General features: G+C 40.9%; 3 protein-coding genes across 5 annotated transcripts; 2 read left to right on the top strand and 1 right to left on the bottom strand.

The window, feature by feature from the left end:
* Positions 1–23984: 23984 nt before the first annotated feature.
* Positions 23985–26312, top strand: BEX5 (brain expressed X-linked 5). Of its 3 annotated transcripts, XM_082610221.1 has the most exons (4): positions 23985–24095; positions 24281–24478; positions 25220–25295; positions 25730–26312. In XM_082610221.1, the coding sequence occupies exons 2-4, from the start codon at positions 24476–24478 to the stop codon at positions 26086–26088; spliced, it is 438 nt and encodes a 145-aa protein (XP_082466347.1). In that variant the 5' UTR covers positions 23985–24095; positions 24281–24475; the 3' UTR covers positions 26089–26312. The 3 variants fall into 3 exon arrangements, with proteins under 3 accessions (XP_082466347.1, XP_082466349.1, XP_082466348.1); XM_082610223.1 differs by lacking the exon at positions 24281–24478 and having other exon boundaries at positions 25220–25286; positions 25720–26312; XM_082610222.1 differs by lacking the exon at positions 24281–24478.
* Positions 26313–40911: 14599 nt separating this feature from the next.
* Positions 40912–41634, top strand: LOC309796841 (transcription elongation factor A protein-like 2). Its single transcript, XM_082610220.1, has one exon. It carries the CDS (start codon positions 40939–40941, stop codon positions 41617–41619), a length of 681 nt encoding a protein of 226 aa, XP_082466346.1. The 5' UTR covers positions 40912–40938; the 3' UTR covers positions 41620–41634.
* A 12714-nt stretch (positions 41635–54348) lies between these two features.
* LOC309796840 (uncharacterized protein) lies at positions 54349–56447 on the bottom strand (the record flags this gene model as incomplete). The annotated part of the gene is made up of 3 exons (XM_082610219.1): positions 54349–55127; positions 55494–55563; positions 56419–56447. The coding sequence occupies 3 exons, from the start codon at positions 56445–56447 to the stop codon at positions 54498–54500; spliced, it is 729 nt and encodes a 242-aa protein (XP_082466345.1). The 3' UTR covers positions 54349–54497.
* Positions 56448–69030: the final 12583 nt, after the last annotated feature.

Here is a 69030-nt window from a genome sequence, read left to right as displayed (position 1 = left end):
CTGTGGACCAGAGGTCCCAGCTAACGCAATAAGGCAAGAAAACTAAAGGTATACAGATTGAGAAGGAAGAAATAAAAATGTCTTTGTTCACAGATGATATAATTGCCTGTGTGGAAAATGTGAAAGAATCAACAAAAAACTTCTGGAACTAATAGATACAGCAAGATTTCAGGATACAAGATTAAGATACAAAAGTCACTCGCTCTCCTATACAGTATGAGGTCATCTACCAAACTCTGATGAATAAAATCAAGAACTAAATAAATGAAAACGTTCCATGTTCATGAATAGGAAGGTTCAGTGTTATCAATATGTCATTTCTCCCAAACTTCATCTATAAACTCAGCACAATCCCAATCAAAATACCAGAAAATTATTTTGTGTCTACCAAAAAACAAATTATAAACTTTATATGGAGAGGCAAAAGACCCAGAATAGCCAACATAATACTGAAAAAGAAGAACAAAGTTGGAGGACTGACACTATCCAACTACAACACTTATTATAAAGCTACAATAATCAAGACAGTGAGGAAATGGTGAAAGATCAGACAATAGATCAGAGGAACAGAATAGAGAGCCCAGAAATAGACCCGCATAAATAGAATCAACTGATCTTTGACAAAGATGCCAAGACATTACAGTAAACATAGTCTTTTCAGCAAATTGTCCTGAAACAACCAGACAGACACAGGCAAAAAATGAACCTAGACACAAACATTACACTCTTCACAAATATTAACTCAAAATGGATTACAGACCTAAATGCAAAATGAAAAACTGTAAGATACCTAGAATATAACACAGGTGAAATTTTAGATGACTTTGCATTTGGCAATGATATAATACAAACACCACAGTCCATGAAAGAAATAATTGATAAATTGGACTTCATTAAAATTAAAAACTACTACACCATGAATGACACTGTCAAGAGAATGGGAAGACAAGCCTTTGAGAAAATATTTGCAAAAGACATATCTGATGAAGGACTATTATCCAAAATATACAAAGAACTCATAAAACTCAACAAAAAGAAAATGAACAGTGTGATTAATAAGTGATAAAATATCTGAACAGACACTTCACCAAAGATATACAGAGAGAAAATAAAATTATGAAAAGATCTTCAATACACTGTGTCATTAGGGGATTACAATTTAAAACAACAATTGCGTACTACTACAAAACTTTTGGAATGGCAAAAAACCAAAACACTGACAACACCAATTGCTGTCAAGGATATGGAGCAATAGGAACACTCTTTTATTGTTGGTTGGGATGTACAAAGGCAGAGCCACTTTGAAAGCTAGTTTGGCAATTTCTTTCAAAATTAAACATACTAGGGGACGGAGGAAGATGGCGGAAGAGTAAGACGCGGAGATCACCTACCTCCCCACAGACACATCAGAAATTCATCTACACGTGGAACAACCCCTACAGAACACCCACTGAACGCTGGCAGAAGACCTCAGACCTCCCAAAAGGCAAGAAACTCCCCACATACCTGGGTAGGGCAAAAGAAAAAAGAATAAACAGAGACAAAAGGATAGGGACGGGACCTGCACCAGTGGGAGGGAGCCGTGAAGCAGGAAAGGTTCCCACACACTAGAAGCCCCTTCGCGGGCGGAGACTGCAGGTGGCGGAGGGGGAAAGCTTCGGAGTAGCGGAGGAGAGCACGGCAACAGGGGTGCGGAGGGCAAAGTGGAGAGATTCCGGCACAGAGGACCGGTGCCCTCAGGCACACACCAGCCCGAGAGGCTTGTCTGCTCGGCCGCCAGGGTGGGCGGGGCTGGGAGCTGAGGCTCGGGTATCGGGTCTCAGTCGGAGCGCAGGGAGAGGACTGGGGCTGGCGGCAGGAAGAGAGCCTGAAGGGGTTAGTGCACCACGGCTAGCCCGGAGGGAGTCCGAGGAAAGGGTCTGGAGCTGCTGAAGAGGCAAGAGACTTTTTCTTCCCTTTTGTTTCCTGGTGCGCGAGGAGAGGGCACTAAGAGGGCTGCTTGGGGAAGCGCCAGAGACAGGCGCGAGCCGCGGCTAAAGGCGTGGACCCCGGAGATGGGCGTGGGACGCTGGGGCTGCTGCTGCCGCCGGCGCGGGGCCTGTGTGCGAGCGCGGGTCACTTTCCGCCCCGCCTTCCGGGGGGCCTGTGCACCCCGCCATCCCGGGACCCAGGGACGGCTTTCCCGGGAAAGCGCACGGAGCGCCTCGGTCTGGTGCAACGTCACGCCGGCCTCTGCCGCCGCAGGCCCGCCCCACTCTGCGCACCCCTCCCTCCCCTCTGCCTGAGTGAGCCAGAGCCCCCGAATCAGCGGCTCCTTTAAACCCGTCCTGTCTGAGCGAAGAACGGACGCCCTCCGGCGACCTACACGCAGAGGCGGGGCCAGGTCCAAGGCTGAGACCCGGGAGCTGTGAGAGCAGAGAAGAGACAGGGAAATCACTCGGTGCAGCCTCGGAGGCAGCGGATTAAAGCTCCACGGTCCATTTGATGTGCCCTGCGTCTGTGGAGTGCATGAATGGACAGCGAGTCATCCCAAATTGAGGAAGTGGACTTTGAGGACAAGATTTAAGACTTTCCCCCCTTTTCCTCTTTTTACAACGAATTTTCCCAAATTAAGGAGGTGGACTTAGAGAGCAAGATTTCAGACTTCTCGCCCTTTTCCTCTTTTTACAACGAATTATCCCAAATGGACCGTGGAGCTTTAATCCGCTGCCTCCGAGGCTGCACCGAGTGATTTCCCTGTCTCTTCTCTGCTCTCACAGCTCTCGGGTCTCAGCCTTGGACCTGGCCCCGCCTCTGCACCTAGGTCGCCGGAGGGCGTCCGTTCTTCGCTCAGACAGGACGGGTTTAAAGGAGCCGCTGATTCGGGGGCTCTGGCTCACTCAGGCAGAGGGGAGGGAGGGGTGCGCAGAGTGGGGCGGGCCTGCGGCGGCAGAGGCCGGCGTGACGTTGCACCAGACCGAGGCGCTCCGTGCGCTTTCCCGGGAAAGCCGTCCCTGGGTCCCGGGATGGCGGGGTGCACAGGCCCCCCGGAAGGCGGGGCGGAAAGTGACCCGCGCTCGCACACAGGCCCCGCGCCGGCGGCAGCAGCAGCCCCAGCGTCCCACGCCCATCTCCGGGGTCCACGCCTTTAGCCGCGGCTCGCGCCTGTCTCTGGCGCTTCCCCAAGCAGCCCTCTTAGTGCCCTCTCCTCGCGCACCAGGAAACAAAAGGGAAGAAAAAGTCTCTTGCCTCTTCAGCAGCTCCAGACCCTTTCCTCGGACTCCCTCCGGGCTAGCCGTGGTGCACTAACCCCTTCAGGCTCTCTTCCTGCCGCCAGCCCCAGTCCTCTCCCTGCGCTCCGACTGAGACCCGATACCCGAGCCTCAGCTCCCAGCCCCGCCCACCCTGGCGGCCGAGCAGACAAGCCTCTCGGGCTGGTGTGTGCCTGAGGGCACCGATCCTCTGTGCGGGAATCTCTCCGCTTTGCCCTCCACACCCCTGTTGCTGTGCTCTCTTCCACTACTCCGAAGCTTCCCCCTCCGCCACCTGCAGTCTCCGCCCGCGAAGGGGCTTGTAGCGTGTGGAAACCTTTCCTCCTTCACGGCTCCCTCCCACTGGTGCAGGTCCCGTCCCTATCCTTTTGTCTCTGTTTATTCTTTTTTCTTTTGCCCTACCCAGGTATGTGGGGAGTTTCTTGCCTTTTGGGAGGTCTGAGGTCTTCTGCCAGCATTCAGTAGGTGTTCTGTAGGAGTTGTTCCACGTGTAGATGAATTTCTGATGTATCTGTGGGGAGGAAGGTGATCTCCGCATCTTACTCTTCCACCATCTTCCTCTGGGCCCCTGTTTTCCTGATTTCTTTACATTGTCTTTGTTTTCTTGTAGGTCACTGACCTATTTAAAAAGCAACTCTATTAAATACTTCATTGGGCAAATCACAGATCTCCATTTCTTTGGGATCAGTTACTGGAAAATTATTGTGTTCCTTTGGTGGTGTCATGTTTCCTTGATTTGTCATGTTCCATGAAGTCTTACAATGCTGTCTTTACATTTGAAGGAGGAGTCATCTCCTTCAGTCTCTCCTGACTAGCTTCAAATAGAAATACCTTCCTTAATCTTTGTTAAGGATTCTGAGGTTTTCTCAGTCCTTTTTTTATGATTATGCCTGCTCCACACTCCTTGTTCTCCCTTGAGGAGGAATTCTTAAGATTGTATGCCTTCTTTTCATCCTGCAAAGCTACCTACCTTCTGTAGTCTCCTGTTTTCTTGCTTTCCTTAGGGTGGTGCTGAATTTTTAATTTTTTGTGCTTTCTCCCAGGGTCCTGCCAGCTTTCTGCACATGTTCACTAGCCATCTGCAGATGCTTACTCTTGCTGCCCTTGGGGGCATGCACAGGGAGCCAGCTATGTGATGCAGGTGGGTGTGGAGCATTGGATGTGCCCATGGACCAGTTGGGGGTATCTCCAGGTGAGGAATTGCCAACAGCAGCTCAAAGGCAGGCTTCCTGATGGAATGCATGAAGTGGTTAGTAGGATCTGCATCCCTCAGATGCCCTTTTAGAGCCCTGGCTGCTGGTCTCCCAGCCACTCCTTGCCACCCAGCCATACAGTACACTTCAGTCTTCTGGATGGGGTGAAAAAGAAGTGGGTCTCTTTGTTGTTGGGTCTCTTTGTGGGTCAGCAACCCACAGAGCTGGGGGAGCTGGGTGCTCACTCACACACTCTTAATTTCCCCCATGGGTGAAATCACGTGCTCAGAAGTTCTTTCTTGGCACTGAGCTGTGCTGCATTGGGGGAGGGATGATATGGGTAAAGTGAAATTGTTCTGCTTACCATCTTCAGTGGGTCCAATCTCGACGTTTTTTACTCTGTGTGTGTGTGTGTGTGTACTCCAACAGTATGCTGGAATTTCTCTGCTTTACTCATGGACTTTAACTCATCTGTGAGTGATTGTCAAAATCAGTGTTCTTTGAGGGGAAGACAGTAGAACACTCTTTTTACCATTTTGATGATGTTACTCTCAAAATGTGAACTGCTTCTGATTCTCTTTTCTAAGTAGATACAAAGAACACATTCACCAAATGAATAGCTACATAACATGTACCTTAGGCCTTATAACTCTGCTAGAGCAGTGATACCACATCCAGCACAGCAGCTCTGGGGCTACTACTTGGTTGAACTTGTGGTATTATACTGTTCTTCTCCAGGATTGAATAAGTTTCTGCAAGAGCAAGACTGGCAAAGTAAATGGAGATATGATAGAGACCATGCCCTTGTATCCATTAGGTCTTTAACAGTGGCATTAATTTCCTTCTTTATCCCAAGGATGTTATATTATTTAGTATTATTTAATTCCTTTTCCAAGTGGAAGGACATTTTCATAAGTTTCCACTTGACTTTTCCCACTGTGAGAGCTCATACTCCACAGGCCAATGACTCAATAGGGCTGTTACTCCAAATACAAAATATATATTACAATTTTATAGTCAGGGAGTGGGGGAAAGACCATGGAAGCTGTGACCCCCAGTGTGAACTAGACTTTACAGAGGAATTCATTCATTACACGGTCTCTCTAAACCCTTGCTCTAACAGTTGTGCCATGATGATGCTTTAGGTCTCCAGATATCAATGTCAAACATAGGACCTGTGGTCAGTAGTTGTTGAAATGTCTGGGTATTCTTACTTTCCTTGTATACAGTCACCTGAGTGAATAGCTATAGTTTCCTTTGGGGAAGGACTAGCGTAATCATTTTAGTATATATTTATTATGATGTGCAAGGTCCTTCCTTCTAGAGACCTGGCTCCCTCTTTAATAAATGTGTTCTGGATGTTAAAATTTGGTTGTGTCCAGAAACTAAGCAAGGGGTCATGACTTTTTATTGGGAACACTTCCCTCAGCCTGCTTCTCTTACACTCTTAAATTTTTCAGCTGATAGATATTGAGCAACACCCTTTATTTTTTACTTTTTTTTTCTTTTTTTTACACCTTTATTGGAGTATAATTGCTTTACAGTGGTGTGCTAGTTTCTGCTTTATAACAAAGTGAACCAGTTATACATATACATATGTTCCCATATCTCTTCCCTCTTGCATCTCCCTCCCTCCCACCCTCCCTATCCCACCCCTCTAGGTGGTCACAAAGCACCAAGCTAATCTCCCTGTGCTATGCAGCTGTTTCCCACTAGCTATCTACTTTACATTTGGTAGTGTGTATATGTCCATGCCACTCTCTCGCTTTGTCACAGCTTACCCTTCCCCCTCCCCATATCCTCAAGTCCATTCTCTAGTAGGTCTGTGTCTTTATTCCTGTCTTACCCCTAGGTTCTTCATAACATTTTTTTTCTTAAATTCCATATATATGTGTTAGCATACTGTATTTGTCTTTCACTTTCTGACTTACTTCACTCTGTATGACAGACTCTAGGTCCATCCACCTCATTACAAATAGCTCAGTTTCGTTTCTTTTTATGGCTGAGTAATATTCCATTGTATATGTGTGCCACATCTTCTTTATCCATTAATCCGATGATGGACACTTAGGTTGTTTCCATCTCCAGGCTATTGTAAATAGAGCTGCAATGAACATTTTGGTACATAACTCTTTTTGAATTATGGTTTTCTCAGGGTATATGCTCAGTAGTGGGATTGCTGGGTCATATGGTAGTTCTATTTGTAGTTTTTTAAGGAAATTCCATACTTTTCTCCACAGTGGCTGTAATAATTCACATTCCCACCAGCAGTGCAAGAGTGTTCCCTTTTCTCCACACCCTCTGCAACATTTATTGGTTCTAGATTTTTTGATGATGGCCATTCTGACTGGTGTGAGATGATATCTCATTGTAGTTTTGATTTGCATTTCTCTAATGATTAATGATGTTGAGCATTCTTTCATGTGTTTGTTGGCAGTCTGTATATCTTCTTTGGAGAAATGTCTATTTAGGTCTTCTGCCCATTTTTGGATTGGATTGTTTGTTTTTTTGTTATTGAGCTGCATGAGCTGCTTGTAAATTTTGGAGATTAATCCTTTGTCAGTTGCTTCATTTGCAAATATTTTCTCCCATTCTGAGGGTTGTCTTTTGGACTTGTTTATGGTTTCCTTGCTGTGCAAAAGCTTTGAAGTTTCATTAGGTCCCACTTGTTTATTTTTGGTTTTATTTCCATTTCTCTGGGAGGTGGGACAAAAAGGATCTTGCCATGTTTTATGTCATAGAGTGTTCTGCCTATGTTTTCCTCTAAGAGTTTGATAGTGTCTGGCCTTACATTTAGGTCTTTAATCCATTTTGAGCTTATTTTTGTGTATGGTGTTAGGGAGTGATCTAATCTCATACTTTTACATGTCCCTGTCCAGTTTTCCCAGCACCACTTATTGAAGAGGCTGTCCTTTCTCCACTGTACATTCCTGCCTCCTTTATCAAAGATAAGGTGACCATATGTGCATGGGTTTTTCTCTGGGCTTTCTATCCTGTTCCATTGATCTATCTTTCTGTTTTTGTGCCAGTACCATACTGTCTTGATTACTGTAGCTTTGTAGTAGAGTCTGAAGTCAGGGAGCCTGATTCCTCCAGCTCCGTTTTTGGTTCTCAAGATTGTTTTGGCTATTCAGGGTCTTTTGTGTTTCCATACAAATGGTGAAATTTTTTGTTCTAGTCCTGTGAAAAATGCCAGTGGTAGTTTGATAGGGATTGCATTCAATCTGTAGATTGCTTTGGGTAGTAGAGTCATTTTCAGAATGTTGATTCTTCCAATCGAAGAACATGGTATATCTCTCCATCTTTTTGTATCATCTTTAATTTCTTTCATCAGTGTCTTATAATTTTCTACATACAGGTCTTTTGTCTCCTTAGGTAGGTTTATTCCTAGATATTTTATTATTTTTGTTGCAGTGGTAAATGGGAGTGTTTTCTTGATTTCACTTTCAGATTTTTTTCATTATTGTCTAGGAATGCCAGAGATTTCTGTGCATTAATTTTGTATCCTGCTACTTTACCAAATTCATTGATTAGCTCTAGTAGTTTTCTGGTAGCATCTTTAGGATTCTCTATGTATAATATCACGTCATCTGCAAACAGTGACAGTTTTACTTCTTCTTTTCTGATTTCGATTCCTTTTATTTCCTTTTCTTCTTGAGCAACACCCTTTTGGGCTGTCCAGCTATGTTCCTCCAAGTGACATCATGTTCCATTAACCATCTCCACAAGTCCCTATTGGTAAAGTCCTTTGGTTGTCCCACTGATGTAGCTGATTGTTATTGTAATTGTGGTCTCCTGGCTTCAGGAAGTTAAAGCCTGCCTTCCTCCTCATGGATATTAATGAACCCAGCTCTGTGACTGCCTCTCCTACCGTCATCCCTGGTCTGCAGAGAGCCACCAATAAACTTCTTATTGATGGCCTAGATGAATGGTGTGTCCTCTGGGACTCTATCTGCAGCTGGGTCTTTCCATCTTCCATGAAATAACCATTCCATCTTGGCCACCTCCCTGAGACTTTGTATTTCTTCCTCTATTGTATACCAGGATACCTCAAGCATTTCCACTTCATTAAGCATGGGCCATTGTGTTCTCCAGGCTTCTAAGAATCACACTGACAGCAAATTTGCCCTGTCTCCTGGGGTCCTTGCTATCGTTAAATCCTGTGTCCCTAGAAAGTGCTCCCAAGTTAATGAATTCTTGCTTATCCAGTCTTACATTCAGGTCACCTTGATCAAGTACCTGCAAAATCCAATTCCAGGAGTATATCCCTGGCTTCTTCTGGTACATGCTCGGTAATTCTTACATGAAGCAACTTCGAAGTATTATCTCTTTTCTTCCTTATCATTCCTTACTCAGAATGTTCCCAGATGGGCTATTCTGTGACTTAATACTAATTAATGGTCTGGCAGCCTTGTGAGGATGTAGGTGCAGCTCCTGAGTGCAACACCTATTGCATTGCTGGGGCGAGGCCTCTGTAGTATAGGGGAAGCGCTTACCCTTACTAGACAGTCATGGACCATCTCTGCAGCTTCTGAGGGTTCATAGTAATCTGCAGAACCAACATCCTCAGGGATGCCCTCGGGGACATTAATCCAGATGTACCCACACCATGTTTCCATATTTTGAATTTTTTCAACCAGGGTCCTGACATTAATATAACACACTTGCTCTGGTTGAGTACTTAAATGTCTCTGTAGCTCTGCAACTCTATTAGGGCCCAAGTCTGCTACTCAGCTGTTTCTGCTCTTCTACTGAAGGCGATAAGAGCCTCTTTAAAAGCTACCAGAAAGGTCTCAGGTTCTCATGCTTAGCTTTAATTGTTTGTCGATGACTTTCTCATTGTTGCTCTGCAGAGCATCAATAAAACTTAGCCAACTATTAATTCAGACTATTAATTTTAGACTATTAATTAGCCAACTCAACTCTCCTGATAGGTATTATCCCTCCCCTTTCTTTTAAATGTCTGTACACCAGTAAGGGCGGTCTCATACGGATTTTTTTCCCAGCTCAAGACTAATGAAATCTCTAGCCATTTGGCCATCTTCTTGTGCCAAAACCTCTCTGTGTCCCCATACCATTCAGGATATCGATTTGCCTGTTGGGCAGTAAGTGAGCCAGAACACAAACTCCTCCTTACCCTCAATTTTCTTGGACAATTCCTGACACCATTTGTGTTAGCACTGGTCCTCTGAGAAGTAGCCACCGAAATGGGAATAGATGAGCAAGAGATCAATTGTGGTAAACACTGCTAAGGGTAAAAGGGAAAGAGTGGGAGAAGGTGAGGAGAGGCTTTGGATGACAATACAGATCTGATGCTGATGAAGGAGAGGAGGAAAAGAAGGAGGATTTAATAGGAAGAAGCCTAGACTACAGTGCCATCCTAGGGTTTCAGCTAGGCTGAAGGGGAGCCCTGGATCCAAAGACTCTGGTTAGAGAAGTCTCACGTCTCACAGAAGTGCAACTACATTAGTACCATTTATTGGCAAAGATTAGCCCATGGGATGCATGGCCTCAACATGATTGTGGTGGTGGATTCAGAAGGTCAGCAGCTGGGGCCATCAGTCAACGATGCTCTCCATCACAGGAGATCTGTGGTATGTTTTAGTGGTTGTTAATAACAGAGGTAAAATTCCAGTTATATGGTTGCTTTACTACTTATGATCCCTTGAGTTTTTTCAGTTTATATTGATCAATGATGCATTATTCCAATCTTGTAAGAATATCTAATGTATTCATGTGTGAATTTACATTTGAATCAGCCACCAAATTGTACCTAAAAATCATCTCACCACAGATATAAGACATAAACTAAAGGTGTCATACAAGCAAAACCAGAACTTTTATCAGCTTGGATTATAAAATATGTACCAGACTATAAATGTATTCTATAACAAAATAAATTCAATGAGGTATTGTGTTATGTGTTGTGATAATTTTAATTTATTCAAGTTTTAAACCAAAAATCTTATGCATCATATCCAGATTGGCTGGTCATATATTTACTTCAGCAGCTGTTATACCATTTTCTCTTTTGCCACACAATATGGAACTACATATGGCAATGATAAAATTTTCTCACAACAGGCATTTAGCAATTAGGAAGAAATCTCAACATGTTCATTTTTTTTCATTTTTTGATAGTGTATACAAGGCTTACTGACAAGCTTAGCCTTCTGTGTTTTCAATCATCTTCTAAATTTTGAAGGCTTTGAACATTCATTTGTGGAAAAAACATTAAAAATATGTTAAGGCCTTCATTTTCACTGGGTTTTGTACATTTGAAAAAGCATGTTTTAAATAATTTTAATATAAGCAAGTATTTTTTTAGGAATGATATTCAAACAAAGTTGAAGTTTGCTGTCTATAGGGGAAAATGTCCTCAGTGTTTTTTTTTTTTTTAATTTTCTCATCCAGATCCAGGATTTGACCATGAATATGTCATTTTATTTTTGCTCCATCATTAAAATCATCCAATATAAGGACATTTGTATTAATTAAATTAAAATGTTACCGAGTCTCAAGCATCAAATACATCCCATTTGATAAGATTCATTTCTTAAAAACCCCAACATTTCAAAACTGATATGTTGCCAAAAGTGAAAATAAACCTTCCCCACACCTTACTTCACAAATAACTGAATTGAGTTAATAAAAAATAAGACTCTGCCTTTTCAATTCTCCTATTAAAGTGATGTTTAAATCGAAAAATAAGTTGAGACACTAGTGAGCATTCTATGGGAGGGCAGGCGTTCATCATACCACTGCTTTGAGACTCTCATTGGCTTGGATGGCTTCAGTATTTGTTGCAATGTGCACAGTTGTTGCTACACCTGTAATGATTTCTAATTTTCCCCTTTTCTATTGTTTTCTAACAAAATCCTAGTCATCACCCACTATGTTGGTTTAATGGCCTACTAATGGGTCTCAACTTGTACTTTTGGAAAAGTCTCTCCTGGGAAATGAACTACATGTTGCCAGTGTTTGGCAAGCTGGCATATCGGTTACATTTAAGAGAAGGAATGCAGATTCTCCCGAATTCTGGCAAGGTAGGTAAGTGGAAACTGGTTAAAGAGGCTTCTACTATAGTTTTATCTGGAAGGTTTCTTCCCCACCTTCTCCTCTGGCTAGTGTCATTCTGGGGATTATATCAAGAACCAAAATAAAAAAAATAATAATAAACAAAAACCAGCAATGGCTAGAACAAATAATACAGTATGACAAAGTTGTGCTTATCCTAAGAGTGCAATGTTGATTTAATATTAGTGAATCTTTAATGTAATTTGCCACATTCATAGACTAAATGAGGGGAGAAAAAGATGATTTTCTTTAAAAAAAATTCCAGAAAAAAGTATACAATGAAATTAAACAACCATTCTTTATTAATAAACAATTTAGGGACTTCCCTGGTGGTGCAGTAGTTAAGAATACACCTTCAAAAACAGGGACATGGGTTCAAGCCCTGGTCCGGGAAGACCCTGCATGCCCCGGAGCAACTAAACCCGTGCACCACAACTACTGAGCCTGCGAGCCGCAACTACTGAAGCCTGCATGCCCAGAGCCCATACTCTGCAGCAAGAGAAGCCACTGCAATGTGAATCCTGGACACTGCAATGAAGAGTAGCCCCCACTCACTGCAACTAGAGAAAGTACGCGTACAACACCAAAGACCCAACACAGCCAAAAATAAATAAATGAATAAATAAATTTATAAAAAAATAAACAATTTAAAAACAATAATAGACTTCAGCAAACCTGGAATAGAAGGCTGGTCTTTAAAATGATAAATGGACATCAAACAAACTATAGTAAACACCATACTTAATAGTGCAATTAGAAGCATTCTCTTTAGACAGAAGGATGACTCCTATAATCATTCTTGTTCAGCATGGTACTGAGTGTCTTAGCCAGTGCAGTAAGACAGAATAAATATATGTATACATATATACATTATTAAGTGTATAAAAGTGAAAAGTAAACTGTTAATATGACTGTCTTCATATAAAACTCAAGAAAATCTACAGAAAATTATAATAATAGTATATATTAGTAGTTTGCTGGATGTAAGACATGCACAAAAAAATTGCAGCAAATACAATTTTCATTGTGAATATATAATTTACAATAGCAAAAAAAAGTTTTTTAAAGAATTTGAAATATACTATGAGTTAGCTCACTTGGAAACTATTCCAACTCTCTTATTTGCTTTCTTGTTCTATAAAGTCTGGAAAGCTAAAAACAAGAAAGTAGACCTATATGAGTGTGTGTGTGTGTGTGTGTGTGTGTGTGTACACGTCAACCAGAATGCCTTACATTTGAGTTCTAAATGGGATCTTGGTTGTATCAAGCATATGCACCATCCTGAGACTTGGAGGCGTAACTGAATGACAAGGGAGCCACGTATGGCTCAGTGACATGGTCAACTGTGTATGATGGGAGTGGTCTCTGGTTCTTATGGAGCAGTCACAGCAGAGTGCCTGGAATGCATACATGTCAGTTAGCACACAGGCAGCAGTGGTGTTTCAGCTATAGCAGTCCCAAAGTGTGAGTGGACTTCCCCTGGCTGTGTAGCATCCAAGCCGGCTTTTCTGGCCCTCACAGAGTTTTTTGTCAGCTATGTAATATATTTTATTAACAACATCTTATTTTTATGAAATAGCTATTAGAATGAATAGCTGGCATAGGCAAGTGGGAACTTTGATTGATAGAGTACTTGACACCAAAATTGGTTGCAAGCCAAGGGCCCTGGAGGAAGTGGGAATCTGAGAAAAGTTATTTGGCTTAGGTGCATCTGAAGACAGTAAGGATCCAACTGACATTAGAGGATGAAATATTGGTGTCCCATGGCACACAATGGTGAAACAGTTGCAGGAGTTGTCGCCTGTGGTCACTTGAATGAAATGCCTTTGAAGTCAATGTGTCCGTGGACCAAACAGATGCCGTTAGGGACTCAGAGGACGCTCCCTTCCCCACAGCACTGAGAAACACACTAGTGCGGAGGGCATCTTCATCTTCGAAGTGTTCTGAAGTGGCTGACTTGTGTAGGTCACAGATGAGATGGGAGATCCTGCCATTGACATGGTCACCCTCATTTCAGTGAGGATGATAGAATATAGAACAGTTCCATCAAGTCAAAGCATTTCCCCATGCCACTTTGTAGTCACAACCTCTATCCACTGATCAGTTTTTTATCCCTATAGTTTTATCTTTACCAGATTGTCTTATAAATGGAATCATATTATAGCTGTTTTAAATGTGTCAACCTGGGTAGAATGGACTAAATTTTCTAGGATTCACTTACCTATATGTCTGTGGTTAGAGTTAGTCACAAGAGAAATTATTAAGGGTGATTTTAAGGGTGGAAGTGAAGACATTGCCTCTTTGTAGTTCAAAGACGTTGCTGGCACACCTCAATGGTGTGAGACATCAGCCAAGCCTGTGACTGTTCCAAATTTCCCCTAGATCCGCTTTGCTTTTCTGACTCCTGGGTCTGGCATGTGTATTTAGATATACATTTAGGGGCCCCAGATTCTTCACGACACCCATGCCAGTAAGTATAGAGACCCTAAGAACATACTCAGTCTGTTCTCAAGGGCTCCAGTTTGTTCTTATGCATTATGTTCTGTACTTGTTCTCCCCCAGGTTACACCTAGTTTCTCTGACTGTTTGCACTTTGGTCTTCAAGCTTCAGCATCAGATGTGAAGAGACAGCCTTACAGAAACTACTTAGCTCCCACAGTTGTGTGAGCTCCAATATCCGTAGTGATGAGCTGATTGCAAGGAATACCAGCCCCGAAGAGACACAAAGTAATTTCTCCAAGTCAGCACCCACACCCTCCTCCAGTTCCATGCCCATCTTCCCCTACGAGCAGCTAGAAATGGTCCAGGCTGTCTCCACTCAGTCTAAAATAAAATTTGTTTGGTGTTATAAGAGAGTGATGGGAATATACAGGGATAGGAGTGAGTTGAGAGGATCAGGGGAGTACAAAATGGGATCTCATAGATTTTTAAAAAATCTCTATAAATATATCCAAATTAAATTATACTATATGTAAGCAAATTTTAAACCAAAAAGATGTTCCACTATTCATACTACTATAGTCATTCCCTTTTTTATCACTCAGTACCCAGAACATCTTTCTCTCTCAGTAAAAATTAAGCTACCTTTCTGCTTTGAACATGTGTACAGTAATGTTCTGAACTCCATGGACTGTGTACCATGACTGACATTTAGATTTACACAAGTTTTTCCCCAATACACACTGTGCCACAGTGCCCATTCCAGGGCATATGTCACAGCAAATTTGAAGGGATGTTTTTGTCACATAGATTAGGAAACGGCACTGTGCAGTCAGTGTGTCTCCACTTTGGTCCTAATGGATGTTGTCTGTCTTTCATCCACTCCAGATGCCTTCATGACAACCACTGGACTACATCAGAGCCACAAAATTTATTGCTCTGCCCAAGGTGAGATCTTGGAATTGAGTTGAAGAAAGTAGAGGTTAGATGGCTTGGGGATGAACCTCAGGGCTCTGGGCACTGATGATCCCCCAACTCCCTCCTTTCACTTCTTACAAACTGTAATCAAGATCCAAGAAGAGGCGTTCATGAAATGATCCACAGTCCTGAAAACAAAAACTCTAAAAGAAGCACTGGACTTGTAATCATCATTCTAATCTTTCTCTTTTCTCTAGCCTGTGACTGAAGTGAGAGGTACAGATTGTCCAGAAAGCAAAAGCTTACGTTGGAGGGCTGACACTCATCCACCCAAAAGGTCAGTTGTTCTGTCTATTTGTCCTACCCAGAATCCCTACTTCTTTTCTAATAAAGAGTGATATTGTTTGTTCTGTAAGTGATGTTAAATGTTGTATGTTGTATATCCTGGATTACTTTTTCCAACCATGAACCAACAGGGCCAGGACCAAAAGGTCCTGCCTCACTACTCAAATCTGGGCAATCCCTAGCACTCACATTACTTCAGTGTAGCCCCAGAGTGTTGTAAATAAAACCTGATGAATGAGGACACACATTGTTCTGGGGAGGAGACTTGGAGAAAAGGTGACTAAGCCAGATGCCATATCTGGAGACTGGCAGAAGCAGGGATGTTATCTGGCTAACAGGACTTTTGCAAGGGATTCCCACTATCTCAATGGAGTAAGTGGAAGTAAGGCAATTCCCACTGTTAATTCACACACTTTTTATTGTTTGAATTATTTCTCAAAGAACATATAGCACATATTTTTAAGATTTACAAAAATAGGAATTGTATAGTGGCCTTATTAAACTTCTCACATACCTTTCATCAGTCTTCATCCTAAATACCTACCAATAAAATACTGTACTCCTTATCCATGTACCCAAGAAATTTTGACACAAAACAATATGAATAAAAAACATCAGTCAAAGTAACTATATGGGTAAAAACAAAAGTCAGAATTTTATTATGCTTTTGGCTTGTAACTCCTCTTTTTTTCCCCTACATTATTTAAAAGACAAATACATAAAATAATCATTATAAATCTATATTAAGGGGCACAAAATGTATATAGATGTAATTTGTGACAATAATAACATAAAGGGAAAGGATAAAATTGTATAGAAGCAAAATTTATGTAAAGTATTGAAACTAAGTTGGTATTAATTCAAACTAGATTGCTATAAATTGAAGTTACTAACTGTAATCCCCACAGTAACCTCTATGAAAAAAGTATATAAATGGCTTAAACACAAAAGAAAGCAATGGGGTAACTGAGGACAAAGTAGGTATAAGATATACAGAAAACAAATAGTGAAATGACAGAGAGAAGTCCTTTCATATTAGTAATTACTAATTAGTAATTAGCAAATGTGAATGGACCAAACTTTCCAATTAAAGTACAAACATTGAAAGAATGGATAAAATAACATGATCAAACAATATGCTGTCTACAAGAGACTCATTGTAGATCCAAAAACACAAATAGTGTAAAAGTAAAATGATAGAAAATAGATTTCATGAAAATTGTTATCAAAGAAGATCTGGGTGGCTATACTAACAGTAGAGGAAATCAACATTAAGTAAAAAGAAAAATTACAAGAAATGAAGAAATATATAATATATTGATAAAAGGGTCAATACATCAAGAAGATAACAATTATAAACATATATACACCTAACAAAAGAGCCCCAAAATATAAAAAGGAAGAACTGATAATTGAAGGGAGAAATAGTTCTAGAATAATAGTTGGAGAATTTAATACTCCATTTCCACTAATGGATGGCACAACTATACAGAAGGTCAATAAGGATAATAGAGGACTTGAAGAACACTAAAATCCAGTCGGCCAGATAAGTATATACAGAACACTCTACCCAACAACACCAGAATACACATTCTTCTCAAGTACATATGAAACATTCTCCAGGATAGACCATATATTAGTCCAGAAGACAAGTCTCAAAACATCTAAAAAGATTAAAATCATACAAAATATCTTCTAAAACAACAATGGATGAAACTAGAAATCAGTAACAGAGGAAAACTGGAAAATTTACAAATATGAGGAAATTTTAAAAAGCACTTATAAATAACCAATGGGTCAAAGAAGAAATCACAAGGGCAATTAGAAAATATTTTAAGAATGAAAACCAAAACACAATATACCAAACTTATGGGATTCAGCTAAAGCAGTGCTGAGGGAAATGTACAGCTGTAAACATGTACATTAAAAAGAGGGGCACACTAAACCCAAAACTAGCAGAAAGAAGGAAATAATAAAGATTATATTAGAAATAAATAATGACTAGAAATCAGTCGACAAAATCTTCAACATGGAATTACCCTGTGACCCAGCAATACTGTCCTAGATGTATACAAAAAAATTTGAAAACAGGTGTTCAAACAAGAATTTGTATACAAATTTTCATAGCAGCACTATTCATGATAGCCATTAGATGGAAATAACCCAAATGTCCATCAGCTGCTGCATTAATAAAGACAATGTGGCATATCCATGCAATATAATATTACTCAACCATAATAAGGAATGAAGTAGTAAAACTACATGGGTGAACTTTGAAAACATCATGTTAAGTGAAAGAAACCAGAAACAAAAGGTTATATATTGCATTATTCCATTTATATGAAATATCAAGAATAGGAAAACCCATAGAGACAGAATGCAGATTTGTGGTTGCCAGAGGTTGTGGTGAGGGAGTAACAGGGAATGATCGCTTAATAGATATGGGATTTTCTTTTGGGGTGATGAAAAAGTTTATGGGACTAGATAGGGGTGATGGTTGCAAAACACTGTCAGTGTACTAAATGCCACTGCATTGTACACTTTCAAATGGTTAAAATGTTGAATTTTATGTTAGATATATTATATCTCAATTTAAAAAGAAAAATGGTTTAAGTAGTGTGGTAGAGAGAATTCTAAGACACCCCCCACAAGATTCCAGACCCCTGGTTATTCTATCACATGCTAATCAAGGCACTTCTGCAATTCAAGTTTGCACATGTAATTAAAGTCCCAAATGAGTTGACTTTGAAAGGTTAAGATTATCTAGGTGGATTGGACTTACTCACATGAACCATTCAAAAGTAGAAAACTTTCTCCAGCTGGAAGCAGAAGTGCAAGTCAGAGCAATTCTAAGTGTGAAAGGGATTTGAAGTAAGGGCAGTTCTCTCTTGCTGGGATTGAGAGAACCACATGGTAAGATATGAGAGCAATCTGCAGTTGCTGAGAGCAGTCCCTGGTTGACAGCTAGTAAGAAAACTGAGACTTCAGTCCTACATCCTCCAGGAACGGAATTCTGACAATAACGAGAATGTATTTAAAAGCAGATTTTTCCCTAAGTTTGTCACCTGATGAGGACACAGCAAGCCAACTTCAGCCTTGTGATTCTCTGAGCAGGGAACCCAGCCTTGTTGTGCCTGATTTCTGACCTATGGAAACTGTGAGATGAATTTTGTTGTATATGCCTCTAAGTTTATGGTGATTTGTTACACAGCAATAGAAGACATGGAAATATGTCCAAATATACTGTTAAGTTTTTTTAAAAAGCCTCAGAAAACTACACATGGTTCAACTAAAATGTGTGTATATATATTGTGTTATTTTAGTAACATATTTTAATAAAGAAAACAACTTTTGTAATGTGTTTAAGATTGGGAAAGCCATTAGAATCTCCTTTATTTCTACTACAGAAGGGAGATTTATTTTAAACTATTCTTATTAATATTATCAAGAAAAACTGAGTTTTAATAGCATTTGGGTACAAAGCTTTCTTTAACAAAATCTTACTAAGGTTAACAAAGGGTTGTTTTACATTAGCCAATAGAATTTTTTAAACAATAATTTTCCCACTAATTTTCCCAGCATGCTGTATGACTCATGCTGTATTACAATGTTTCAAAAAATTTTAAAGCTTTTGAAGTAACAAAAGAACAAATAATCTTTTATGACCATGTAATTTTTACAACTTTTAGCATTAGAAAAAAATTGTAATCATTAAAAAAATACTAGTTCAGTGGTGAACAATAGTTTCTTGTGTTGAGTAAATGGGGAAAAATGTAGTGACTTTAAAATTATTTTTCTTCAAACTTTCATCTTGCTGTTAAGCATAGTTCTGTACCTTTCCTAAAGGAGAAGCTCACATTTATATAATTCTTCCCTGATGTAATAACATTTTTCTTTATATAAGTATATGCATAGAAAATGGTTTCCAATAATATACACCAAAGTAGATGGTTTTATTTTTGAAAAACAATTCAATCATTAAAATTAAACAATTTAGAAAGAACAGAAACTGAAATAAAAGTAGAAGAAATGGAAATTAGAGATCAATGAGGGACATGTGTGTGTGTTTGTGTGTGTCTTAATCAATTTCAGGGTTTACCAAAATAGATTGTTTGCTTGTACAGAAATCTTAGGGAAATGTATTCAGTTTGAAACTTTTCCCTTCAACCTAAAAATCTATTCTTAAGTGTTACTCTATTTAGAAGCTATGTTACATCCTAAATATTAAAGAACAATTTTAAGTATTATTTCATCCTTGCTTGAGCTAAGAAAGCATTCCTATACATAAATACATACAAAATAAAACTTCTGAAAGACTATATAGCAAACTCATGCACTTTCTACATTATTCATATCTGTATTACTCTACTTTAAAAAACCCAACCATTAAGGATAATAAAGATATTTAAAAATAGAAGTTGAACTACACTAAGAATTAAAGAAAATAAATCAGGAAATTAATGGGATAATTTTTAAAACCCATCAAAGTGTTTCCCAGACTTGCCTGATCTTATAAATTACCTGGGGTACTTCTGAAAATACACTCTCATGTCCCATCTGAGACCTACTAAATCAGAACTTCCAGAGAAAGAACTTGTGTCTCTAGGTGTTATTTCCATATCTAGGATGACATCCCAAAAGGGACAGCTTTGGAAAATCCTGGCAGATGAGGCTTAACAACAACAACAACCCTAAAAACTAAAAACAAATAAATGCAACAAAACCAAAATTTTGCTGTTCAAATGAGGTACAAAGGAGCCATACACAAGGATGTTCACTGAAACTATGGCTATATTAGAAAAACATAGGGAAAAAATTTAAATGTGCATCAACAGGAAAACAAAAAATGAATTACAATACAATTATACAATGGAATACTATACTTCTGTAAAAATAAAGGACCTACATCTATATATATATCAACATAGATGAATCTCAAAAAATGGACTTGAGGATATGGGGAGGGGGAAGGATAAGCTGTGACAAAGTGAGAGAGCGGCATGGACATATATACACTACCAAACGTAAAATAGATAGCTAGTGGGAAGCAGCCGCATAGCACAGGGAGATCAGCTCGGTGGTTTGTGACCACCTAGAGGGGTGGGATAGGGAGGGTGGGAGGGAGGGAAATGCAAGAGGGAAGAGATATGGGAACATATGTATATGTATAACTGATTCACTTTGTTATAAAGCAGAAACTAACACACCATTGTAAAGCAATTATACTCCAATAAAGATGTTAAAAAAAAAACAAGGGCAAAAATCCCCAAATAACATGATTTCTAAGAAAAAGTAGGTTGTGTAAGAAAAGTAGGTTGCATGTTTGTGTATGTATGCATATATATGTGTGTACGTATATATACAGACACATTTAAAGTACATAAAATAACTATGTATGTGTTTATATACATACACATGTATGTATTTATTATATATATTTTCAAACTATATATATTATAAAAGTATGGATGTGTGCTATATTCTCTCAATCTAGTTTTATATGATTCCAATATTTCATAAATTAGTATGATTGATTACAACCTGTGTTGGTGAGGGTGTGAACAATCTTTTTGGAGGGCAATCTGCATATACACATTTATTGAAACAGCACTGGTTACTGTAAATATATGGAAATAATACCCATATGAATCAATTGGGTATTGGTTAAATAAATTATGATAATTTGAACAGTTTTGAGACATTAAAAACAGGGAGAGTAGTAAAATTGTTACTAACCTGAAAATATTTTTAAGCAAATAAGTAAGCAAGTAGCAGACCAGCTTATGGTATATTATTCCATTAAAATAGATGCATGAATAAATTATGTATAATACTGAGTAGAGAAAATTTACTAAGATTATACACTAAAATATTTATCTTTATACATTACAAGTTTATATATATATATATATATATATATTTTTTTTATATAAGAAATCTCCAAAGACCAAAAAATAGGCTCATCTTTAAGAACATTTTATATGGAATGAACTGAAGTAAATATTTTTAAATGACCATTCGATCTTCAACTGACTCAAATGGTTCAGGAAATAATATGTCCTTCTACATGAAGAGAGAATGATAAAGCAAATGTAGCAAAATGTTAAAACTGGGGAATACAGTGAAGGACACGTGGGGGTTCTTTGTGCTATTTTCAAAACCATTCTGTAATTTTGAGGCTATTTCATAATAATAACAATGGGAGCTTTTAGGTTTGTTTCATTTTGTTTTTTGCCCATGGCATGGATTCCCAACCCTACCTAATATTAAGAATTGTGTAAAAACCCTAAATGCAAGTTCTCAGGCCTGGCTCCAATCTACTGAACTAGAATCTTCAGAGAATAGTCTGGGAATCTTAATCTCAGGTGTCTTCTATTATCTGGCAGGTTTAGAAAACATTACCTGATGACTATGACAACACTTTTTAAAGAATAAATGAAATAAGACAAAATGAAACAAAATATAAAATAAAACAAAATTTAAAAAATATAATAAACCAGTGTTGGTGAACACATAAGAAAACAGGAATGCTCATACATTATAGGTGCCAAATTGGAACAATATTTTTCAAGGCCAATGTCTATGCCAGTTAAAAGCATCCATAGTTATGTACAGCAATGACCATTCTAGGAATTTAATACCTTCATATTATTATCAAAAATTTATATACAAAGAAGTTCATTCAACGTTGTGTCTCATAATGAAAACTACAGACAGCCCAATAACCATAAACATGGGAATCAATGTGTGTGTATTATCTTTATTTTGAAGGTAAATATTTGGACTGATTTAGAGTAAAATGTGAATAGTATAATTCCTGAGGCAGGGATAAAAAGATATTGTCCTTCCACTTTATCTTATTTCTAAATTTTACTGAGGGCTTTTTCTGGCACCTTGGGAGGTTGCTCAGCCCAAGCTTAGGACAACCTAGATGTGCCAGAGATTTTAACATTCCTAGGGTAACATCCACCAATAAAGGACCCACATCTGTGGATAAATGCTCCAGTTTCCCATCTCTTATTGGGATAATTCTGAGGAGCATTGTACATGGTTCCTTAGACTTAGAGGGTCCCCAGCAGGATTGGACCAATTGCCTTTTGGCTATGTCTGTCTCTGGTGCTATATTTAAAAAAAAAACATTTTCATCCTAAAATTATATACAAAATAACATTTGTTATATACTATTTCAATGATTTATGTCTTTTTATCTAAATATTTAGTGTCTGTATTTAAGTGTATAACAGGAATAACACACTTCGTTTTTTTCCAAATAGTTAACCAATTATCCCAGCACCATTTCTTCAGTAATCTAACCTTTCCCCACTGATTCAAAATATTTCAATCACATTACTAATATTTCTCCATATTTGGGTTTGAAAATTGGCTTTCTCTTCTGCTTCATTTGTCCTATATTTATTCTGGTATAATATTGTTTTAATATTGTGGCTTCACAATACTCTTTACCTGTCAGCATAACTTTCCCAAATTACTGTTCTGAATTGTTGGAAGACCTCAGTGTTGCTCTATTTTAGAAGCTATGCTAGAGTCTTTTTGTAAAGTGAAGTTGTACTAATATAATTTAAATATAATTTAGAGGAGATGATACATTTGTCACAGGTTCTCAAAATCTGAAAATCCACCATCAAGACTCCATTAGAACTAGAGAATGGACTTGAGGATATGGGGAGGGGGAAGGGTAAGCTGTGACAAAGTGAAAGAGCGGCATGGACATATATACACTACCAAACGTAAGGTAGATAGCTAGTGGGAAGCAGCTGCATAGCACAGGGAGATCAGCTCGGTGCTTTGTGACCACCTGGAGGGGTGGGATAGGGAGGGTGGGAGGGAGACGCAAAAGGGAGGGGATATGGGAACATATGTATATGTATAACTGATTAAATTTGTTATAAAAAATAAAAAAATAAAAAAATTAAAAAAAAAGACTCCATTAGACTCACTGCCTCATCTCATAAAAGGACTGCACAGAGGCCCTTCATAAGGGAAACCAGCAGCATAGGTTTATATCTCAAAGTCCTTAAAAGGGGGTGAGGGTGCAATCTGGAGGGTCTATATTTATAGGATGATTCAACAGCAGAAACATGTTGCCAAGTTTTTGCAACCTGAATCGGTTTTCAACTGAAAATAATTGTATTGTCTAATTATAACAACCAAAAAATGAATGCATGCTGATGGGAAACAGAACAAAAACAATCACCCACCCCTTCAAAAAGTAAATAAACAGAAAGGGAAATAATTAGAGTGAAAGTGATTTTAAAAATGTTACCTCCTACCTATTTTCCAGACTCCCTAGCCTTGCACCCCCCTCCCCCGTCCCGGTTCCAGCCTGGGACAAAACCAACAAGACTAATAGGGTCAGTTCTAGGCTTTACTTGCCGGCGAGTGGAAGGGAAAGAAGTGGGCATTTAATATTATAGAAGAGGAAGACGCAATTCTTTAAAAGCTCCAGCACAAATCAGGACAAAGGCAAATACGACAAAATATTATGACCCGTTTGGTGTCGAGGATGCTAAATAGGAAAATAAATAAATAGATAAACAAACAAACAAACAAATAAATAAATAACGGATGGGCAGTACCCAGTGGTATTGGTGGGGGGAAGGTGGGAATGAGGAGAAAGGTTGCCCCGCCCACAACCCTCTGCAGCACCGCAGGTACGAACCATAATTGGGGATCTGAGCTCACAGTGACGTAGCCCTTACGAGACCTAGAGCCCGCCCTTGGATTAGTCCCTCCTCCCAGTTGCAGTCCTTAGTCGTTTGTGGCTGTGCGCCGGCTCGCTATTGCCTTGAAGACGGACGAACCTGCACCCAGGAAGGAGGAAGTAGTAGAAGCTGACCCAGATTCTTGGCAGGTTGGAGGGTGCTGACCGGGGAGGGGAGCAGGGGCCTCAGGGCAAAGACCAGAGCGGGTCCAAGACTGGATTCTCTCTATCCCTTCCCCGATGTCCACACGTTTGGTGCAAGAAATAGAGAGCTTGGTGGGAGGAGATCAAGAGGGGCCGAGGGTTAAGAATGGGTACCAGTTGGTATCTCCTAGTAGGTGGGCGATCAGGCGACGCCTGGAAGCGAAGGACTAGAAAAGGAGACGGCGAGGAAACGGCCTGATTCCTGCAGGGCGACGGGAGGGGGCGCACAACCGGTGACCCTGGGTTGGGGGTGGCGGACTCTGCATCGGGTCTAGGCCACCGTTCCGGTATTTCTTCTCCACCCTCCTTCCATTTTGGAGCCGGAAATGGTGGGCTGCGGGAACTCCGGGGAGGGTTGGGGGGCGGGGACCGGGGCGGCTGCTGCAGATAGGGACAGGGATTATGTCTGGGAAGCATGTCCCTTCTGTAGCGGAGGCAATCGATCGGGCGGGCTACCGACTTCGGGATATAGGCGGGGAACGAGAAACAGTTTCTGGTCCCTGCAGGTCGGTGTAAGCGTGGGCGCTGCCTGCGGACCCTGCGGTAAGCCTGACAAAGCGCTGACGCCGCAGCGGGGACAGGTTTGCAATGCCCACGTTACCTCTTCACCCTTCATCCATCTTGATGCATAAAATGGTGGGCAGTGGCCCGAGGGTGAGCTCCAGAAAGTCCACTGGGTCCCAAAAGGTCCTGGCAGATACCCAGATTGAAATTCTTTATAAATGAACCACGTAGCCACCCAGCAAGCTCTTCGGACTCCTCCTCCCCGCAAGCTGTCCATTTGTGTTCAAGGAATGGTAATTAGATGACGGGAAGGACAAGACGGTGGAGATAAGGGGCCTAAAGAAGAGGTGAAACTGGTCTGGAAATAATCAGCTTTGATTTCTTCTGGAAGGCAGGGTAGCGCGTCACAGGGCGGGAAAAGAAGCTGTGAGACAGGATGGAGGATAAAGAGAAGGCAGCAACATATTTCTAGCAGAGTCCTAAACCAACAACGGAGCTGGTGTCCCCCGATACTGGTCCTTTAGTCGAGTGATCAGTCCTGGCCATTGTCGAATTTCTGTCTGCAGGTCTTTACGTCCGTTGGTGCAGCAGATTTGAAGGCTACGAGAGGAAGACTGCTTCTGATTCCTGCAGGTATGGGAGGTGCCTGGGACCATTTGGTGTAGGGGTATCAGGGATCATAACAGAATTTGGGCGACTCCCAGCCCTCCCTGCCCAACTTAAGTGCAGGAGAAATCTGGCCGAGTCTTTAGAAACTGTGGGCCTGTGGCTGGTGAGGGAAGAAGAGAGTAAAGGGGCAAGCTCTGGGGTGCCCCTGGAGGGCATATCAAGATCCCTGTAGGCTAAGACCTGGTTTTTCAGAGACGGTCCAGGCCACAACCTGTCCTTCGTTTTTGTGCCACGAGTGGCCCTGGGATGGATTTTCAGGGAAAATGGTGGGCTTTGGGGCAGGGCTAGATTTGGTGCACCCCTTAGAGGGCACACAAAGTCTCTCAGGTGGGAAAACCTTTGCTCACAGAGCTCTGAATCCTGTTCTTACAAAACATTCAATCCTTTTATCTACTAGGAAGAAGAAGCAGGAAAAAAAAATCTCAAGATGGAAAATGTCCCCAAGGAAAGCAGAGGAGAGGAGCAGGTTCCAGTGCAGAATGAGGAAGCCCGCCCTTTGGGAGGTGGTGAAGGCCAAGAACCTGGGGGAAACATTAGAGGGGAATGGGCTCCACCTGCCCAGGATTTTAGAGAGGATATGCCCAATAGGCTTGTCAATAACATTGACATCATAGATGGAGATGCAGATGATATGGAAAGGTTCATGGAGGAGATGAGAGAGCTAAGGAGGAAAATTAGGGAGCTTCAGTTGAGGTACAGTCTGCGCATTCTTATTGGAGATCCTCCTCACCATGACCATCATGATGAATTTTGCCTTATGCCTTGAATGCTGAGGTTAATAATCATAAACCCCCCTGCTTCCCAAACTTGCATTTTCTTGATGTACCCTTTACTGTGAACCTTTCGTGTTCTGTCATTTTTCTGACTGGAGATTTAATTTTCACTTTTGACTTGTCTGTAAGTTTTTCTGTCAGCAGGGGAGATTTTATCAACTTGCATGGAAAGATGTCTATTACATATTGTAAAGCTAATAAAGCCGTGTAGAAAGCAGTCTGTAGATATACTATCTCATTTAAAAGCATGCATATTTTATATATATATATATATACACATCAGAATGCGTCTTTTTCTTATTTTCTTTATTTTTTATCTGTTTTTTTTCTCATTTTTCCAAAATGAATACACGTGTCAGAAAAAAATGTAAGATGCAAATAACTTACCAATCAGCTTATAAAGGGAATGGAGACAATAAATACTTGAGGTACAATTTAAAGACATAAATCTTATATTACCTCTGGATCTCTTATTTAGCACAAACTTGGCAATTATTACAGATATGTTTCTTTAAAATCAGCCTATTCGTCTATAAAATGAAGATAGTACATGCCTTATAGAACTACTGTGGGAATCAAATGAGGTAATGACCGAACTCTGTGGCTGGCTCAGTTGACACATGCAAGGCCCAGCCCTCTAGGTGTCCTTCATATTTAGGTAAGGACCAAAGGAGTAGGCCTACCAGCAAGTCCAGTTGACTGCCAGGTAGGAGATACCTTTCTACACCTATGCTGCTGTGTCTCCTTTCCCTGGATAATGCCATGACTGCTAGGCACTCCTTCCCCTTCTGCTAGGTTTTCCTCCCTCCACTGGTACCCACCACTGCTGATGTGCTGGAGTCTTAAAGGTAACAAAGACCCACTGATTTTTTTGGATCCCTGAGTGGTCTGAATCCCCAGTTTCCCCATTCAGAAATGTAGAGAATGCCCCTTCCTGCTTTAGAGTTATACTTAATTCAGGTGGGTACTTCCCCAGTGCTGCTTAAGGATCCAAACAGCCCTTTGCAGTTTTTCTCAGACTTTTGTCCTCACCCCCCCTTCCCCAAGATAAATCTGAGTGACACTGATGATAGTGTGCTCAGAATTCAACTATCTCTTCTATCCTCCCATGAATATGACCCAGTCTTCTTGGTAGTCCATTTTCTGCATAGACACTGCTACAGGTTTCACTCTTTGCATACACAGGTGTTGGGCTGGCTTTATGTCCCCAAGACTGTTCTGGTCCACACCACCCTCACCACAGGAGTCCTTGGTAGTCTCTACTCACACCAACCTACATGGATCCAGAGCAGTTTTCCTCTTCCTTTACTTTGATTTTTGCTCTGCTCAATAAATCTGTAATCACAGATCAGCGGGAAACAGGCTGAGGCTGGGGATCCAGGAGATGGACCCTTGTTTTAGGACATGTTCCACCAACCAGTCATCACTGCCCCCTAACTAGACTGCCCTTCTTACAGTAAATATATTGTCTCATTTGTTCTGTTACCCTCAGTGCCTAGCACAAGTTCTGGTAAGTTGTACGGCACTGCAGGTAATTATAACTGAGTTGAAAGTCCTGCAAGCTGGGCCCAGGTTTGCCTCTGATCATTTGTGAGCAAGTGACTTCTTTTCTCTGCAGACTGTAGCTTGCAATTGAAAAAGGAACACTGGGCTTCCCTGGTGGCGCAGTGGTTGAGAGTCCTCCTGCCGATGCAGGGGACGCAGGTTCGTGCCCCGGTCTGAGAAGATCCCACATGCCGTGGAGCAGCTAGGCCCGTGAGCCATGGCTGCTGAGCCTGCGCATTCGGAGCCTGTGCTCCGCAACGGGAGAGGCCACAACAGTGAGAGGCCTGCATACCGCAAAAAAAAAAAAAAAAGAAAAAGAAAAAGGAACACAACAGAGAAAGCATTATACATCAGTTTCAACACATGGACATTGTAATATTAATATATGTCAGTGTTTATCAACATGTGTTATAAAGACCAGCTGCATCAGAATCACCTGTAAACTGGTTAACAATTCAGGAAACTAGGTTTTACTCCACATCCACTGCATCCTACAAGTTCATCAGACATCTCTGGACTTAAAGTGGAGACCCCAACTTTAGTTCAAGTTTGGACACTCCCCTCCTCATTACACACACACATACACACACACACACACACACACACCAGACTTTATTTTACCACTAGGTCATCCCCTTTTTAAAGAGACAACTTTTATTTTTATGCTGTTATCTTTAGTGCATGGGTTGTAACATTGGCTGCAGGTTTGAATTACCTCAGATTTTAAAGTGGAGCTCAGGACCCAATTCCAACTTATTGAATCAGACTCATTAGAAGTGAGATCAAGGGACCATTACATTGTAAAAGCACCCACAATGATTCTGATGTACATGTAGAGTTCAGAACAACTGGGTATACTTTGTCACTAAAATATCTTTGGTTTATTTTCTCTGCACTATCCTTGATTGACTGTGTGAGCCTAAGGAAGTAATTTCATTTATCTAGAATGTTTTTCTTGTGAAAGACACATCAGAGAGGAAAAATTACACCCCAAAATCAACCCATGAGATCCTTTTAAGATAGTAATGTCAGTGCTCCTCGAAGTTTGCTAGCCTATCTAATGCTTCAGAATCACATGTGGAGCTTGTTTAAAATACAGAATCCTAGCCCCACACCCAAGAACCACACTTTGATAATGGTGCCCAGGTAACTGCATTGTTAACAGGCTCCCAGGTAATTCTGATGCACACTGGAGTTTGAGAATTACCCATGCATATATTTTTATCCCAAGTATATTAAGGACAAACCAATAAAATAACTAAAAGAAAATATAGATATATGTTAATCTGAATCCAAGGAAAAGATCAGAGAAGAGAAGGGCTATCTGAACATTAGAAAAAGAAGAAAAGATGAAACCATAAGGGGAACAATTGGTATATGCTATGTAAAAATATTAAATATTCTGTAAAGCAAGACTATAAATAAAAGTTCAAGGGGAGGGTCTGTATGTCTTAATAAGATGAACTGAACACTATGTAATGCCTTTCACTCTCATTACAATATGGGGAAAATATAAACAATAAAATTAATAAAAATTACATTCCTCTTGCACATTTAAAACCTTGCTTGAGGGACTTCCCTGCTGGCACAGTGGTTAAGAATCCACCTGCCAATGCAGGGGACATGGGTTCAAGCCCTGGTCTGGGAAGATCCCACATGCCACGGAGCAGCTAAGTCCATGCACCACAACTACTAAGCTTGTGCTCTAGAGCCCATGAGCCACAACTACTGAGCCTGCATGCCACAACTACTTAAGCCCACGTGCCTAGAGCCCGTGCTCTGCAACAAGAGAAGGCACCGCAATGAGGAGCCTGTGCACTGCAACAAAGAGTAGCCCCCCGCTCACCATGACTCGAGAAAGCCCATGTGCAGCAATGAAAACTCAATGCAGCCAAAAATAAAATTAATTAATTAATAATTGTAAAAAAACTTGCTTGTAAGAGTCTGTCCTAGCCATTTTGGATTTATCCATTAACAAAGGAGAGTTTATCTGCTTGTCTCAGGGAAAAGGTGGTAAGGTGAAAATAGGGATAAATACTCATTTGCCACTGAGCCTGCCACTCACCATTGGTATTGGTTTCCTGTGGCTGCTGCTTAAAAAAAAAACACACACACAACAGAAATTTATTCTCTCACAGTTCTGGAGACTGGGAGTCAGAAATCAATGTCTGGGCAGGGCCAGGCTCCCACTGGAAGCTCTACTGGAGAATCCGTTCATTGCAATGTAACCCCTATCAAAGCTACAATAATCAAAATAGTGTGTTACTGGCATAAAGACAGACATATAGGCCAATGAAATAGAATAAACATCCAGAAAAAAGCTCGCACAGATATGGCCACATGATTTTCAACAGGGTGCCAAGATGATAAAATGGGAAAAGGACAGTCTTTTCAACAAATGGTGTTGGGAAAACTGGATATCCACCTGCAAAAGAATGAGGTTGGACCCTTACGTTACACCATATACAAAAATTATTTCAAAATGGATCAGAAACCTAATGTAGGAGGTGAAACTATAAAACTCTTAGAAGGAAACACAGGGGGAAATCTTCATGATTTCTCCCTTTTGAAAAAGAATGTCTATTTTATGCCTATTTCACCACTGAATTTGGAAACATGTAATTTCTTAATTTCACAGGCTCACAACTGGAGAGGAGTTTTGCCTAGGAATGAATTATACCTCAAGTCTCATCCAGACATGATTTAAATGATATTTAGATGAGACATAACTTGGAGTTGATGCTAGAATGGGTTAATGCTTGGGGCCTGTTGGTACTGGATGAAGTTGTTTTTTTTTTTTTAATATGAGAAGGACATGAATATTGGGGAGACAGAGGGTTAAATGTTAGGTACTGAACTGTGTCCTATAAATTCATAGGTTAAAGCTCTAACCTCCAGAGTAGCTATATTTGGAGACAGGGTCTTTAAGGAGGTAAATAAGGTTAAATGAGGATATAGAGTGGGGCCACAATCAAATATTCCTAGTATGCTTGTAAGGAGAGGAGGAGAAAAAGACCAAATGAGGGTATAATGAGATCTGGAGAAAGCAAACCCGCTGACAACTTGATCTTGGAGTTACAACGTCCCGAACTGTGAGAAATTAAATTTCTGTTGTTAAAGTCACCAAATCTGTGTATTTTGTTATGGAAGACCTAGAAGAAGACCAATACAAGTTATAACACAGATTGATGGCTGCCAGGGACTGCGGAGAGAGGGTAAAGGAGGGAAACTGCTTAGTGAATAAGGAGTTTTACTTTGGGGTGATGGAAATGCTTTGGAACTAAACAGAGATGGTGGTTGCACAACACCGTGAATGTACTAAATACCACTTTATTGTTCTCTTTAAAACGGTCCAATTTTCTGGATTTTTTACTGTGGAAAAATATACATAATATAAAAATTACCTTTTAACCATTTATAAGTGTGCAATTCAAGGGCATTAAAGTACATTCACATTTTTGTGGAAGCATCACCACTATTCGTTTACAGAAATTTTTCATCATTCCAAACTGAAACTCTGTACCCATTAAACAATAACTTTCCACTATTCCCTTCCCCACAGTCCCTGGTAACCACTATTCTACTTTCTGTCTATATGAATATGACTATTCTAGGGAATTTACATAAGTGGAATCATACAGTGTTTGTCTTTTTATGTCTGGCTTATTTAAATTAGCATAATGTTTTCCAGGTTCACCCATATTATAGCCTGTAGCAGAATTTCATTCCTTTTTAAGGGTGAATCATGTTCTACTGAATGTATATGCCACATATTATTTATCCATTCATTTCTCAATGAACAACTGGGTTGCTTCTCCCTTTTGACTATTGTGAATAATGCTGCTATGAACATGGGAGTACAGATATCTGTTTAAACCTCTGCCCTCAATTCTTTTTTGAGTATATACCCAGAAGAGGAATTGCTGGAATATATGGTAATTATATGGATTTTTTTAAAGGAAATGACAGTTTCCCACAATAGCTGCACCAATTTACATTTCCACCAGCAATGTACAACTGTTCCAATTTCTCCATATCCTCACCAACACATTATTTTCTGAGTTTCTTTTTATAGTAGCATCCTAATGGATGTGAAGTCATATCTCATTGTGGTCTGGGTTAGCATTTCTCTAATGTTGAGCATCTTTTTACATGCTTAGGCCACTCGTGTATCTCCTTTGAAGAAATGCCTATTCAAGGTCTTTGTCCAATTATTAGTTGGGCTCTTTTTGTTGTTGTTGAGTTGTATGAGTCCTTTATATAGTCTTGATATTAACCCTTTATCAGATATATGATTTGCAAATATTTCCCAATCCTGTATGTTGCTTATTCACTCTCTTGATAGTGTTCCTTGATGCACAAAAGTATTTAATTTTGATTAATTCAAATTGTCTTAGTTCTGCTGCTATAACAAAATACTATAGACTGGGTAAATTAAACAATAAATACTTATTTCTCATGGTTCTGGAGGCTGGGATGTCCAAGATCATGGTTTTGGCAGATTCATTGTCTAGTGAGAGCTCTCTTCCTGGTTTGCAAATGGCTGCTTTCTTGCTGTATCCTTACATGGTGGAGAGAGAGCTCTGGTCTCTTCACCTCTGTGATCTCATCTAAATCTAATCACCTCCCAAAGGCCCCATCTCCAAATGCCATCATATTGGGGATTAGGGCTTCAATATATGGATTTGGGGAGGACACAAATGTTCAGTCTATAGTATTCCACCCCTGGTCCCCAAAATCTCATCTAAATAGTATCTAAATGAGATATGGGTGGGATTCTAGGTGTGATTCATCCTGAGGCAAGATTGCTCTCCATCTGTGAACCTGTGAAACTGAATAATTTATGTGCTTCCAAAATACAATGTGGAACAGGTATAGGATAGACATTCTCATTCCAAAGGGAGAAATAGGAGATTAGAAAGGGGTGATGGGGGACTTCCCTGGTGGTGCAATGGTTAAGAATCTACCTGCAAATGCAGGGGACAGAGGTTCGATCCCTGGTCCTGGAAGATCCCACATGCCATGGAGCAACTAAGCCTGTGTGCCACAACTACTGAGCCTGCGCTCTAGAGCCCACAAACCACAACTACTGAAGCACTTGCACCTAGACCCTGTGCTCTGCAACAAGAGAAGTCACTGCAGTGAGAAGCCCGTGCACCACAATGAAGAGTAGCCCCTGCTCACGCAACTAGAGAAAGCCCACGTGCAGCAATGAAGACCCAACACAGCCAAAAATAAGTAAATAAAATAAATAAATGTATAAAGAAAAAAGAAACGTCACATGCAAGAAGCACCAAAAAAAAAAAAAAAGAAAGAAAAAAGAAAGAAAGAAAGCGGTGATGGGTCCCAAGCAGGTCAAAACCTAGCAAGGTAAATCCCATTACATCTTCAGGCATGAGAATAAACCTCTTTGGTTCCATGCTCTGTCCTTTGAAGTTTTGTTAGTTTTCTGAAAAGTTCATCAGCCACTGCTTCATGTTTATTCCTGCACCGTGTCTTCTCAAAGCTCTTGTTTAATTTTTTTAGTTTTGAGTGTGCTATTGCTGTATTCACTGTTCTAAGATACATACTTTAAATGGGAAATGCCTGAGAGATCTCCTTCTTACCCCTCCTTGTTATTCGAATGTGACATCAATAGGTTTCCAATATGTTCACTTTCCCTCTGACATGGGACACGACACCCAGAAAGGTCTTCCTGGCATTGAGGGACAAAAGGCCACTGAATCTAGTAAAACCTGACTCTTGATCAGTAACACTTTCAGAGAAAAATTTTGATCAAAAGGGTGAAAATATGAAAACTAATAAACAAAAACCTCTTTTAAAATGGAGTCAGGAGGCCAGAACGGAAAGCTCTCATGCCCTACCACTCAAAGTCAATTGCAGACCCAACAGAAAGAGAAGTAACTTTACATCCCCAATAGGAAGGTTACTACTTTACTACCCAGCTGGAAGAAGGAAGAATATCTCCTTGCCTGGTACAGCTCAGCCAATGAGAGATTGTCACAGCTCAGCCAGTGAAAAGCCACTACACTTTGAACTCCCAATTTCCTCCAAAGGTCTCTTTGTGTATAACAGCTCCTCCCAACTCCCCCTTCTACCCTATTAAAGAGCATTCCTCTCCTCTGTTCTCCAGACTTTGTGGTTTGCCATAGCTTACATGTCCCGAATTGCAATTCTTTGCTATTCCTGAATAAATCTATTCTGTTGTTAAAATAACTGACTGTTTTGGGACTTCTCTGGTGGTCCAGTGGGTAAGACTCCGCGATCCCAATGCAGAGGACCAGAGTTCGATCCCTGGCCAGGGAACTAGATCCCATATGCATGCTGCAACTAAGAGTTTGCATACCACAAGTAAGAAGTCCACACAACACAACTAAAGATCCCACATGCTGCAGTGAAGATCCCACATGCTGCAACTAAGACCCGGTGCAACCTAAAAAATAAATAAATAAATAAATATTTTAAAAAGTGAAAAACTGGTTGTTTTATTGTTTTAGGTCAACAGCACCAATTACCTAACTTTTTGTCTATGCTTTGGGTGCCATATTCAATAAATAATTGCCATATTCAATGGCATGAAGTTTTTCCCACCTTTTTCTTCCTTGGTGTTCAAAGTTTTACTTCTTATGTTGAGATCTTTGATCCATTTTAAGTTAATTTTTATAAATGGTGTAAAGTAAGGGTCCAACCTCATTATTTTGCATGTGGATATCCAGTTTTCCCAGCACTATTTGTTGAAAAGGCAGTTTTCCCCCTATTGAATAGAAAGTAACTGGAATGAGAAATTCACTAGAACACCTCATTGGTGGACTGGCTGATGAAAGAGTCAGTGATATTGAAGATAGGTGAATAGAGATTTTTGAGTCTGAGAAACAAAAAAATAAATAAAAATGAAGAAAAGTATCCAGACACAGAGAACCCTGAGACACCATCAAGCATACCAACATAGACATAATGAGAATACCAAAAAGAGATGAGAAAGAGAAAATGTCAGGAAAATACATTCAAAGATCAAATATGATGAAAAACATTAATCTATAACTGACTTCTAATCAGAAATCATGGTGATCAGAAGACAGTGGCACATCATTTTCAGAATGTGGAAACAAAATGACTGTCAACCAAAATTTCTTAACCAGAAAACTCTCCTTTAAAATTAAGAATTAATTAAGAGTTTCCCAGATAACAAATACTGAGAGAATTTTAAAATATTTAGTACTGTTCTGTAAGAAATACTAAACAGAATCCTTCAGGTTGAAATGAAAGGACACTAGATGGTAACTTGAGTCCACATGAAGAAATGAAGAGCACTGGCAAGGTAACTAACTAGGTAAATATAAAAGACATAGTGGTAGGCCAAATAATAGCCTCCCAAAATATATGCATGTCCAAACTCTGTAACCTATGAATGTTATCCTATATGGCAAAAAGGGACTTTACATTTGTGATTGTTAAGGATCTTGAGATGCAGAGATTATTTGGATTATCTGGGTGGACCCTAAATGCAATCACAAGGGTTCTTATAAGAGAGAGACAGAAGGAAATTTTAAGCAGAAGAGGAAAAAAGTGATGTGATGATGGAAGCTGGGAGACATTTAAAGATGCTCTGCTACTGGTTTTGGCGAAGGAGGAAGGGGACACAGTCAAGGAATACAGCCCTAGAAGCTGGAAAAAGGCAAGAAAATGGATCCTCTCCTAAAGCCTCCAGAGGCAGTATAGCTCTGCTGATACCTTGGTTAAACCCCATGAAATTATTTCAAATTTATGAACTCCAGAATTATAAGAGAATAAATTTCTGTTGTTTTAAACCAGTAAATTTGTTGTACTTTGTTACAGCAGCAATAGAAAATTAATACACACAGTATATGTATATTTGTTTATAACTCTTTCCTCTCCCATTTGATTTAAATAAGATAATTATAAAACAGTGTTCATGGGCTTATGATGGCTAAAGATGTGGTTTCCATGACAATAATACCACAAAGGAGGAAGGAGGGAATGCAGGTATATCAGAACAAACTTTTTATACTATTGAAATTAAGTTAGAATTGACAAAACTAGATTGTTTTAATTTAAGATATTAATTTTAATCCCTAGGGTAACCACTAAGAAAATAATTTTTTAAATATTGTAAAAGAAGTATCAAGAGAATTAAAATGACACAAAGATATTTTTCTATCTTTAAAAAAGAATCAATAGTGGAGAAACAGAGGAACAAAAAAGGCAGAAGACATATAAAAACAAATAGTAAAACAGCAGATATAAATCCTACCTTATCCATGTTTACATTAAATGCAAATTGATTAAATGCTCCATTTGAAGGGAAAATTTTAGCAGAAAGGGGAAAAAAGCATTATCCAATTATACACTATCTAGAAGAAAAACATTTTAGGTTCAAAGAAAGAAATAGAATGAAAGTGAAACGACAGAAAAATATATACCATGCAAAGGGTAACAAAAAAGGAGTGGCTATTTTTAATAGCAGATAAAATATACTTTAATACGAAAAATGTTACTGGAGAACAAGAAAGGTGTTTATAATGATAACAAGATCAATCCATAAGGAATATTAAAAAATGAACATATATGAATATCAAAATACTTAAAGAAAAAACTGACAGAGTAAAAGGAAAAAACAGACACTTTGATGATAACAACTGCAGACTTAAAAAAGACACTTTCAAAATTTGATGGAACAAGTAGGAAGAATATCAACAAAGAAACAGGACAATTGAATAAAACTACAAACTAACTAAAATAACAGACACCTACAGAATACTCCAAGCAACATCAGAATATACATTCTTGTCAAGCACCCATGGAGCATTCTCCTGGTTAGATCATATACTAGGCCATAATAAAATCCTATATAAACTTAAAAGGATTGAAATCATACAAAGAATATTCTCTGATCATAATGGAATTAAATTAGTAATCAACAACATAAGGAAATCTGGAAAAGCTACAAATACATAGAAATTAAACAATATACCTCCATTTAACCAGAAGAAATCATAAGAGAAATTATAAAGTACTTTGAGATGAATAAAAACCAAAACACAACATACCAAAACATAGGGGATGTAGTTAAACAGTGCTTAGAGGGAAATTTATAGCTTTAAATTCTTATATAAAGAGATGAAAATCTGAAATCGATCATTTAAATTTCTACCTTAAAACACTAGAAAAAGAAAAGCAGCTTAAACCCAAAGAAATCAGATAATTAGAGTGGATATAAATGAAATAGAGAATAGAAAAACAATGGAGAACATTATTAAAACAAAAAGCAGTTTCTTTAAAAATATTTTTTTTAAAAAAACCCTACAAACCTATAAGTAGACTGCCAAGGAAAAAAGGATGAGGATTCAAATTAATGAAATCAGGAATGAAAGAGTGGACATCACTCCCAATTCTATGTGTTTAAAAAGGATTATAGGGTAATACTATGAACAACTGTATGACAACAAATAAGACCAGATAGGTGAAATGGACAAATTCATATAAAGACACAAACTACCAAACTTGACAAATAGAAATAGAAAGAAAAGTAACATTACTGAAAGTGGCAGGGTATGGAAATCCAGGACTTCATCCCCTCACCCCGAAAAGCAATTAATAAACTGGCAAAAACTATCAGAATCAACTTTTGCAGAACTCTGGAATCTAGTCAAAAAATTACAACTGGGGGAAATTTGGTGCAGAAAGAAGCTCCTGCTTTGTGGCAAGAAATTTTAAACTGCCTGCCTACCATCACCCATGCCCCAAATTGGCAGTAGTTTGTGGATGGCAGCCTACTATCCTGGTTAAGATTGCTAGTGACAGGAGGAGGAATTTGTATCCTATTCTCATAGAAATGTGGTTGATCTTGGTCTGTCTGGTGGCGGCCTCAAGGACCAGCACAAAATTTCCCTTTGTCACAGAAGACTGAGAGCATTCCCAGGACTGGAGCTGGAACAGTAGCTTCCTGGGTGGCATTTGCCAAAAGTATTTAAAGTCAAAGGTATTGGCCACAGCAGCCTGGGGCAAGGAACAACATTTGGGCTAAGCAAGAGACAAACTGAGAAGCCTAGGTAGGAAGCGTTAGGGAAAAGAGATACATGGCGAAACAAGCACTTTTAAACACTCACATATACTGGGGAATCAAGAAGTTTATGTACATGCCCGAGATTGAACAAATGCTCAGAAAAGGCCACAGAGGACGCTAAGCATTCACCTTAGCTGGCCTTCAGGCTCTGCACAAGCAGAAAGTAAAGCATTTAAAAAGTGCTTCAGCGCAGAGCTCATCTGTAAAGACTGGGAAAGTAGGGTTTTTTTTTTTCTTTTGTTGGCTGTAGGCATTTAAAGTGACTCTGTCCAAACACCAGTTGACCACTAAGCTAATGAAACACAGACTTCAGTGGCCAAATATGACCAAAAATGCAGAATTTAAAAAAGTATTTTTTAAAAGGCTCTAAACAAGGAAACAATAACCCACAACAGAGAGCAACAAATCCTGTGAAGTGGGGGAATCTGACTTCTAGAGTTGACACTTGCTAATATTCAAAACACTCAGATTCCAACACAAATTGTGAGGTATATAAAGAAATGAGAGAGTATGGTCCATTCACAGGAAATTAAAAAAATTATTAGAAACTGACTGAGAAAGTTCATGTATTGGACTAACTAGGCAAAGATTTTAGATGAATTGTCTTAAATATGCTCAAAGAGCTAGAGGTAACACTGGACAATGGACTAAAGGAAATGAGGAGAAGAATGCCTCGGAAGATATAGAATATCAGTAGAGAGATAGAATATAAAGAGAATTAAACTATGAAAAGAAACTAAACAGAACTTCTGGAACTTAAAAGTACAATAACTAAAATGAAAAGCTCAGTAGAGGGGTTCAAAAGCATGTTTGAGCAGGGAGAAGAATAAATAAGCTAACCTGAGGACAGGTCAACTGAGATCCTTCAGTCTGAGCAGCAGAAAGTGAAAAGAAAGGACAAAAATGGACATAAACCTAAGAGACCCATGAGACACCATCAAGCATACTAATATATCCACGATGGGAATCCAAGAAGGAGAAGAGAGATAGAAAGGGGTGGAAAGAAGTTTTGAACAAATAATGGATGAAAATTACTCAAATTAGAAGAGAGACAATAATCTGTGCATCCAAGAAGTTCATTATTTCCAATCAGAATAAACTTAAAGAGATCCAAACCAAGACACAGTATAGTCATATCATCAAAACCAAATATATGGCACTACACTGTAGCAACTATAATGTTGTCAATTTTCTAGTTTTTGAGCTGGGTTGTGGTTTCACAAGCGTGAAAGAGGAAAGGGAAGGGAAGGGATGGAAAGAAAGGAAAGAGGGTCAACAGGGGTCAATGATAAGAGTAAGCTGTGAACCAAGGATTTTGATGATTCTGTTCATCTGTGGTCCATAATTTTGAATGTTTTAATGCATCCTTTTTTTCTTTTTTCTTTTTTAACTTTTTAGCAGTCTGACATTCTCTCTAGATGAGAATAGGTTAAACGTTGGAGTGCAAGTTTCCAGTGTGGAGAGAAGTGAACAGAGAAGGCGAGAAGGAAGTTGGTAAAATCAGTTTGGGGTTATAGATTTTGAGGTCCCTCAGGGACATTCAGGCGGTGGTGTCCAATAGACAGTTGGCAAAGAAGGTCTGAGACTCAGGGGAGGGAATAACCTGGATATGTAGATTTGGAAATCATCTGTGTTAAGAGGGAAATGAACAGAGATCAGCCAGGGAGAGAGAAAACATGGACCGGAGAAGAGCAGAGACTCAGGACATAGCTGCTACTCAAAGTGGCAGCGCAGCTTCCTGGCCGGCACCACCACCAGGGCTCTGGAGTCAGGCAGAGTTGGTCTTGAAAGCGAGCTGTGAGGCTCCGTGTGGAGCGCTCTTGGAGAAGTCGGGTACCCTCCCTGTGATCAGCTGTCACAACTGGGGATGAAGGGCATCTCAGAGGGATGCTGAGCAAGGACCTGAGAGGCGCCAGGTAAAGCACCTGCAGTCAGGAAGCCTCCCCCCACCTGCTCTGTCGGTAACTCCTCCTTCTCCAACCACCCCGCCCCCACACAGTCCTCAGCTGTCCGGTCCCTCTGGGATGGGGGGGGGGAGACCGAGCTCTGGTGACGTGGCGCTCACGTGACTGGCCGGGCACCCTGCAATCTGGTCCCGGCGCCGTCGCTCCCGTTGCCCGCGCGGAACCAGCTCCCGGAGCTGCCCGGGTGGCGGGCGAGGGGCGAGCGGGCTTAGGCGAGCTAGAGGAGGCGCAGGCCCGGCCCGGGCGCTGCAGGTCAGTGTGAAGGTGGGCGCTGCTGGCGGCCCGGGTGGGGGTGGAAGCGGATGGGACTAGGATCCGGGAGCAGCGGGGAGAGGGGAAGGGGTCCCGAGATGGGTGAGGAGGGGCACGAGGCGCGGCGTGGGCAGGTGGGGAGGGAGGACCCTGCAACCGGCCCTGCCGCCTCTTCGAAGCCCCTCCTCTGCGCCCTCCATCCATTTTCGAGCCTGAAATGGGGTCGGGGGGACGGGGGGAAGCAGTGCGACCGTGAAACGTAGACAAATTCTGGAAATAACCCCCCTCTCACACTCTGCCCCTATGAGGAAATATTGATCTCCGCGTAAAGGGGTGGGGGCGGGGCGGGTTGCCTGCCGGGGAGGGGTCCCAGCGACCCAAACAGTTTGTAAAGCATCCTGGTCTGATCCTGAGGCCTGACAAAAAGATTTGGCGACTGAGTTGCGGGGTCAGGGGAGGTGGGGGAGGCAACGGTGGATGAGGAGGGCCCAGATTGCGTCCTCGGAGCTCCCAGCCCTTTCTTCTGTCTGTCTGCAGGTCTGTGAGGCTGTTGTTCCCAGCATTCTGCTAGGCTACAAAAAGAGGAGAAACTTGTTCAGATCCCCGCAGGTCAGTGAAGGAGAGGGCACTGGACAGGGACCCAGAGGAGTGGGGAGTGTGGAGGGCACGGCCCGGGCAGAATTGGGGGCCCCACTGTCCACTTCCCAACACATTTACACACACTGCCATGCTGAGCAAGCATAGGGAAAAATGGCAGGGTCTGTCTGGGAAATGATTGGCTCAAGTGTGCACGAGGAATGGTGGGATAGAGGGTGGGCAGAAGGCACACTAGGAGGGCTGGGCCAGGTCCGGGGACCCCTGACAAGGGGCGAGAAGCGACTGCTACTCTCCGGACCTGCATTCCATTCCCAAGCCCTCATCTCCCTTGTTTCCTCTTTGTCTTCTCCTCCCCTTTCCCCACCCCATCCCCCAGGACAGAAAAGGAGGGGACACTCAACATGGAAAAACTCTGCAGTGAAAATGAAGGAAAGCCTGAGAACCAAGGCAAGATGGAAAACAAAGAACAGCCACTGGATGCGGGAAAGCCGGGAGTAGCTTGTACTGTGGAAGACAAGGAAAAGTTAGAAAACAAGGGAAGGACTGATTTCAAGGGAAAGACAGAAGATGAGGAAGTACTAAAGGATAAGGAAAAGCCAGAGAGTGAGGCAAAGCCAAAAGAAGGAAATCCAGAGAGCCAAGGAAAGCCAGTGAGTGAGGGAAAACCAAAAGAAGGAAAACCAGAGAGTGAGGGAAAGCCAGTAAGTGAGGGAAAGCCAGTGAGCGAGGGAAAGCCAAAAGAAGAAAAGCCAGCCAGCGAACCAAGGGCTGCAGGAAAGCGCCCAGCTGGGGATGATGTACCCAGGAAGGCCAAAAGAAAAACCAACAAGGGGCTGGCTCAGTGTCTCAAGGAATACAAGGAGGCCATACACGATATGCATTTGAGCAATGAAGAGATGATAAGAGAATTTGATGAGATGGCCAGGGTGGAGGATGAGGTGAAGAAAACCAGACAGAAACTGGGGGGGTTTATGTGGATGCAAAAAAGTTTACAGGACCCCTTCCACCCGAGGGGCCCAAGGGAACTCAGGGGTGGCTGCAGGGCCCCACAAAGGGGCTTTGAAGACATTCCTTTTGTGTAATGCCCCTGGCAGGCGTTTACCAGGCCCTGTGCTTTAAAGTTTTGCAAATACTTTGCTTTAGGGGTCACTCTTGTTATCAACAACTTTTTGATCCAACTAGAGTACTCTGTCAGTAGGAGATTTTTACCCATGTGCATTAAAAAGGCGTTATGATTCTTGGAAAAATAAAGCAGCTTATAATGTCATCTACAGAATCGGTCCCCTTTTGTAAAAGAACAGAAATTTATATAGTACATCTATGCACAGGAAAAATAGAAAACTTTGTTCACTAAAAGGTTAAGTGGTGGGCTTCCCTGGTGGCGCAGTGGTTGAGAGTCCACCTGCCGATGCATGGGACACGGGTTCGTGCCCTGGTCCGGGAAGATCCCACATGCCGTGGAGCGGCTGGGCCTGTGAGCCATGGCCGCTGATCCTGCACGTCCAGAGCCTCTGATCCGCAACGGGAGAGGCCACAACAGTGAGAGGCCCGCGTACCGCAAAACAAAACCAAACCAAACCAAAAAATGGTTAACAGTGGTTTTATGAGTTGTGAGATTGTGGGTGATTTATTTTCTTTGTTTTCTTTCTACTCATCTGTTTAATTTTTCCCAAGGAACACAGATTACTATTCTTATAAAGAAATGCTAAAATATAAAAAAGGAAAGCAATACATAAAAAGCAATACAAAGAACTGTTTACTGAGTTTATGAAGGCAGTGGAGACACTGTAAATTCTTGTTGTCAGAACTTAAAATGTTATGTAAAACTCACATTACTTCTGGACTCGTATCTGGAGGAATCAACTTGGCAGTTATAACAGATCAATTGCTATAAAGAGCAGTCTTGTCATCTCTGAAATGGGGATAATAATTGCCTCACAGGATTGTGGAATGGATTAGATGAGGTACTGAGTATGTAAGCTGTGTTAGGCTGGCTTCTACCTTTTCCCCTATACTAGCAGGACCAGGACCCCATCAGACACTTGGAAGAGGGTTGATGTACATCTCACCTATGTCCAGGAATAAGTTCCAGGAAGCCAAAAGCTGGGTACAAACCTCCCCTGGGTATTGCCATGTCTGCTGGGCACTGTGCCACTTCTCATGAGTCCTCCATCTTCTTAAGGTCCTCACTGCTGCTGATGGACTGATGTCCTCAAGACGACAAAGCTCAATTGATTTCCCTGGAGTCCCCAGTGAGCCCTAAACCTGCCCCACACCATGACACTGATCGAAATGAGGATAAAGCCCTTTTCTTCACTTTAGAGTTATACTTATCCAAGTGGTAATACCTCAGTGCTCCTTTGGTCACTAATGAATTTTAGATTTTACATACAGCCATCTTTCCATCAGATTCAGATATGGGAAGCTGGGATAAAATTTGAGTCGTGCACACTGTGCTTTTCTCATCTGTTAGTACCTTCTCTGCTCCATTCCTTTTTCCTTAGAGGAACTTATCTCCTAGGAGACTCCTGCTGGGTCCTGCATTACAAGGTTAGCACACCTACCCATACTTGTGATTTTTAGAGCATTGCTACTCAAATAGTGGTCCATGGACCAGCTGCATCAGCATCATCTAAGAGAAATGCAGGATCTCAGGTCCCCATCCTAGACCTACTCATTCAGAATCTTCATTTAAACAAGATCTTCAGGTGATTCCTGTGCACTTTAAAGTTTGCAAAGCACTGGTTTATAAGGAAACTCTCCTTAGCCTCCCACTCCCACCATCATGTGAAATATGTGCCTAAAAGGATAAATACATGTGCTACATAAGATACATCCTACAGATTATTAAGTAAGCCTGTGTTTGTTGAACTGCAGTTCCACATCCCCAACAGTAGTAGAACCTGAAACAAATTCAATGAGTCAATACCTGAAATTGTTTAATGAAGTAGGGTAGAATAGCTTTGGTTAGAGCTAAACAGTAAATATCAGATTGTATCCCAGGTAGGTAGGGTGAGTATTGTTTTGTGAAATTTGTATTTTACTTATATATGTATGTATGTTTGTATACCTTCAGTTGTGATGAAAAATAAATTTCTGATTGTGGGCTAAATTTTTTAAAAATTGAGAAACACTGCTTTGGACTCTGCTTCTCAAAGCACAATTTGTCCTTTTTATCCTGGTACCTCTAATGCCTAGCACAGTGCCTGTCAAGTAATAGGTTCTTAATAAATTTGTAAATGATGATAGCTGAGTTAGGCATTCTTGCCTCAGATCATTCCAGATCTAGATAAATAACTGTGGACTCTATTTCTCTAGCAGGGTTTACTTGCAGTTCCAAATGAAACGCCATGTAGAAGGGTTTGTACCACAAATTTAACCCTATCTCATTTCATTAATGCATGCATGTTTTTAAAGTGTGCAAATTTGCCACGATAAAATCACCAGAGGACTTTGTTGAAAATGTGAACTCCTTACCCCCACTTTGGATCCACTGAGTCGAGCGCTGGAATCTCCATTTTTAACAAGCTCCCTAGGTGATTCTGATTCACACTAAAAGCTAATGTCGGGCTTCCCTGGTGGCGCAGTGGTTGGGAGTCCGCCTGCCGATTCAGGGGACACGGGTTCGTTCCCTGGTCCGGGAGGATTGTTTCCCGGTCCGGGAGGATTGTTCCCCGGTCTGGGAGGATCCCACATGCTGTGAAGCAGCTGGGCCCGTGAGCCATGGCCACTGAGCCTGCACATCCGGAGCCTGTGCTCCGAAACGGGAGAGGCCACAGTAGTGAGAGGCCCGCGTAAAAAAAATTAAAAAAAAAAGCTAATGTCCACTGACTTATATATTCATTATGATTGCAGTTGTATTAAGTGTAAACCCTAAGGTGAGCAGAAGAGTTGCAATGTTTATTTGGTGGGTGTGGGGGAGAACTGAGGACCTTTGTAAGGTATAAAAATTTGGGAGTAAGAATCCATAAAGGCAAGGATTAATATATCTACTGAAGAGAACCTGAAACTGTTTTTAGAGCAAATCATGACTATAAACAAAGGCAAATGGAACGCATCTCATAGGATGGTGTATTTCCTTCTTTAGATGCCATAACTATGACAGCTAAACAGTTCCATTGCTAAAGAAGACGCATGGGACCTCAAATGTCAAACCTTGCAAATCTGTAGTTTAGCACGGGGCGGGGGGGAAATGGATGCAATGTAGCAACAGCATTGAGGATATGCCTCACAGCCAAGAGCTGTCTCATACCCAGGGGTCTAAAGTGGCCAGATGCAAGCTCCAATTGCCTTCCCTCTCTATAAGAGCCCTGGAAATATGCACTTCTTTTGGAATAGGAACCACTGATGTGTTCACAGAGTACCTTAGAACCAGAGAGCACAAAATGGAGTCTCAGCCCAGGATTCTCTTGCAGTGATGGTTATGTAGGCATATTCTTGCTATGTTGTAGCTCTTCAACAGCAGAGCTCTTGGTGGGGATGTTCACCAAGACCAGGTGCAAATGATCAACCTTTTTGTTACCAATAAGCAAAGCTGACAGGCTGGTAAAAACCATCCAAACTCCTCGGACCAATGGTTCTAAAGCAACACTCTTAGTATGTTTCATGCCTTTACCATGAGTCAGTAACTTACAGGTGCATTTCTTATTTTAGGAGACCAGCTTGGGCAAATCCCAATCTTGCTGGAATTAACCCTCTAAAAACAATATGCCTTTTACCCTCCTCCTCACAGTATAATAACAGCTGAATAGGGGTACGCTTTCTCACTGCAGGCACAACTCCCAGTGAGTACTGCTAACATGACCCTCGCTAATTTGCTAGAAATCTCTCCATCTTCCCATTGGGATTCAGTCTCCACCCTCCTCCACCCTGCTCTACATCCCAGGGAATCTAACCTGTATTGATTACATCAAAGGGCTCCCTTGTCCTTTGGGAGTAAGTGGTGGACAATGTGGTCAGGAACTTTACTTCCCAGCTTGTTCCCTGTAGTGTCACCAGATGCTGACTGAGTCTCTTCTCTAAAGTTTCCTGGGGGGTTGCCCTCTCCAAATAGGCTCTGTATCTCAAGCTTTCAGTAACCCCTCTTTCCCTTTGTCCCTCAGGCCTAGATAATCCTACCTTTACTAGCCATGGAGTATTGCACTACCCCTGTGGTTCTCCGGTACCCTTCCCAAATCTTTGTATATTGTACATTTTTAAAAAGTCTCAAATTTTCTAATGCGTATGGGCTCCCTCTTTCCTGTCATGCACTTCTCAGATACAGTAATAGATACTAGAAGTTACCCCAGAAATTGGGTTACTAATTTGAGGAGGGAAAAATAACCTCTTTGCACTGGTGGTTGGAAGAGTAGGGGCCAGGTGTTAGGAGAGGTTCCTTGGTACATGGCATGTAGTAGTATCACACTTACCCAACACCACATGTGGCATAGAATGAAGTACAGGTGGAATCCAAAGTTTGGGGAATCAAACTGCTGTGTCATTTAAGCACTGTGTCAAAAATCATTATCCAAAAGGTTGTGGAGCTTCCCATGTTCATCTGATGGTCCTAAAGAATATGCATAGGAAAAAGGAAATTGAAAGCTATATAATACAACAGAAAACACAGGTAGAGTGCCAGAAAGCCTGCATGGCATGTTTGAAGAAGTTCCTCATCTTAGGGATGGAAAAAAAGCTGAAGACCAAGCTCAGGTCCTCATACTGTCACTGAGTTCCACTGCCAATTAAATGCCCTACCTGCTATGGATTTTACAATAAGGTAAAGACACTAGTAGGGAAAGAGTGGAGCCCTGATATATGGGATAGGGTATTTGTGCAGACATGCTCCAAGGCATTAAAAATCATTGGTGAGAGGGTCACGGACATCCTTGAAGATTTCTGTGGGCCTGTGCTCTGTAGGCTGGAGATGATGGTGGAGAATGCTGCAGTGGAATTGGGCTACTTGATCTTAATGTGAATGAAGGGATCTCAGAGTGCTAGAGGTCAGGTGACAGTGCTTAATCATACGTGACAAGGTGAGTGCAACTACTACAATGAGCCACAGGGATAAAATGGTAATTAGAGGATGTTTGACCCACAGGGATCTGTGGTGATGGCTAATCAGAGCATTCTTAAAAATGAAATAATTGGGCAGCCTATAGGATGCTGCCTGACATATTGAGGCAGAAAAAAAAATTCTAGGTCTGCTGTTTCTTAATTCGAGTTGCTGTAGTGGGGGTTTTCAACTTCTCATCCAACTGAGGGGAAGGCAGTTTACCTCTAAGGTAGGACCCAGCAGCCACTATACTATGAATCTTACATGAAATCTTTTCCAGTGGAACCTGCAGACACTTTTCAGGGTGACTGTGCCCTAGGGACATAGAAATACCAAGACCTCCTGGGAGTTACTAGCTAAAGGCTCTGAACTGGTGCTAATCTCTAGACTGAGGGAGAGAGAGAGGCAAAAGGATAGACAATACAGAAAAGATTGTGACAGTCTAATGGGATATGGTGGGGGAAAATCTAATGTATATACAACTGACCCTTGAACAACATGGGTTTGAACTGCTTGGTCCACTTATATGCGGAATTTTTCAAGAAATATACAAAAATATGTGTGTAGAACATTGTGTGCAGTATTTATATTGAAGTGGATAGTGTATTCTTACATAGGCATAAGGTGACTGATAAAATTAATAATGTGTTAGTTTTCTTACTGTTTTATAACTCTGCTTTCTAAGAATTACATTACCATACAATATACCTCTTTCTGTCTCTCTCACAATTGGAGAAACTGTGTATCAGCCTATCATCATCACAGACAGGTGTTTTTCTTTAATGTAATAATGTTTCAGTGCTGTATTATGAATATGACTGTAATACTATATGCCATAAGAATTTTATAATGGTTCATTCATTAGTGCCTAGGCTAAGCTACCGTGAAGCAATGGTATTGATTATACTATCCTACTATAAGGCAATCATATTACTGCTTCTTTGTTATCAGTGCATGAATCCTTATACCTGTAAATAAATATGAAGTTCTTTTTCACATGATCTTTTCATTTTTGAAATCTAGTGTTAGTAATACATATAACAGCTACAGTGTTTTGCATCACATAAGACATTATTGATGTAGGCATTGACAGGCTATGTAAACAATGTAAACTTACAGTATTGATAAATACAATACAGTACTGTACATGTATTTTCTCTTCCTTATGATTTTCTTAATAACATTTTCTTTTCTCTAGCTTACTTTGTTGTAACAGTATATAACACATATAACACACAAAATATGTGTTAATCGACTCTTTATGTTATCAGTAAGGCTTCCATTCAACAGTAGACTATCAATAGTTAAGTTTTGAGGGAGCCAAAAGATGTACATGGATTTTCAACTGTGTAGGGGGTCAGCACCACTAAACCCTGCATTGTTCAAGGGTCAAATGTATAATCAAAGTCTCAGAAGAAGAGGGGATGAAATACTATGAAGAAATAATGGAAGATTGACTTCTGGCATGGCAGCATGACGAGCCCCACTGACCTGATCCCCAGTGAAAGTAGTAAAAATCATATTTAAAAAAAAAATGAAATCAACCATTAAAGGCCTTTGGAAATGGTCCTAAGGACAAACAGCACACGAAGAAATATCTGCTCAAGAAAATCTACACAAATTCAGTAAGAAAGCTAAAAGCCTCTAATATTTGAACCAAGACTGCTTCCTCCCCACTTTCCAAGTTCAGTGAGGTGGATACTCCATTCCAGACTGCCGTAGCCAAAACACAGGGCTCCCTTTCCCCCACATTCCAGCTGTGTGAGACACTGTCAGGTAATAAATGTCTTATTTTAAGCCACTAAATTTAAAGTAATTTGTTACATAGTAATAGAAAACTAATACAGATATTGACACTGAAAGTACCAAATACCTAAAAATGTGGAAGTGGCTTGGTAACTGGGCAGTGGGTGGAGGCTGGAAGAACTTTGAGGAACATTATTGCTTTGAACCACCTGTAAGTAAAAATATACACCTCATAGACCCTGCTAGCACAGGTCCAGAAGGATGTGAGGAGTCTGTTATTGGAAACTGGAGGCGTGAGATCCTCATATGCAGTAGCAGAATGATTAGTGAAATTATCTCCGACAGTTCACTGGAAAGCAGCACTTGTAAGTGATAAACTTGGACATTTAGCTGAAGAGATTCCCAAGCAAATTGCTGAGGTATGGTCTGGTTTCTTCTTACTATTTATATTAAAAAGTAGCAGGAGAGAGACAAATTGAGGGAATATCTGTTAAACAAAAAGAAAATAGGACTTGATGATTTGGGAAATTCCTATTCTATTCAAATGGCAAAATACACTAAAATTAAGAGATACCTTCTGAAAGAATGACACAGAGAAAAAGTTGAGTGTGTAACTAGTATAATCTTTTGCTAAAACCTTCAAAAGTTAAAAAAGTCAGGGTACTCAGTCACACAAAGCTCATTTTTCAGCAAAACCCGACAGCCTCTAGGAAGCTTAAGGGGTCTAGAGGTCAGAGACAAAGAAGTCAATAATTTGAAGTATGAGAATGATTTAATGTATCACTACTGGCTTGGTGATGGAGGCACCATGTGCTAAGGAATATGCACATCCTTTAGGAGCCTAAGGCATGCACACTCAGCCACCTCAGCAGGAGCCAAAGATAGAGAAACATGATCTCAGAGATAATGGTGTGTGTAGATTTTGTCCAGTGGAGTAAAACCCAGTGCAATTTATTCAAGAATTGCAAGGTTCTTAAGAAAATTATATCAATGGAAATATTGTCAGCTTGGAATGAAAGAGATAGAAGAGCACAAAATGAAAGCAGAATATCTGAACCCCCAAATTTTTCTGGTGGGAAGCTGCCTGATAAAGCTACTTAACTGGGAACACATGCTACCTTTAATTAAAAAGGAAGGATGAATCAGAGGACAGAACCAAGAGCTCAGAATACAGAGCTAAGAGTCAAGAGTCCAGAGCCATAAGCACAGAGGGTGAGGCTAAGAGCCACAGAGGACTATTCTCAGGCCTTGAAATCTAATAATGGAAGTCCAGCTCTTTTGGGATAGTGACTCCTTTTTATCTTCCATTTTCCCCATTTTCATCTATAACTGTTATCTTGTGCCTCTCCCAACATTATATGTTGGGAGTTTTGTGGGCAGAAAATTTGTGTCTTTAGTTTCATAGGTCCACAGAGGAGAGGAATATCTTTAGGAACTGCACTTAACAAATTATGCCCAAGATTCTCATCCACATCTGGTTTAGATAATTTAGATGATGAGATTTTGACTTCTGAGCCAACACTGTAATGGAATGAGATTCTTGGGAACCTTGGGAGAAGGTGAATGTATTTTGCATTTGGGAAGGACATGAATCTTTGGGGATCAGAAGGCAGACTGTGGTAGGCATAATTTTAAGATGGCCTACCAAATTACCAGCCAATAGTGTATATATACCTTCTTCAAGTTATTCAGTCAAACACTAATCCATATATTTCTGTGAAGTCATCTTGTAGATATAATTAGGGTCTCAAATCAGTTGGCCTTAACATAGGAAGATTATCTAGGTGGGCCTTACCTAATCATATCATCCCTTTAAATAAGTGGTCTAGAGTTAGAGACAGAAAAGTCAGAGATAAGAAGCATGAGAAAGAGTCAATGTGCTATTGCTGGCTTGAGAATAGAGTGAGTCTCATGGTAAAGAATGCAGGTAGCCTCTACAAACTGAAAACAGCCTTACCACCAGCAAAAAAGTGTACGACCACAATCCTACAGCTGCAAGGAACTGAATTCTGAAAACAACATAAATGAACTTGGAAGCAGATTTTTTCCCCAGAGTTACTAGAAGAGAACTTGGTTTGGCTGACATCTTGATGTTAACCTTGTGACACCCTGAGCAGAGAAAACACAACCATGGTGTGCCAGACTTCTGACCTACAGATGTGTGAGCTAATAAATGAGTGATCTGTTAAGCAGTTAAGTGTGTGGTAATTTGTTGTGCAAGAGTAAATGATTATATCCTGAGACATAAATATCTGTACCATCTGTGCCCTTTATGAGTGGCCATCTACAAACCTATTCCTCAGACTTCCTCATCATTAATTTTCCAATTTAATTATCTCCAAGTCCCTGACCAATCTTTCAATCATTGCACATGAACCAGAGTACATCCATACCTACCACCATGATGTCTTCACACAAAAATTCTACCCACTGGTATCATTTCTCTTTCCCACTATTTTCTGAGTCATTCCTGAGTGGGGCTATAGTGCAGCAGACATCCATTTGCACCTACTGTCAACACACCAAGAAGATACATCCATGAACTGGACCACCGTTGTATCCCTCTTTTTCTAACTGGTCTTGAGGAACTCCCCATGAGACAATATATGTTTTGAGAGAGAGAGAATGAAATAACAAGAGTAGGTCTGTAATTTACTTGTGCCTTCTTTACTTACTCAGGCCCAGTCTTTTAATCCATTTGCAATTAATGGTAGAAAGTTGGTGCTCACACCAAACTTTGTTATTCAAAAGACTATACAGAAACAAGTTCATAGTGGATGTCTCATTTGCGCAGAAAATTAAAACCTCATGATCAGATGTTAAGTCTTTAACAAGGGCTGGTAGCAAGCTAAAAGCAATTTTCAAACAGAGACTAGTTGCCAACAGAAGAAGGCATGTTGTTTTCTCTAAAACACTAGGGTGTGTATTGTAATTCTACTACTGGGGCTTTCTAAGTCTTCATAGACTCTGTCTAGCAGGAATACAATACAATCGGGTCTGCAGAGTCATGAAGCTGAAGTGTCAGAGAAACTTGCCCTACAGCCTGGACCTACTGTAGATCTTTTTCTTGCTCTGGGCACCACTCAGAACTGGAAATCATAGGGAGTTCAAGCACAAAACCAACATGATATATGTTGTCTCTAAAACCCGAGGCCTTGATTCCCCCAGGCTAAGTGGAGAAAGACCATCTGCTGGTAGCTCAGCTGCTATCCTTCCAGGACAGCCCCTCACCCCTGGCCTCCCACCCTGGCAGGCATGCTTCTGTTCTTTTGTGAGGCTATGCTCCTGTGGCAACACAGGCCCTTCACTGGGCCTTTTTACAGCACAGATTCCACAGTTGTTTAGTTTCACTTTGCAGAACCTGTCTTCTGGGCTTAAGAAATTCCACTTTCTCCAGCCCAGGAGCTCTCCTTGGTGCTGCTGAGTGTATATTTCTTTTACTAATGACAGCTCTAGCTGTGAATTTCAGTAGTTCCTATCCAGCCTGTGAAGCCCATGGCTTGTGGATCATTTTGGAATTGTAAGTAACCCCTGTTCGACAACTGAAGTTATTTTTCCAAGGTTATTTGTGTAGACAGAGGCTAAACTTGGAGAAAATTTTGAGTTCCTAAATTAGTCATTATTATTTACACTTTAAATAAGTACCTACTATTTGTCAGGTACTGTGCTGGGCACTAGGGATACAAGTATGAAATGGACTGGATATTCTTTGCAATGCAAAGAGTCCAGTGCCAAGTTTCTCAATTTTTTAAAAACCACAGCCCACAGTCAGAAATATACTTTTCATCACAACTCATGGTGCATGTACATACATACATAACTGAAACATAAATTTCACAAAACAATATTCACCCTACCTTCAATTTGATATTTACATTTGACTCTAATCACCTTTATTCTAGTTCATTAAAAAATTACAAGTCCTGACCCAGTGAATTAATTTCAAGACCTACTAATGCATGGGGGGAGGGGTAACTGCAGATTGACAAACATGGGTCTGTTTAATAATCTATGATGTGTATCTTATATGGGGCATATACTTATCCTTTCAGGCACATCCTTCATGTGAAGGTAGGAGTGGGGAGCCTAAAAAGAGTCTCCCTCTAATCCAGTGCTTCTCAAACTTCAATGTGCATAGGAATCATCTGGGGATCTTGTTAAAATGAAGATTCCAACTCAGTAGGTCTGAGTAGGGCCTGGGACTCTGCATTTCTAATTAGCTCGCAGGTTATGCTGATGCAGCTGGTGTATTCACCACATATTCACTGATAAGGATCTAAAAATCAAATATGTTGATGGGTCTGCTGAACTGCTAACACAGGGCCTGACAAGAGTTTCCTGGGAGAGAATTCAACCCCGGAAAGAGACTTCAGGTGAGATATTAACCTGTGAGAATAGCACAGTTTCTACCATACAGGTATTTCCCCCCTGGTCTAACCTGCAACATCTGAATTTGGTAAGAAGGATGCTTATGTATGCAAAAACACGCAAACCAACAAAATACACATAAATGATCATTTTGCTTAAAGAGTCTGAAAGGTACTAGTCTCAAGTAGCACTAGGGGGATACTCACAGGTAACAGGGTAACCGTTAACTCTAAAGTGAAGAGAGGGCTTTATCCACACTTCTATAGAGGTCAAGTGTAGGTGGGCACTGACTCCAGAGAAATTGATATGGCTTTGGCACCTTACACCCTCCAGCTCATTACACAGTATCAGTAATGAGTACAGGACCCAGGAGAAGAGGCACAGTGCCCAGCAGACATGGCAGTATCCCAGAGAGAGTGGCACCTATCTCTCAGCTGCCTGAACTTGTTCCTGGACACAAGTGAGACCTCCCTCGGTTTTCCTCTAAGAGTCTGATTCCATCTACATACCTGCTACTGCATGAAAGTGGTATGGGAGCCATTCCTCCCCCAGGTATCTGGCGGGGGCTAGGTCACAACACATCTCATATATTCAGTACCTCATTTGATCCACTTGGTAGTCCCATGAGGCAAATATTATCCCTATTTTACAGATGACAACACTGACCCTTACAACAGTGTGTCTGTTATAACTGCCAAGTTGATTCCTCTAGCTCTGGGTACCAGAGTTAATATGAGTTTTACCTATTATTGTACATTCTAACAATAGGAATATTGTGTCTTCATTGCTCTCAAAAACTCACTGAACAGTCCAATCACTTATCATGTATTGTTTTCTGGTCTTAGTTTTTTTTTTTCCCCCCCCAGTAAATTTATTTATTTATTTATTTATTTTTGGCTCCGTTGGGTCTTTGTTGCTGCACGCAGGCTTTCTCTAGTTGCAGCGAGCAGGGGTTACTCTTCTTTGCGGCATGCAGGCTTCTCATTGCAGTGGCTTCTCTTGTTGTGGAGCATGGGCTCTAGGCATGCAGGCTTCAGTAGTTGTGGATCGCAGGTTCTAGAGCACAGGCTCAGTAGTTCTGGCGCATGGGCTTTGTTGCTCCACGGCATGTGGGATCTTCCCCAGACCAAGGATTGAACCTGTGTCCCCTGCATTGGCAGGTGGATTCTTAACCACTGTGCCACCAGGGAAGTCCCTTAGTTTTATTTTAATGACTAACATAATGCATATAATTTAGGAAAAAGCAGAGATGAGTGAGCAAAGAAAAGAAAGATAAAGAATCACACATGGTGGGAGCCATAGGATGGTAAAGGACTCAGAGAAAGGATAGCAGTGCCCATTGACATGGTTACTACTAGGAGAAGACATGGGGATGGGCACATCTGCAGAGGAATCGCGTGGAGGTACCATCAGGTGACTGGACTTATTTTTGAGTGCAGATGTGACCTATTTTTGGCTACCATGCAAGAAAAAAGCATCACTTAATTTTTAGTTTTTTCTGTGCACAGATGCATTACACAAACATTTATACTTTTACAAAAATGGTTTGATACTATATATTCGATTCAGAAAACTTTTTTCTTTATTGTTATTTTACAGTGTACCATGAACATCTCTTCCATGCACGTGGGTGAAAATCCCCTACTGAAACACAGAGAGCACTGTAGTTGGATCAAAAGGCTGCTGGTAATGAGAGTGACACCTAAAGCAAAGTATCAGCTTAAGGTTAAAGCACATAGCCTGGCAAATGCCTGCCAGGGAAAGCAGGGTCAGCGACATTCCCATCAGAGGAGTCAGCATTGAAGGCCAAAGGCATTAAAGATATGGGATATCATGTAAGCCCCTCTGGCCCCTACCTCCGCCCCTCATTCCCCTGACACCTCGTTGCCCCCTTGGGGTGAATGGATCCTGTACATCTGTTTGCATCCAATGAAAACCACCCATTTTCTGTCTTTTCCTTAGCTCTTCCTGAGCCCTTGACATATCTGCACATTCTCTCATCATCTCCTCACTGCCCAGGTGCCTTTCCTGTAAGTTGTCCTGATAGTCCTTGGGGGAATCGTCCGTCCCCCTGTCTGTTTTTCTTTTTGCTTTCCGGGGCACATAGTCTTCAGAGGGGCGGTTTTTGGCAGCCCACGGCTGACTCTCTGGCTTTGCCTGGAATTCCAGCTTGCCCTCACCGTGTGGTCTTCCCTCAGCTTCAGACTTGCCCTGCTTTTCTCGCTTCCCCTCGTCTTCTGGTTGTCCCTCGTCTTCTGGCCGTCCCTCATTCTGGAGCTCTCCCTCGTGTTCTGACTTCCCCTCCACTTCTTGCTTTTCTTCCTCATCTGACTTTCCTTCATTTTCAGGCTCTACTTCATTTTCTGGCTTTCCTTCGCTTTCCAGCTTTCCTTCATTTTCATTGCAGAGTTTTTCCATGTTGAGATGTCCCCTCGTTTTCCTGTCCTGGGGGATGGGATGGGGTGGGGTGGGGGAGAGCGACAAGAGGAGACAAGGAGACTGAGGGCTTGGGCGTGGAATGTAGTTCCGGATAGTACTGGCATCTCACCCTTGTCAGCGTTCCCCTGACCTGGCCCAGCCTAGTGAGCCTTCTGGCCACCCTTTACCCCACCATTCCTCCTGCACTGAGAGCCAACCATTTCCCTGGCAGGCCTTGCCACCTTGTACCATCCTTCAGCGTGGCAGAAAGTGTGTATATTACATACGGTGGGGGGATGGGCAGTGGGGCCCTCAAATTCTGCCCAAGCTGTGCCCTCCACATCCGGTCCCCAGCCCTGTGCCTGTCCAGTGCCTCTCCCTCCTTTCGCTGACCTGCAGGGATTCTGGACAGGTTCCTCCTCCTTTACTAGTCTTGCAGAGTGCTGGGAACAGACATGCAGACCTGTAGACAGACAGGAGACAGAGAGGGGCTGCAGGGTCAGTGGACTGAAGTCCCTTTCCCAAATCCGGGCCCTCCACATCCAACGGTTCCCCCCGATCTCTCCTGACCCCGCAACTCAGTCGCCAAATCTTTTTGTCAGGCCTCAGGATCAGACCAGGATGCTTTACAAACTGTTTGGGTCGCTGGGACCCCTCCCCGGCAGGCAACCCGCCCCGCCCCCACCCCTTTACACGGAGATCAATATTTCCTCATAGGGGCAGAGTGTGAGAGGGGGGTTATTTCCAGAATTTGTCTACGTTTCACGGTCGCACTGCTTCCCCCCGTCCCCCCGACCCCATTTCAGGCTCGAAAATGGATGGAGGGCGCAGAGGAGGGGCGTCGAAGAGGCGGCAGGGCCGGTTGCAGGGTCCTCCCTCCCCACCTGCCCACGCCGCGCCTCGTGCCCCTCCTCACCCATCTCGGGACCCCTTCCCCTCTCCCCGCTGCTCCCGGATCCTAGTCCCATCCGCTTCCACCCCCACCCGGGCCGCCAGCAGCGCCCACCTTCACACTGACCTGCAGCGCCCGGGCCGGGCCTGCGCCTCCTCTAGCTCGCCTAAGCCCGCTCGCCCCTCGCCCGCCACCCGGGCAGCTCCGGGAGCTGGTTCCGCGCGGGCAACGGGAGCGACGGCGCCGGGACCAGATTGCAGGGTGCCCGGCCAGTCACGTGAGCGCCACGTCACCAGAGCTCGGTCTCCCCCCCCCCATCCCAGAGGGACCGGACAGCTGAGGACTGTGTGGGGGCGGGGTGGTTGGAGAAGGAGGAGTTACCGACAGAGCAGGTGGGGGGAGGCTTCCTGACTGCAGGTGCTTTACCTGGCGCCTCTCAGGTCCTTGCTCAGCATCCCTCTGAGATGCCCTTCATCCCCAGTTGTGACAGCTGATCACAGGGAGGGTACCCGACTTCTCCAAGAGCGCTCCACACGGAGCCTCACAGCTCGCTTTCAAGACCAACTCTGCCTGACTCCAGAGCCCTGGTGGTGGTGCCGGCCAGGAAGCTGCGCTGCCACTTTGAGTAGCAGCTATGTCCTGAGTCTCTGCTCTTCTCCGGTCCATGTTTTCTCTCTCCCTGGCTGATCTCTGTTCATTTCCCTCTTAACACAGATGATTTCCAAATCTACATATCCAGGTTATTCCCTCCCCTGAGTCTCAGACCTTCTTTGCCAACTGTCTATTGGACACCACCGCCTGAATGTCCCTGAGGGACCTCAAAATCTATAACCCCAAACTGATTTTACCAACTTCCTTCTCGCCTTCTCTGTTCACTTCTCTCCACACTGGAAACTTGCACTCCAACGTTTAACCTATTCTCATCTAGAGAGAATGTCAGACTGCTAAAAAGTTAAAAAAGAAAAAAGAAAAAAAGGTTGCATTAAAACATTTAAGCCAGGAGGGAAGGGATGTGGGAACAGATGTGTATGTATGACTGATTCACTTTGTTATAAAGCAGAAACTAATTAAAAATAAAATAAAATAAAATAAAATAAAATGCCCTAAAAAAACATTTAAGCCAGGTTACACTTGCATATCCCGATAATGGGGAGCTCACTACCTCTTAGAGTTCTGTACAATCATCCTTTGACTGAGTTAAACCTGTTTCCTTAGTATTTCCATCCCAATTTTACCCTCCAAGAAAAAAAGAAAGAAAGAACTTGTGTAGACCATTCATGTTACTGAGGATAGCCTTTCGTAAATTGAGAGCATCTCTTCTGGGATGGAACAGCAAATCCCTCCACAGCTCTACCCTCAATTCCTCACCTGTGTGAGTAGCCCACACAATGTCAGACATCAAGTCATGCAACATATCACAGAATGGGTGGGATGTACTTTTAGCATGTCAGTGAAGTCAGCTGTATATAGTGCCTGGCAAAGTGTAGGCTCCCTCTGCTTTTGTGGTCACTGTTATTATTATTTTCATTGTTATTGTTATTAGGAATAGTACTGTTGTATTTTTTAATAGTGTTGTATTATTAAAGCTTCTTTTGCTTGAACATCAAAAAAAATTTAAAAATATGGACCACAGATGCACAGATGCATCGTGTAACCCATGTTTGTCCCTCTTCCTTCTCTTCCATTCCCTTTCTTTTTTTTTTCCTCTTTCACATTTGTGAAACCACCACCCAACCCAAGACTAGAAAACTGCCAATAGTGTAGCTTCTACAGTGTTGTCACAGACACACACACAAACACACACAGGGTATACGTGTTTCTGAGTGTTCATATGTGTAACTATGGGACACCACCGTTTCTATTTTGATTTGCAAAATACCACATCTTGCTTACACAATTATTATTTACATGTGTGACACAACCAATTCTGATTATATTTCTGATGCATGTGTTTCTTAATTTAGTAAAGCATTTATCTTCCTGCAACATTTTGTTCCACCAAAATGTGTATTCTCATTAACACATTAACACCACATAACAAGTAATTTTATCCTCAAAGTTGAATTTATTAACTGAATTCACAATGCCATTAATAACAAGGCTACATGTTTCCCTTTCATCAATAATACAAAAAATGCATTATTATTGTATTATTATTCTATTAATTTGATGAAAGTAATATCAAATCACTGTTGCTAGTAACTGATTTTCTTTGTAATCACCTGTTGATGCTGATTTTAAACTATCATCAATAATTCTTTCCTAAGTTCTTTTGCTAACAGAGCCAACATATTAAGAGCTATCGCTTCTACTTTTGAACATGCACACAAAAACTTGGGATTCAAAATTTGAATAATTAAATTAGAAGAAAAATAATTTCTTCTAAATTAGTAGTTCTGTTCATAGAATGAGAAGTCAACACAACTTCTGCATCTGTATGTACTCAATTGACATATTCTTTTTAAAATAACTACTACCTTCTGAAGTAGATGCGAATGTTTCTTTAGCAGGTTTGTAGATTTGGGTTTTCTTGAGGTCAATAATATCACCACAGTCCCCTTGGTGCATAGTAAATGTCAGCAAACATTTTGTGGGAGTTAAATGTTTATCACCAAAGAAAACAGAATTTGTTACTTAATTTTTCATTCAATCTTGTTCAAAGATTGAAGAAACCATTTCCAACAATAAAATAAATATAGATGTAGATTTACACTGCATAATAAATGACAAAACCACTGTACCAAGGATGTTCAAGCTCCATGGCAGCACAGCTCAGCTTTTACTTCCCTCACATATTTCCCATACATTTTCATGCATTTTAAATGTCCTTGGCATGGTCATGGCCCAACTAGCTAATCACATATAACCAGTAGAGGTAGCAGCATCAAATGCTTTTGTCACTACCACTCAAGACAAAGAGGGGCTCGCTCTCTAGCTGCTCCTGTGTGAGTTTACTTCATTTTAACAGTGAATACCCTGTATGTTGTCCTTGAAAGGGATGTGTTAATTATGTTGAATTAGAAAAGAGACTTTGCAAATGTGATTAAGTTAAGAATTTTGAGACAAGAAAAGTATCCCGGATTATCCAGGTAGGCCTTAAATATGATTACAAGTGTCCTTATAAGGGGGAGATAGAGGGAGATTTTACTACAGAAGAAGGCAATGTGACAACTGAAGCAAGGTGCTAAATTGCTGGCTTCAAAGATGGAGTAAGGAGCCATGAGCCAAGGGATGCAAGGAATGCAGCTCTATAAACTAGAAAAGGCAAGAAAATGGATTCTCCTCTAGAGCCTCCAGAGGGAACACAGCCCTGCCAATACACTTGATCTTAGCCCAGTAAAACTGATTTTGAGCTTTTGACTTCCGCAGCTGTAAGATAATAAATGTGTATTGTTTTAAGCCTTCAAGTTTGTGGTTATTTTTTTACAGCAACATTAGGAAACTAATACAAGTAAACAAGGTCTACTAAACCTATTCTGGCTTACTTTTGTAACAAGAAAGAACAACTCTTACTCTATCCTGAAACTATTTTAGCTCTTACCTTTGTATTCTGCTGTTAGTTGCCTTTGCTTAGTCATGCTAGCTCTGCACATAACCACATTAATCATTGAAGGAATTTTGCCTGCAACTTGGGGTGTAGGTGATAGCTCCCTTTTGAAAAAACTCTACCTCCCCCCAAGGTGATAAGAAACAAGAACAAGAAAAATTAACGTTTGTCTTATCTAGTTCTGCAGGAACTTCTTGACCAGACCTGATTAACTTCAATGTGAGTCAACCAACCAAGAACAAAGAAGTTTCATAACCTCCCTCAGACCACCACCCGTGCACAGCTGATTAAGGCTATTCCTCACCACCTGACCTCACCTCCTCCTGCTTCTCCTTTTGCTAACATAAAAGAAGCTTGAATTCTACCCCAAATTAACATGGTTCTTTGGGACATTAGTCTGCCATCTTCTCAGTTTGCTGGCTTTCCGAATAAAGTCGATTTTCCCTGCCCCAACACCTTGTCTCTCGATTTATTGGCCTGACTTGTGGCAAGTGGTGTGAGCTTGGACTCAGTAACACTTTAATGTAAATATCAGCAATAATAATACATTGTTTAACAATGAAGATTTTTGGACAAACGTTAAACTATATGGGATGCCAGGTCAACAGGCAACCCTTCTGTTCAGGGCAGATCAGGAAGTATTTTTATCCTAGAGAGTAGGTAGTTCATGTGAAGCCACAAGCCCCACTGCCTGGCACATAGCAAGTGTTCAACTGGGGGTGAGTTTTCTTAGTTTCCTAAATTAGAAAAACCATGCCTTTTTAAAACCTATTTTTAGACAATTGTAGATTTACAGGTACTTGTAAGAGACAATAGAGAGAGATGTCTTATGCCCCTTACCCATTTTCCCTCAATGGTAACTTGTGTAGGTACAATAAAATACCACAAACAGAAAACTGACATTGATATGATGAAATCAAATTCATAGTTTAAGGTAAGACCAGAAAAATTTAAACATAAAAATTTTTCTCCACTTCTTTGGTCCCCCTTCCTCTCCTCTAGTGTGCATTGTGCATCTGCGTTATGCATTGACCACACCTCCCCAACAGCAGAAATACCTGCTCAACCACAAAGGACAATTTTTCTTTTTCTGATGCCAGCCATGTAACTCCTTAGAAGATAACATTCCTTTCTTAATCATGTAAGGGGTCACGATGACCCACCATTCACCTTGTACATACAAACATCTTTGGTGAACTTTATGTACAATGCCAATATATCACTTCCCTTAAAGATAGTGACTGGTGAAGAATAGGCTGGTCATATGACCTGGGGAGATACTGGGTGCCCCACTTAATGGAAGGTCTTAGCTTAAACACTTACTTATGACCTTACTAATGTTACTATGTATATTATTTGTATTCTGCCTATTTTATGATTTTTTTTCTTGCATTACCAAATGTGTGACTGAGCCTCCAATAAAAATAATGAAGACTAGGAGACTTGAAACAATTGACCAAATATGTAATTCTATATGAGAGTAATGAGTGTAATAGTGTAACTCTAGATACATGAAGAAGCAACAAGAGGGAATCTTTTCCTGGACCATAACAAACTAGTAAGACATGCGGTCTAGAGAGTTTTAGCTACTGTTAATAGGGCTTAGTCCAGTAATAGCACATTGAGTGGCCTGTCAACGAAATCCTGGAGTGACCTGGGAATGAGCATTTCTAACACCATGGGACAAAATGGTCATGAAATGTCTCCCAACCCTTGGTCATATTTATGACTATGAGGGAGCTGTGCCAACTAAAGAAGGTTGCTTACCATGAGGCTCTACAAGTCTCTGACCTTCAACACACCCTGAAAGGAGTTCGGGGTGGAGATCAGGAATGAGGCACTCTGTGCTCTGGGAAAAGTGGCAGAACTGGCCTTCAGAGAGCTAGATATTTTCAGGAGAAAAAATTTATGAATCCAGTTTCTTGCATCTTCTCATACTTAGAAAAGCACTAAAACCATTAACTAAGATATCTGTCCCTTGTGAATAACAGTAACCTTCTACCAAGATGTGTGCTTGATTGTACATACCTCTTCTCTAAAATCACATATATACTGGTCTCCCCTTTTACCTCTTTGGAACAGTACCCAGTGCTTTCTGAAAGACTGTCTCCTGGGTTGTAATCCTCAGGTTGGCTTGAATTAATTTTCCATTTCTTTCTTAGATTGAATGTTGATTAATTTTTTTGTCAACAGATATAACCCACCAACCTTATTCAGATTTCACCATTTTACATGCACTCATTTCTGTGTGAGTGTGTGTATTTAGTTATATGACATTTTATCATATGTGCTTTCCCAGATGGGATCTCATAAACCCTTACATCTATCTGGGATGTTATCCAAAAAACAACCAGCACAGGGGAGATTACTTACCCAAGACCCTATGGTGTGCCTGGCCCCCAGTGTTCTATTGCAATGCTCCACTGCAAAGCCTCTTCTTTATGGATCACATTGCACAAATTATTCTTGAGAAAATAACATAGAATTAAAAAGTAGGATGGGGAAATATATGAAATAAAATGGGATGGCGTGATGGTTTTCTTTTGCAAACCCTACGGAACTGGCCCAGTGATTGTTTTTCTTTTTTCTAAATTATCGGAGAGATCACATCCATACATAGAAATGACACTTAAGTTAATACTTAATGGAAACTTGTACATTTTCTTAATTAACATTTCCACATGATTAACATGTAATCATGCTATTTGGATGATGTCAAAGGAGTTTTCTTTAAAGGAAGGATGGATGTGAGAAAGAAAGGGAACTAACGTCTGTTGAGTACCAAATAACTGTATGCTGTGTATGACACTTTAAATATTTTGCTTTTTTGTTTCTCACATTAATTGTCTGATATAGATAAAATTATTCCCATTTTACAAATGGGAAGAAGAAAACTCAGAAACATCAGGCAATTTTTAAACATCTTCCCATATGTATAGTGATCACAGAAAAAAACTAACTCTGAGCCAGTAGTTCTCCTCAAATAACACACTGAATCCTTTTTATTTTGTGGCCATGCGGGACTTTGGGATAAGTGTTTTGAAATGTGTATGTTCTTTTTTTTGGTGTGTGTGGCTGCGTTGGGTCTTCGTTACTGCATGCAGGCTTTGTCTAGTTGTGGCGAGCGGGAGCTACTCTTCTTTGCAGTGCATGGCCTTCCCACTGCGGTAGCTTCTCTTGTTGCAGAGCATGGGCTCTAGGCACACAGGCTTTAGTAGTTGTGGCTCACGGGCTCTAGAGCACATGCTCAGTAGTTGTGGTGCATGGGCTTAGTTGCTCCACAGCATGTAGGATCTTCCCGGACCAGAGATTGAACCCCAGTCACCTGCATTGGCAGGCAGATTCTTATCCACTGCGCCAGCAGGGAAGCCCAAAATGTGTATGTTCTTGTTGATAATTCATGCATGTATGGATGGATACTAATACTTTTCTTTCTTCAAGTGGTCATTTCCAATAAATATAAGCATCTAGATCTCAGAAGAAAGATCTGGGATATGAATTTTGGCTGTAGTGTCTGGCAAATAATAAACACCCAATAAATATTTGTTGATATAATAAATATATGTATCAGTGAAAGATATTAGCCATAATTCCTTAACAGCCCCTATAACAAAATAGAAAAATGGACAAAATTTGTAAACAGTGCACAGATGACAAAATGTAGCTGGTCAATAGCTACAAGAAAAAGTTCAAACTTACTAATAATTTAAGGAATGCAAATAAAAGCATCTAAGTAAATTTTATCACCTATCATCTGACAAAAATTAAGTATAGAAAGAAGCCCCCAAAATGGACCAAAATTTACACAAGAAGAATTTTAACATTGGCTCTGTATGTGTGTGGAGAGAGAGAGAGAGAGAGAGACTCAATTTCAATACAAATCAAAGAAATAGAAGCACACTTATCAATTAGACATGAGTTTAAATATTCTGGTGACACCAGGAATAGAAATGAAGTGAAGAAATGAGAATTCTCATATACTTTTTGAGAGAGTTTGAATTATTGAAATAAAATCCCAGGGAATATATGTGTAAGCATGTAATATAGGGAAATTTTCTCACATCTACAAGAATAGGCTGACAAAAGGATATTCGCTTCAGCATTGCCTGAAACAGAAAACAAAAAGGGGTGAAATAAGCATCCAAAAACCTTTGTCTGTCTGTCTGTCTGTCTATCTATCTATCTATCTATCTCTCTACCTATCTATCTATTCCTTACTTAATAGATAATTTCAACTAGTTCATGATATCCATACAATTATGACTTGCCAAGTCCATATCTCACTCCTGATATCTGGGTAATATTATCTGACTTGCTTTGCAATTCATTTTTTTCCCTTTAAAATGCACTTCAGAGAACTTTCCATTGATGAACGCACTTCATAATTTATTTAAATATTCTACTTCTTTATGAAAATTTAGATTGTTTCCAATTTTCTTTACCTCTACAAGACACAGCTATACTACATTACTTAAATTCCCTTGTAATTATGTGAAGGTCATGTGTAGCAAGAAGTTCTGGTGCCTCCTATCATATCTCCTTGGCATGCATCCACAGCTATTGTGGACAGTTGCCTGTGAGCTCACACTGATAGCAGCAGTGTCCTAATCAAGCAGGCCACTTTCATTCACCTTCTTGTATCAGATTCTTCTCATTCGACTCAAGCAACTCTCATAACCCCCACAGAAGCTCATCCTTGAATTGCAGGGGAATTAATGCCCTCCCTCACCCCCAGAGCAATCCTTAACCAAGAGAACATGGAGACATGGAGAGATAAATAAACCTTCCAGCCCTCCAACTTTTTAGCAGACAATTCTGGGAGACATATTGTATGCTTCTCAGAGGTCACAGCTAACCCTAGTCCCCATTACTTACCTACAGCAGTAATGTTGACAATGCACCATTATATTGGCTTTATCTCTTTCTTGACTCAATTCTGGCTCTTAACTCTTTGTTGCTCCCTGGGATCACCTCCCAAATAAACTATCAGCACCCAAGTTCTGCTTTGGGGGGAACCCAGACTGAAACACGGAACAATGGAGTTCTATCCAATGGATGTGTACAGAAGTGATATTTGTCACTCCTACATCTGGCTTCTAAAAACCTCCCAAGCAATACTCCATGTCCTCACTCTCTGTCAGCAGAGAATTTGTCATAGAACTCTGAGTATCAAGGGAGTGGCAAGGCTATAGGATGGAAGAACCTGGGTCCCTGTAACTCCCTTGCAGGAAAGACATCCATGAAAAAAACCTGACAAGTAACACCAGAGTTGGACTGTTTTATGAGAGAAGAATAAATTTCTATTATATTAAGTTAAAGAAAAATTAGCACTGTATGCTATACCATCTTGAAAAATACAATTGGTTACCATCTTTTTTTCCCATTGGTAACAGTTTAGAAGTTATAAATCATTTCTCATTGTTTTCTCATAATGAGAGTGCAGGCATCCAGATGATGGGAGCAAATATCTCTCTGGTTGGTCTTAAGTTCAAAGGTTTGGGGACAGATGTTCTCTTCTTTCTAGGGTGATTCACAAACTCATAAGAACTGTTCCACACTGTGCCTCTGAGCAGATCCTAATCCGGTTCCCCATGCTGGGAAGACAGACTTGCCTTTGACTCACCTGATGAGCTCAGTGAGAGATGGCACCAGGGCAGCAAGCTGTGGTGTTTGCCTAACTGCTGTTCCTGGACTGCTCTGTATGTTAATACATTTATAGGAAAACTCTGGTCCCATCCCACAGTCACCAGTGCAGACATCCTCAGAGCATGCATTACCCAGCAGCTACATCCACCAGGATTCCAGCTACCTGTTGCCTCCCTGAGAGGCAAAAATCCCAAAGGGACTAGCACTTCTTTGATACACAAGTACTCGTTTTTCTATTCACTAATAACAAAATGCATATTGAGCTTAAGACCCATAGTGTTCCATTAGAGGTATCTCATTAAATCTATAGAGGAAATAGGAGGGTAAGGAGGGAAATGAATATATGGGAAAATTCAAGGATTAAATCTGAGAAGAGATGGCTCATTAACATTAACTTTTAAACTTACTCAAGTTTCAAGGCATTGAAGATTAAAAAAAAAACTCTCTTTGGACCCCTCATCCCCATTCAGCCACAAGATATCTCTCTCGCTTCACCTCCAATGTCTCTCTCTCTCTCTCTCTCTCTCTCCCTCTTCAAAGACATTTTCTGCATTCCCTGTTAACATTCTTCACTTCCAACTGACTCATTATCCCACTGCACTATGGATTCTGTCACATGCTCTCAAAATGGTCACAAAACACCTTTTTGTCACTAGGTTGAGATATTTTGCATAATATATTAACATACTTAGTGCTACTTTTAATGACCTCCTAAAATATGAATGTTTGTGCAGACTGCTCCTGTCACTTAACAAATCTTTGACAGTTTCCCAGGCTCTGAACATGAGGTTCTGGGTTCAAATCCAAGCTGTCCTGCTCCCTAAATATTCAGTCCTGGGTCAAGTCCTTATTTTCCCTGTCCCTCAGTTTTTCATCTATAAAATGAGGATTAACACCATATCTACCTTATAGTGGTGCTGTGATCGTTAAATGACTCAATACATGAAAAGCACTCAACACATAAAAATTTTACTCATTTTAATTATTTTTCTCTATCTTTATCAGGCATTAGTATACCTACAATCCATATGGTATAGACTGATGTTTATTCACAGTCACTGACTTTGAGGAATGTTATTAGTGAGATAAGCATGTTACAAAACTAAACGTAAATGTGATCTTATATTCGTATATAACTCTATAAATGCATGCACACATGCATAACTATATAAATTCTTGCATAAGAAAACTACTAGAAGAATACAATGCAGATGAAAACATTAGTGGTTATTCTGGCTTGAATAGTATCCCCTGAAAAATGTATGCTGAAGTCCTAATCCCAACTATCTCAGAATGTGACCTTGTTTGGAAATAAGGTCTTTACAGAGGTAATCAAGTTAAAATGAGGTTATTAGGGTGGGCTCTAATCTGATATGACTGGTGTCTTCATAAAAAGGGGAAAGTTAGACACAGAGACACACACAGATAGAAGATAATATGAAGGGACAGAGGGAGAATGTCACATGAAGATGGAGGATTGGGAGTGATGCATCTACAAGCCAAGAAACATCAGAGATTGCTTTCAAACTGCAGGGAACTAGGAAGAGGCAAGGATGAAGTCCTATAGGTTTCAGAGAGAGCATGGCCCTTTGATACCTTGATTTGGACTTTTAGCCTCCAGAACCATGAGACAATAAACTTCTGTTTTTAAGCCACCTACTTTGTGGTACTATTTTAAGGCAGCCCTAGGAAACGAATACAGTGGGTATGCTTTAGATGGTATGCTTTGGGGTAAAGTTATTTTATTTCCTTTCTATGTTATATATTTTTACCTATAGTACACATTTATTGATCTTGCAGCAATACAAAATAATTAAATGGTATGGAAACAAATATTTTCAGTTCTACCAACAGGAAACTCACTCAGCTTTAGAATGCAGAATGCACCTGAGGCACAAGAAGGGAAACAAAATGGGGGAGAACTTTTGCAATATACCAGGACACATTTCCCCAAAACTCCAAAGCACACTGATTATTATCAATATTTTAAATTTCTGCCTAGTTAACTGGGAAAAAAAAACATGGCACCTCAGGTTCTTTTATCTTACTTTGCCCTGAATAGCAGTAAGGTTGAAGGCCTTGTCATAGGAGAGGCAATAGCATATCCTGGTTAGATGTATGGGCTCAGGAGCCATACAGTATATCTTACCCTTACCACCTGCTAGCCCTGCCCTTAGTTTCTTTCTTTTAAATTTATTTTATTTATTTATTTTTTGCTGGGTTGGGTCTTCGTTGCTGCGCATGGGCTTTCTCTAGTTGCGGCGAGTGGGGACTACTCTTCTTTGTGGTGCGTGGGCTTCTCATTGCGGTGGCTTCTCTTGTTTTGAAGCATGGGCTCTAGGCATGTGGGCTTCAGTAGTTGTGGCACACAGGCTCAGTAGTGGTGGCTCACGGGCTCAGTAGTTGTGGCTTGCAGGCTCTAGAGCGCAGGCTCAGTAGTTGTGGTGCACGGACTTAGTTGCTCCACGGCACGTGGGATCTTCACGGACCAGGGCTCGAACCCATGTGCCCTGCACTGGGAGGTGGATTCTTAACCACTGCACCACCAGGGAAGCCCCTGTTCTTAGTTTCTTATGTTTAAAGTTGGGCAACAATAGCTCCTCCTCATAGGTTGTGGTGAGGATTAAATGAGTAATATAGGTTTAGCACTTATAACAGTGTCAGGCACTGAGGAAGTCAGCAATAAATAGTAACCATTGCCATCATTATTTTCATACCTGAAATGACCATTAGTGCTTCTATGGTCATTTTAATTATGTGGATTTATATTGATTGGCATGGATTGACATTCATAATATGATGTTTGTCTATAAACAAATCAGTTTACAAAACTGTAAGATAACATCTCATTGTTACTCTTAAATATGGTTATAATTAAATATGTGGCTATATTTGAATAGAATTCTGAAAACAATATGTATGTTCAAATGATAACAGTGCTTATGGAAGACTAGTAGAGTTTTAAGGGTTTCTAATGATTGTTTTTCTTTCTTGCATTTTCCATCTTTATCTACAATGAAAGTGTCTTGGTTTTGGAAGTGAAAAGATAAATAAAAAACTTCCTAGCCCTTTCCATAGGAAAGTGCCTCAGTGTCATAACTGGGAACATCCCTAAGCCAAGGCTACCACCTGACAATCCCCATTTGGCAGTTTCATAGAAATTAAAGATGCTTAGGGGAAGAGCAAACACAAGCATGTCTCTCAAATAAATCTATATTCCACAGTCAGACAATGTCTCCAATTCTCTGGATATTTGTGAAAGTCATGAGATGAAAATAGTTTCACAACATGCTTCTTTCTGTTCTCTCCCAAATAAAGCCCCTTGAATTGAAACCATATTTAACCACCCAGTTAGCCAAGTAGTGAGTGCCTAAGGGGAGGGAAAGGGTCTGCATGAGATCACCCATGACACAGACCCACAGCTTCTAAAAAGGGAGAGGCTTTCAGAGTAAAAGTTTAATCACTGTCTCTTTCAGCCTAGGACCCCAGGGCAATCGACACAGGCAGATTAAAACACCTTTGATATATTTCCCCTGTGCAACTAAAAATAATAAAAGGAGAGAAAAATTCAGTTGTCCTTAGCTATTCACAAGGGATTGGTTCCAGGATGCCCCACAGACAGCAGAATCCACGGATGCTCAAGTCCCTTATATAAAATATATAAAATGGTGTAGTATTTTCATATAACCAATGCACATCCTCCCTCCCATATGCTTAATTTTTTTAAAATTAATTTTTATTGGAGTATAGTTGCTCTACAATGTTGTGTTAGTTTCTACTGCACAGCAAAGTGAATCAGCTGTATGTATACGTATATCCCCTCTTTTTTGGATTTCCTTCCAATT

Source organism: Mesoplodon mirus (genome assembly GCF_964341445.2).
Source record: "Mesoplodon mirus genome assembly, chromosome: X".
NCBI classification, from domain to species: Eukaryota; Metazoa; Chordata; class Mammalia; order Artiodactyla; family Ziphiidae; genus Mesoplodon; species Mesoplodon mirus.
Note: the sequence above shows the minus strand (reverse complement) of the source record. Positions and strands in the feature narration are given on the sequence as shown.

Bases quoted from the DNA above. Each gene is read 5' to 3' on its own strand.
- BEX5 (XM_082610221.1), top strand. The intron at 25,296-25,729 runs GTGCCTGGGACC...AGGAAGAAGAAG, and splicing joins GATTCCTGCAGGTATGGGAG to CAGGAAAAAAAAATCTCAAG.
- LOC309796841 (XM_082610220.1), top strand. From the start codon at position 40,939: ATGGAAAAACTCTGCAGTGAAAATGAAGGAAAGCCTGAGAACCAAGGC.